This window comes from Apium graveolens, chromosome 4 (genome assembly GCF_009905375.1).
Source record: "Apium graveolens cultivar Ventura chromosome 4, ASM990537v1, whole genome shotgun sequence".
Classification (NCBI taxonomy): Eukaryota; Viridiplantae; Streptophyta; class Magnoliopsida; order Apiales; family Apiaceae; genus Apium; species Apium graveolens.
The window spans coordinates 224,130,859-224,202,947 of NC_133650.1; the positions used below are offsets into that span (position 1 = coordinate 224,130,859).

The 72,089-nt window shown below is 36.6% G+C and overlaps 2 protein-coding genes across 2 annotated transcripts; one reads left to right on the forward strand and one right to left on the reverse strand.

The window, feature by feature from the left end:
* The first annotated feature begins 2,966 nt into the window (after positions 1-2,966).
* On the forward strand, positions 2,967-23,796 carry LOC141719387 (uncharacterized). Its single transcript, XM_074521762.1, has 2 exons — positions 2,967-4,032; positions 23,663-23,796. Exons 1-2 carry the CDS (start codon positions 2,967-2,969, stop codon positions 23,794-23,796), a joined length of 1,200 nt encoding a protein of 399 aa, XP_074377863.1.
* Positions 23,797-63,552: 39,756 nt separating this feature from the next.
* On the reverse strand, positions 63,553-64,977 carry LOC141719388 (uncharacterized). Its single transcript, XM_074521764.1, has 3 exons — positions 64,546-64,977; positions 64,355-64,414; positions 63,553-64,221 (listed from the first exon to the last, which is right to left on the reverse strand). Exons 1-3 carry the CDS (start codon positions 64,975-64,977, stop codon positions 63,553-63,555), a joined length of 1,161 nt encoding a protein of 386 aa, XP_074377865.1.
* Positions 64,978-72,089: the final 7,112 nt, after the last annotated feature.

The window sequence follows — 72,089 nt, forward strand, 5'->3', positions numbered from 1 at the left end:
TTAGAATAATAAAAGAATTTTTTTTGAGTTAGTAATTAGATTAGAAAAAGGACTTAGACAAAATCTATATATAATTGACACACTACTTAGTCTAATACACATTATTATTAAACCGTAATATAACGAGGTTGTGGAGTAGAGAAACAGAGTTGAAAAAGAGAGGCGATTAGCGGTTCACTAGTTCTGTGTCCACGAGATAAGGTGATTTTTTACCTCCTGCTATTATAATTAGTTGGATGGATACATAGCGCACATAAATTTGATACATGATAGACTATATGCATGATTGATATTGGACTATAGTCTAGTTTGGATTTTATATTGACGTGGGTTCAATGTGTATATATATATATATTAATATATTAATAATGAAATCGATGGTCTTGTGTCAATATCATGGAATCATATGTTAAAGTTATTATATTGTGAACATGACAACCTTCTTTTATTTGAAAATAATGGTGTTTAGTGTTTCTATGTTCAACTAAATGTTATATAATAATATATATTTCTTTAGAAATGATGAATAACTATTTATTTGTTTAGTTTTTTTTTATTTTTTTATGTAAGTGATTCAGGGTTCAATTTTATGATATTAATTTAGTCGTTTAAAATTATGACATGTTTTATAATTATGTTGTAATATATTTAATTGCATAAGATTCCTAAACTTTTTTCGGTATTAAACTATAAATTTATGTCCGTGAGTATGCACCAAATAAAGATGTTATTTATTTAAATATTTATTTCTTACTTTCAGTTTGTTTTGACTTGTTATTATATATTATAGTTACTTTTGTTAAAGTACGGGACTTTCAAATGCGAAGTCATGTGTCCAGGAGTTTATTACTTTGGTTATTATTTTATTAACATAATCACCTACCTTCTTGTGTACTAGTATATGTATGTACATCTCCGTGGATTTGATCAACCTAGTTCTCGGTTAATTAGCATATATTAAAACCGGAGCTTGAGTGATATGTAGCAACGTCACTGAGGCTAGTAGCGTGATTAAAAATTATGTAAACAATTTATACGCATTAATGATTAATAAATGATAATATAAAATTTATATTAATAATAAATTATAATTTTGTATTTAGATCGCGGGTCGGGAATTTAGCGACTCAATTGCAGATTTCGTTAGTATTAGAGTTTGCGACATTCGAGATACGGATTATGTCCCCTTTTTATTCAGTGCTACTCCTCTTGTCCATTATATTTATTTGATTCATTCCGTTCTACTTTCTGTTCAATCCGTTAATATTTTCTTTGACCGTTTTAACTTCCGAAAATTGTTTTAAAAATAGATTTTGAAAATTCTAGATATTTGTTTATGCGGTTTTTAAAAATTATTTTTGACACCCTCTGGTTTGGATATCTGAATTATTTGTCTCAAGTGATTTTAAAATTTTGTGAGAATATTTTTATTTGATCCCTAGAGCGATATAGGGTATACCGAGTTAACCAACTGTAGGGGTTCTACAGCCATGTCATTGCAGCACCAGTGACATGACACTTCTGTGATAGTGTGATTGGTCACGGCATATGGCGTATCCTTTTGTTAGCTCTTGGGAGGAGCTTTTGCGCATTTGATATTTGTTCAGGATACGTGGGTGCACCCATAGTTTGATTTGTGATTTGATTTATGGTGACATTATATATGTCGTACACGTTATCCATTCTGTTGCACGCATTAGGTGTAACTCCTTGGTTTTGATGATCACAACACAGCAAGCCATCATGTTGTTATTTAAGAATGTTTGCAGGATATATCAGCTTAATGCCGTTGCTGTTTAAGCATCAAGACAGCAAGCTGTAATATGACAGTAATCTATCTCAGCAAGCTATGATCACGTTATTCAGAATAACAGCAGGCCAAGATGGATAGTCTAGATTCAACAAGGAAACAGATTTTTAAGGAGAAATTTTAGGAATTTCTTTTAGTAAATTGTAAGGACTACTCTATTATATTATACGTGTTTTATATATAATAGAGCTCAGATATAAAATTTTTTCTAGTTTTAAAACAGTTCCCAATTTGTAGGAGATTGTCTTATCTTCAAACTCTATCTCCTACAAATCTGATTAAAAACGTTTTATACTCTTTCAAAATAGAAGAGACTTTTTCTGATCGTTTTTCTTTCTTTCTCTCTTCTATCAAATGGATACCTAAATGTTGAAAACCATCCTAACTAATTTAAACGTTAGAGTTGGATTCTAACCATTTTAAATTGTTGAGATTGTTTTGAACGTTAGTGTATGTTTATATATGAGGTTTCTTGCGGTTTTATGATTAACTATTGCAGCAAGAACACTCACAACTCACTATACTGTATTCTAAAATACTCTCGAGCTCTTAATTATATATACATGTTATATCTTAGAGAGTCTATAGTTTGAGTTATAATCACTTTATCATTTGATTTGTATTGTTCAATTTGTATTGATTAGTTGCTGGATAGTTGGCTAAGGGAAACAAGGGTTTGGTGAACTAGTGCTAGAGAAGTTTGTACTACGGGGTAGTATAGTACTTAGAGGGCAGGTTCAGAAACAGGGTTTCAGCAAGCCATTATAAGCAACTGGGATAAAGAGAGATATATTATTGTATCTTGTACTTGTAAACTTATTGTGATTCAATTATATATTCTCTTACCAAGTTTGTAAGGCACCAGGACGTAGACCATAGGGGATTAGGGGTCGAACCTGGCTAAAATTCTTGTGTATTTTTATTACTTTTCTGCATATTAATTTCTGCACTGTATTTAGTCATCTCAGCTTGCTATCATTGTCAGATTATTGAACTATTAATAAAATCTCAATAAGCTATTATCGGGTAAAATTTAAAATTAATCTTAGTTAGCCATAATCACCTATTCACTCCCCCCCCCTCTAGGTGTATTTTCAGTTGGTATCAGAGCTTTGGTATACTAATATTTCTGTAACAGGAATAGTATTCGATCGAAATGGCTGACAAATATCCCGAAGGAACCTCAGATTACCGAGCAACTCTCTTGCTTGGTATAAAAAATTACAACTGGTGGAAAGGTCGCATGGAAATCTATCTATCCAGGGAGCCACTAGCATTGAGAGTTGTTCAGAAGGGTCCATTTGAGTTCAAGGACAAAGAAGGTAAAGTGAAAGACATTGATGATCTCATGGAGGCTAAACTACTCAAATACAGTTTTAATGGAAAGGCTAGGAATTTTCTCATGAATGGGTTATGTCCTAGTGAATGTGATAAAGTCTCTTCATGCAAATTAGCTAAAGAGATATGGGATACTCTGGAGTTATATCACGAAGGATCCAAGAGCTTAAAGAAGGTAAAATTGACTAAACTAATGAATGAGTTTGGAAATTTCAAGCTTCGAGATGGAGAAACTATTCGAGAAAGTCAAGCTAGATTTCAGACAAATCTGAATTCCTTAAAGCAGCTTGGCAAACATATCTCTCAAGAGGAAATTAACATGAAGATACTTAGTGATGTGCCATTTATCTATGAACCAAAGGTAACAGTTTTGAAATCCACTCCAACTACAGATACCATGGATCAATTGGCTATTTTTGCAGAATTGGAACAATTTGAAAGCAAAATCAAGGAAAGCCAATCAAATTCTATGCAAGCTCCAATTGCTCAAATGAAAAAGTTAGCTCTTCACACTGATAACAGCTTAATGGAATCTGAAGATGAGTCAGATGAAGAACTAGTTTTAATATCTAGGAAGATCAGAAAGATGATCGAGAAGAAAAATAGGCTGAAAAGGAATATAGGCAGATTTTCCAACAACAAGAAGGTCAACAAGGATTCTAAAGATCAAACATGCTTTAAATGTGGAAAGCCAGGCCATTATAAGCGGGACTGCTACAAATTGAAGTCAAAAGAGCAAACTATCTTCAAGGAGAAGAAGAAATCTAAAGCTCTAATGACTTGGAGTGATGATGACTCAATTTCCAGTGATGATTCAAGTGGAGACATGGTTAATCTTTCCCTAGTTGGACTTGATGATGATTCTGTTCGAGGAAATTCAGAAAGTGGCTACCTAGAAAGTGATTTGGAAGAAGATCAGAGTGAGGTAAACTCTTGAAAATATAATTTATCTTCTGAAAATATTATTTTGGAACCACTAACCATGCAGGAATGTGAGGATGTATCTATGGGAGAATATTATTCTCTTAAAGCTGAAAATAGCAAGCTAAAAGAGAAGAATAATTATCTCAAGACCATGGTTCAAGATTTGATGAGCAAAGTGGATACTTGGATTGACAAGAAGGTACCTACACAAGCTGAAAAAAAGGCTGAAATCAAGGATCTTCAAGCTAAAGTCAGTCATGTGGAAAACTTCAACAAAATTCTCCTCAAAAGAAACAAGACTCAATTAATGGAGATCACATAGCTAAAGAAGGAGATTGAAGCAAGGGATGAATGTGTGGAGTTGTTCAAACTCAGAGAATCAATAAATACAAAACCTAAAAATCAAGCAGAAGAACCATCTCAGCAAGATGAAATCATAAGGCAGCAAGCTGAAAAGATTGATTTGCTCACAAAGGAAGTTGAGGATCTGAAAAGGGGTATGGAATCTTTTGTTCAAGGAGAAGGGAGTCTCAAATCAATGATGAACAACACAAATATTCCATTGGTCAGAGAAGGAATTGGAATGAATGCCAACAAGAAGGACAAAGCTCTAAGATATGAAGGAAAACATGGCATACCCTATGATTATGCTATGCCTTGGAAGATGTAATAACCCCAAAAAATTTGGATTTTTTGAAACCCTGATGAATAGTAACTTTTGCTGATGATGCTGATTAAGGAAAATTATCAGCCCACGATATATAGGAGTACTGTTATGGAAATTCTAAGATCGTATTAGTATTCAATAAAGTAAATGAGTGTATGTAAAGGTCGGTAAAATTCGAATTCGAACACTTTGATTTTTCCCGAAAATCCACCAGATACCAAAAGAAATGAGTATAAGATAACATGATTAAAGGATTTAAATTCAAGGATTATAAGAGAGGATCATAAAAGGAATATAAAATATTAAGAAAGGTTTAGGGGAACCCAAGTAATAAGATCCTGGATATGATCCCTCAAATGATAAACGAGAACGAAAGTTAAGCGAACCGTATAACAGATCAGCGATCATTAGCCAAGTAATTAGAAGTTAATCAAAGGGGTTAGTGGAGGATGATGTCATCACACCAACAAGAGGAGGACAAGTGTAACTAGATGACATAAGTAGATGACATAAGCATGACCAAATGGGAAGGGTTGGTTGGTTGATTGTGAGCCACACAATTTTTACAATGGTAAAAGGTTAATTAACAAACAAAAAGGAAGCAACCAAGAAAACACATTCATTTCTCTTCCCCCCATCTCCTTGCTCACGGTTTTTTGAAGAAAAACAAGAAGAAAAATTTCCAAACCCAAGCTCCACTCAATCATAATTCAAGAGGTTTGTTTTTTTGGATCCTATATTTCATAACTAAGAAGAGCAAGTAGTTTGAGTGCTTGAATCAAAGGTTTTCTATCTCAAACAAATCATTTTAGTTTAGGGTGAACAGTAACTTTCAAGAACAAATTTTTGATTCTTGATTTTATTTGTAAGGTCAAGGTAGCTTAAGCATAGATTAAGGCTTCCATGGGCATTCCAAGGATCTTTCATTGATTAAAAGCTTCAAGGAAGGTATAAAACTTCAAACCCTAGTTTTACTTTGAATATTTAGGAGTGGTTTTGATTAATATAGTTCATGAGAAGCATGATGCTTGTGTGTTTAAAGTTTGGTTGGGTTTGTAGTGATTTGGATGATTGAATCTTGTTTATAGTTAATGAAACTTAAGTATAGTTAGTAGTTCATGTTTGTGGTTGAATAAATTGGAAAATCTTGAGGATATGGACTGATGTATTAAGGTTTGGATGAAGTTTGGTTGTATTGGTGGTTATGGGTTTATTTGTGGTTGATTTGTAGATGATTGGAGTAGTTAAACTTTGGTAATCGCGTAAACATAGCCGTCGTAATGCCTGATTTACCTTAGACTGCTTTTGTTCTTAACATCAGGACCCGTGAACTCACTGTTAGATTCTGAACATTGCCATTTTTAGATAGTTCATGTTACGAGCTTCGTTTTGATATGTGGTTCGCTTGAATCCGATGTGCGGTTTAGGAGAAACGACCGTTTTAAGTAACGGCGTTTCGCGAACGAACCATTACCCCTCGCCTTACTTTGAAACCTTGGTTAAGGCCCTTAAATGACTAATTGGGGTATGAAACAATTATGTAAAGTGGATTAGGAAGTTGGCAGGGCACTCGCGAAAGAATCGCCTTAAAATTCTTAATGGTTAATTTATTAAAAATGGTGGAGCCGAGGGTGCTTGAGCGACTTAAGTGAATCGTTAAGCGCAAAAGCGAACGTTAGCGTCTAATTGGTTAAAGTATAGTTTCTTAAGCGACCGTGGTTTAATTCCGACTTATATTGTTGTTCATAGGTTATCGGACCCACTCTAAGCTTAAGTCTAACCGGGAACACTCAGGCAAGTTTTCTACCCGTTATACTGTTGTTGTGATGTATATATGTATATGCATTATCTTGTGATAGATGCATGATGGTTATTAGCAAATCTTGCGATATATTGGAGCATGTTGATGTGGTTTATATGCATGTCTGTTTCGTAATCTTGATATCTAATTGTTGATTCAATTGCTTATAAACTGCATAATACATATGCTAGAGATAAGCAGTAGTTGCGTATACCCTTAGTATAGCGGACCCAAAGGTGAACAAATTTCTAAACCGGGAGTCGATGTTCCCGAGTATAATATATATATATATAGATATAGTTTTCAAAACTATTAATCGAATAAGGTTTATTCGATAACTTTATTTTATTTAATGAATATTATTTTGAATATTCATTCGAGGACTTATGACTCCGCTTATTTTATCTAATGAATATTATTTTGAATATTCAATCGAGGACTTATGACTCCGCTTATTTTATCTAATGAATATTATTTTGAATATTCATTTGAGGACTTATGACTCAACTCATTTTATAAAATAATATTCTTTATTTTATTAAAGAATGATGTTTTGATAATCAAACTTATTTTCGATTATTCAAATAAAGATCGTACTTTCGTATAAGTATTGTAATAACCCCAATTTTTGGAATTTTTGAAACACGGATGAATAGTAACTTTTGCTGATGATGCTGATTAAGGAAAATTATCAGACCACGCTATATAGGAGTACTGTTATGGAAATTCTAAGATCGTATTAGTATTCCATAAAGTAAATAAGTGTATGTAAAGATCGTCAGAATCCAAATTCGAACACTTTGATTTTTCCCGAAAATCCACCAGATACCGAAAGAATTGAATATAAGGTAACATGATTAAAAGGATTTAATTCAAGGATTATAAGAGAGGATCATAAAAGGAATATAAAATATTGAGAAAGGTTTAGGGGAACCCAAGTAATAAGATCCCGGGTATGATCCCTCAAACAATAAACGAGAACGAAAGTTAAGCGAACCGTATAACAGATCAGCGGTCATTAGCCAAGTAATTAGGGGTTAATCAAAGAGGTTAATGGACGATGATGTCATCACACCAACAAGAGGAAGACAAGTGTAACAAGATGACATAAGCAGATGATATAAGCATGACCAAAAAGGGAAGGAAGTGTTGGTTGATTATAAACCACACAAAATTTCCCATGGTTAAAAGGTTTATTAATCAAAAGAAAAACAAAACAACCAATCCAAGGCAAAACAAATCACAAATTAGAAGTTGACTTTTGCTTTCCAAGAACAAAAGCTCTCGGCCAAAACCAGAGCAGCAACTTCAAACTACCATATCTCCTTCAATACTCACTAAAATAGTATATTCTATAGCTCTTTGGAAAGGTATTGAGATGGCCTACAACTCTTGTTCACAAGTATCATCCAAATAAGCAAGGTAAGACCCTCGTTTTGACAGTTCTTTCAACCTGACTTTTAGAAACTTCAAAACCTAACTTTGTGTTCTTGATTTCTTTGGAAAGATCAAGCTTGTAGGAGGTTAAATTAAGGCTCCCTAAGGCTTCCTAGCAACTTAACACCTACCAAGGAAGATATCAACTACAAAACCTAGCTTTGATTTTATGATTCCATTAAGTTTTATTGAAGCATTGTTAGTATTAAGGCTTGATCTTTGATTATAAGTAGTTTTGGTGGATTTGTATTGGTTTTGAATATTGGGTCTTTGATTGGTTGGATATATTGGTAAAATTTGGAGTTGGGGACTGAGTTTGTAGTATGATGGTTGAATATTGTTTTATTGGTGGTTGTGAGTGAATTGATGATAATTTAGAGTGTTAATTAAATTGGAAATTGCGTAAACATAAACGTCATAATGCCCGATTTTGCTTAACTGTTCTGTTCTTCACATCAGGACCCGTGAACTCACTGTTAGGTTTTGACCATTTCCATGATTAGATAGTTCATGTTACGAGCTTCATTTTGATATGTGGTTCGCTTGAATCCGAAGTACGGTTTAGGAGAAACGACCGTTTTAAGTAACGGCGTTTCACGACCGAACCATTACACCTTGCCTTAATTTGAAACCTTGGTTAAGGTCCTTAAATGACTAATTGGAGTATGAAACAATTATGTAAAGTGGATTAGGCAGTTTTAGGTTACTCGCGAAAGAATCGCCTTAAAATTCTTAATGGTTAATTTATTAAAAATGGTGGAGCCAAGGGTACTCGAACGACTTATGTGATTCGTTAAGCGTAGAAGTGACCATAAGCGAACGTTAAGGTTCAATTGGTCAAAGTCTAGTTTCTTAAGCGACCGGGGTTTAATTCCGACTTATATTGTTGTTCACAGGTTATCGGACCCACTCTAAGCTTAAGTCTATCCGGGAACACTCAGGCAAGTTTTCTACCCGTTATACTGTTGTTGTGATGTATATATGTATATGCATTATCTTATGATAAGTGCATGAATGTTATTAGCAAATCTTGCAATATATTGGAGCATGCTGATATGGTATATATGCATGTCTGTTTCGTAATCTTTATATCTAATGGTTGATTCAATTGCTTATAAGTTGCATAATATCTATGTTAGAGATAAGCAGTAGTTGTGTATACCCTTAGTATAGGGGACCCAAAGGTGAACATATTTCTAAACCGGGAGTCGATGTTCCCGAGTATAATATATATATATATTTATATTTATATATATATAGATATAGTTTTCAAAACTATTAATCGAATAAGGTTTATTCGATAACTTTATTTTATTTAATGAATATTATTTTGAATATTCATTCGAGGACATATGACTCCGTTTAGTTTATTTAATGAATATTATTTTGAATATTCATTCGAGGACTTAAGACTCCATTTATTTTATTTAATGAATATTATTTTGAATATTTATTTGAGGACTTATGACTCCGCTTATTTATTAAATAATATTCTTTATTTTATTAAAGAATAATGTGTTTCGATAATCAAACTTATTTTCGATTATTCAAATAAAGATCATACTTTCGTATAAGTGTATCTTTGGTTATTAATATTCATTTCAAGTATGAGTTTTAAAACTTTTACTTCAATTATTTTTATAAGGATTATCCTTATGGGAATATTATTTAAATAATAATATTCAGATATTTTCTAATATATCGGGACTGATTTATTTCATTAAATCAGCATTACTCCAAACATTCTTAAAAATGTTTTCGAGTCTTCAAAATGATTTTAAAAGTTAGAGCGAATCCCAAAAACTCGTTTCTAGATTTAAGATCTTCCTTTCGAAGGAGACTTGAATATTCATTCAAAAATCTTAGGGATCCGGCTCTGTGGTGTATTTTATATTAGCAACGAGGTTGCTGTTTTGAGAAAACAATTTGATTACTTGCCCAATGTTCGAGAAATAAGTCCATCTAATTGAGTCGGCATAAGCGACAGGCCGGGATACGGTCTATGAAGGTGTAAGAGGCTGGGTGACCGTCCATCCACGCGTGAGTGGCCGGGTAACGGTCTAGCGCGAGGTCTTAATGCAGCCAGGGTGATGACCGGCGAGGAATTCATCCATCTACAGTAGAAAAGGTTACTTATTGGTATCTTTGCCTGATCAGCAAGATATCAGGTTTATGCCAAAATTCTTTTCTTTCCAAATTCATTGGATACTGCAACTCTGTTCATACTTTACATGACAGAGGTTTTCAAGAAATGTATGAGAGATATATATGGATATATATATCGTGACTTAATGAAGTATCTCATAACTTCATTTCTTTTGAATGATGTTATAAAGATTGAATCTATTCAAATCTTGTATTGTAGTCTCATCTATGTGATGAACTTTTGAAACTAATTATAACTTGAACGGTGGTAGTTCAAGTAGTATTCGGAAAAGATATAAGTATGTTGGAGTATCTTTTAACTTCATCTTTTACACTTATATCTAGTAAATGATTATCTTATGCATGTCAAAGATTTTTAGAAAAACGTTGAGACAAGGTTAGATATATGGGATCACCTTGCAACGATATTTTTATACAGTTATAAACTGGAACTCTGTGTTTATTATGCATGGAAGAGGACTTCCAAGATTTTGAAAAGTATATGTACATATATACTGAATATTTTGTGACTTGGTCGCGTTAAGAGATCAAACTTGGTTCATTTCTTCTTGACCAAGACTTTCATGAGTACTATGAGAATGCTCATATATTGTTAATTATTATACATATTATTTCGGTGGGCTTGTTGCTCACCCTTGCTTTCTTCTTTCATCACACATCAACAGATAGACAAGATGAACAGGATCAAGCTCCCAATTCGTGAGCGGACAGGAAACGTTCCGCAGTTTCCTGTAGGCGTTGATGCCGTTGTAGCTGAGGTAGGATCTACCAATAGGCTAGGCTTTCAACTTTTGATGTACCAGACTTATGTATATTTATGAATTGTAATAATGGTAAGGAATATGTAAATTATTCAGAAACCCTTTTTACGGTGAAATGGTTTATAATTGTGGAATAAAATGACTTGTGTTATTTTAGGTATTCATCTCTGAGACTATAACTTGTGGTGTGTGTGCATATTGTAGGATCACAGTATGCAGTAGTTGGTTGATTATTAAGATTAAGTATTATTAAGGGAAATGTTACTTATTGGAGATCAGATTATGGATCCGATAGAGTGTCCTAACGCGGGACCGGATGATGTTCATATTGAGGATGTAGCGGTTGAGGATGTTGTCCTAGAAGGGATTGTTGCTGAGAAGAATCCCGTGGAGGATCCTGACAATAATGAATAAAGGACCACTGAGGAATTGATGGCCATGGTTAGGGAAACTACCAGAGGTAGGATTGGCCGGTCACTACCGGAGGTTCGTTCAAGTTTGTAAAGATAGTAGCCCCTTTAACGCGGCTTACTCGTAAGACTGAGAAGTTTGAATGGACAGAGAAATGCGAGAACAACTTTCAAGAACTGAAGCAAAGATTGGTGACGGCCCCTATGTTGGTATTGTCGGATGGAAAAAGGAGATTTTGTGAATTATATTGACACTTCGCATAAGGAATTAGGGTGCTCTTATACAGCACAACAAGGTAATCGCGTACGTGTCAAGACAATTAAGGGAATATAAAATTCGATATCCCCACCCATAAGCTTGGACTCGTGGCAATAGTTTTGCCCTAAAGATTGGAGGCACTACTTGTATGGAGAGAAGTGCGAGATTTACACAAGCCATACGTGCTCTAGTGCATTTTCACGCAGAAAGAGCTCAACATGCGCCAGAGGAGGTGGTTAGAGCTAATCAAGAATTATGATTGGGAGATTCTTTATCATTCGGGGAAAGCCAATGTGGTGGCTGATGCCCTTAGTAAAAAGGAGAGACTCAAGATGATAATGTCTTTGGGAGAGTTTATAAGAGATTTTGAGAAAATGGAAATAGAAGTGAAGGTAACCGGAGGCGGTATCGAAAAGCTGTTTGAGATTGCAATACAACCCGAATTATTGGAAAAGAACATATTATGCCAGAAAAAGTGATGAATGAAGGCAGAGAGCCAACAAATAGATAAGAGATTAATACCAAGAAAGATGATAAGGGAATAATGAGGTATTCCTACAGAATTTGGGTTCCAAATGTTCAAGAGCTTAAAGATGAGATCTTAGATGAAAGCTAGTTTGAGGAATAAGATTTATAGCAAACCCTGAACGTGATAGTCAGGGAGGTCGCCATCAAGATAGAAGGAACCCATAACATAATGAAGTGGAAAATGAGGATTTAAAACATGTAGGATGACCCCAATTATGGGGAGGAGGAGGGAACATTCAGACTAAGGAAACAGAAGTCGAGTAAGGAAAGGAGACCCAAGACGGTACTCCTATACAACAATTTATGGACCTTTCTAGACAGAACTTAGACTATTATCCCCAACCACCACCCTGAGGAGACAGTGCGGTGGGAAATTCTTTCGGGACCTTTAAGTCGCTAAGCTCTCAGAGTTCCAAGGAACAGGTTGACCCAGTCGAGGCAAGAGCCTGGCTAAAGGAAATATAGGAATCATTTGAGATTCTAAATGATGGACGAATCACAAAAGACTGTTTTCGTCACTTACCTTCCTAAGAGAGAGGCCACCCGCTGGTGAAAGACCAAGAAAGGCACGGAGCCAGAGGTTATGATAAACTGATTAAAGTTCAGTCAATTGTTTTCGAGAAAGTAATTTCCAAGATTATGGAGATACTGTAAAAGCTTTAGAGCCAGAACAAAGGCGGACGAGTATGATAAATTATGAAGCTAAGTTGTAAAAGTTGTGAAGATTCGTTCTGATGACAATAATCCCAGAACAACGTGATGTTTGAAGTCAATGAGTAGTGGGTTCATGAAATGATTGTAATAGAAAAGAAAATAAAAAGAAACTGAAGTGGAAAGGAAAATAAAGACAATAGAGTTTGAGGAATGATAAGGGAGTTGGGTATGAGGAAACCCTAAAGACTCGTAACAATAGAAATAGAAAAGTATATAATTATCAGGATGAGGGTGATTCACCATGAGTTAAAATTGATGGTTGAAGGCATAAGAGATACATATATATTATCCCCTGTAAGTTGGGAGGATTCGAGGAAACCTTGAGATAGTTCGAAGGATAAATAATGAGACGCGGATAGACTGAGGAGACAAGGAAGTAAGAAATTAGGAAAATTGGATGAAGGAAGTGACCTTCAAGAAAGTGAAGTGTAAGACCGGGGGCATGATACCCAGAAAGGGAGACGCCAGGTATGAAAGATATCCCAACATTGAGATGACTGTTGAGATAAACAACAAAAGTAAATAAGGATTTATTAAGAAGAAGTTCACGTTGAACACGACCAATATCTTCTAGAACATCCCTGTTATCATTACCAAATCAGGCAAGAAAAGTGGATAACCGTTGTTATCTTTTGGAGGCCATATGGATTGAACTTATTTTGAATAAGGATGCTATTGTGAAATTGGTATAGACTATCGAGGTGGGAATGATTGAATAAGATAATCTATCAAGGATATATGACTTGATTTATCCATGGAAGGATGCAAGTACCTTTTTAAAGGTGGAATTAAGGATATAAGTTCGATAACTTGAGATGAACCCTAGGGGAATGCATAAAGGTTGGCATTTCACCCTTAATAGGGACATTATGAGTTTGGGTAGTATGGAATGAAGGACTAAAGTAACAACAACCTTTAAAGATCAGTAGAGAAATTTTTTAGAAGTAAATAGACAATGGTTATAGTATTAGTAAATGGTATTTTGATATGCCCTGTATCTAGGGAATACAGGAGGAACGATTCATGGATAACCTTAGAGGTTTTATAAGGAGAAAGGTATTATTCGAAGTTCTCAAGAATAGAAATTTGATAAAGGAAAAATGGCGTAATTATAATAATGCCAGGTGGGCACGTGTTAAACCATAAGAAGTATAGATCGACCCAATGAAGGTCGAGATTGGTGAAAACGAGAAGGATCCAAGATAAGAGACGTCCTAAGTATGATCGAGAGTCAGTCGTGACAATGTTCACATCTAAAGACTAAGGCAATGACTTATGGAAAAATGGTGATTTTTTTTTCTTTTCTCACCAAGACTTGAGAAAAGTATTTTCACATAAGCAGTGATTGAAATGGGGTAGAAAATTTAGTTGGAGGTGGTTAAAATGACATTGATTGTAAGGAAATTTTACTATCAGGAAAGGACAAAGAGGTGGCCGACACTTTAAATGTAAGAGGATAATTATAGGCGCTCGTGCCAGAGGAATACAGTGATGATGGTTGAAGCCGTGAAGGTTGTATTATGGTTTAGAAGATTGACATTCCTTCTGATGACTTTGCAATACCCAACCGTAATAAGAGTTTGGTAAAGGTTAAATTCGTGTAATCGCCATGAGCGGGCTATCTATCTTAGAAGGTACTATCTTGAGATAAGCCAGGACCATGTTACGAAATGACTAAATGAACCTTTGAGATGCATGTCTCCCAATAAAGACATATGGTTAATAATGGTATTAACCTGCTATCATTGCTTTGATTGAAACTCTTCTGCAATTTTATCTGCTTCATGTCATGAAAGTACGTCAGGAGCTGGAGTGTTCTTCATGAATTATGAATGGTGATTATGTTAACTCCTTAGAAGAATTCGATACGACAGGTATGGACTCCGTATGGTTAGCTATTAAGATTCCAAGGAAAACGAATAACTACCGTAGGTCCGTGGTGGACTATAGTAATGCATCAATGATTCTTTGAATAATGAGCCGATTACAACCGCGAGAGCTGTATGGTAATGAATGTTGAGATTAAGTACCACTAATCGAGTCGTGGTGGTGTATAAGTTATCATTGATAGGCTAATTAAGTCGATCATCTACCTATTGAATACTTATTCCTTCTTATCAATAGAGAGTCGTATTACTATACGAGGAAGGTTGCGGTGCAAGCATAGAATTCTAATAACGATGATGTCTAGAATGAAATCCCAGATTTGATTTCGATGTCGAGGGAGTTTCAAAGGTGATTGTGTATAAGCTCGAGCAAGAGCATGGGTCCATAGAATGATGGACAGAATAGCAAAAAAAAATATTTAGGCATGTGAAATGTGATGCTATTATACTTGATGTTGATTTATAAACATATATGTTTTGATTCTCCTATGATAAACCTCTATAGTTCAGAGGTAGATTCCAAGCCAGATATTTTATGGCAGTATATTTTTTTATATATATACAATTCTCTTCAATTTGTTCTTTTCTCTCCTTTTCATTTCATGTAAGCTGAGAAGAACAACCCTTCCAGAAGGGGAGGTATTGCTGAATGACTACCTATCTATGTGATAGAAGCCTAGTAGGATACCACATGTTGTTTAATTGCTTGTCAAGTACTAAAGGCTGGCCACCTTCTGTACTATCTATGCGATATAACAAGTGTTCATGATCATAGTGATCTCTCAATAAATTCTTTTATTTCTATACGATGGATCAAGCTTTCAAAGATAGAAGCAGCTAGGAAGGAGTAGTATCAGTGCGGTGGTATTCCGAATCTAACGCGTTCGTGATACTAAGGTTGACGCAATTATTAAAAGGTTATAGAATGCTAACGAGCAAAAGTGTAACCAGTATAGTATTATGTACGGAAGATAGTAATGACTACGAACTGGAAAAGAATGGGTAATGAGAAGCAAAAGCTATAATGCTAGAAGCTATGATGAGAGTCTGTGCAATAGACTTGAGAGAAATTGGAACGATCACTTAACAGGGATTGAGTTTTCTTACGATAATAGATCATATGTCAGTATTAAGATATCGCCTTATGAGATCCTTGAGGGAAGACAATGTCGATCTCCCTTATGTTAGGATGAAGTTGTAGAGCGCAAGATGCTCGGACCCGCAGTAGTCCAAAGGACCAAGGATATAATATATCTAATCAGAGGACGGCTGGTAATAGCCCAAAATGGACATAAGAAGTATATTGATTTGACACGAAATGAAAAAGAGTAGGAAGTAGGGGACCTAGTGCTGTTATAGGTATTCCCTTGGAAATGAGGGATGTGGTACGGAAAGAAAGGAAAGCTAGGCCCACGAATTGTTGGACCCTTGGACATATTAAGTCATATTGGGAAGTTAACATATGAGCGCATAGGCATGCAACCAAACGTAACCTATATGGAGCAACCGGGAAAGGTTATAGATTGAAAAGGAACAAGTGCTTAGGAGAAGGGTTATCAAACTAGTCAGAGTTTGATGGTAGAACCACAATGTGGGAAAATTGACTTGAGAGTTAGAAAGTGCAATGCTAAGAAAGTATCCCTATTCATTTTTATCTGATTTCGGGACGGAATCCTTTTAAAGGAGGGGAGACTGTAATAACCCCAATTTTTGGAATTTTTGAAACACGGATGAATAGTAACTTTTGCTAATGATGCTGATTAAGGAAAATTATCAGACCACGCTATATAAGAGTACTGTTATGGAAATTCTAAGATCGTATTAGTATTCCATATAGTAAATAAGTGTATGTAAAGATCGTCAGAATCCAAATTCGAACACTTTGATTTTTCCCGAAAATCCACCAGATACCGAAAGAATTGAATATAAGGTAACATGATTAAAAGGATTTAATTCAAGGATTATAAGATAGGATCATAGAAGGAATATAAAATATTGAGAAAGGTTTAGGGGAACCCAAGTAATAAGATCCCGGGTATGATCCCTCAAACAATAAAGGAGAACGAAAGTTAAGCGAACCGTATAACAGATCAGCGGTCATTAGCCAAGTAATTAGGGGTTAATCAAAGAGATTAATGGACGATGATGTCATCACACCAACAGGAGGAAGACAAGTGTAATAAGATGACATAAGCAGATGACATAAGCATGACCAAAAAGGGAAGGAAGTGTTGGTTGATTATAAACCACCCAAAATTTACCATGGTTAAAAGGTTAATTAATCAAAACAAAAACAAAACAAGCAATCCAAGGCAAAACAAATCACAAAACACAAATTAGAAGTCGACTTTTGATTTCCAAGAACAAAAGCTCTCAACCAAAACCAGAGCAGCAACTTCAAACTACCATATCTCCTTCAATACTCACTCAAATAGTATGTTCTATAGCTCTTTGGAAAGGTATTGAGATGGCCTACAACTCTTGTTCACAAGTCTCGTCCAAATAAGCAAGTTAAAACCCTCGTTTTGACAGTTCTTTCAATATGACTTTTAGAAACTTCAAAACCTAACTTTGTGTTCTTGATATCTTTGGAAAGATCAAGCTTGTAGGAGATTAGATTAAGGCTCCCTAAGGCTTCCTAGCAACTTAACACCTACCAAGGAAGGTATCAACTTCAAACCCTAGCTTTAATTTTATGATTCCATTAAGTTTTATTGAAGCATTGTTAGTATTAAGGCTTGATCTTTGATTATAAGTAGTTTTGGTGGATTTGTATTGGTTTTGAATATTGGGTCTGTGATTGGTTGGATATATTGTTAAAATTTGGAGTTGGGGACTGAGTTTTTAGTATGATGGTTGAATATTGTTTTATTGGTGGTTGTGAGTGAATTGATGATAATTTAGAGTGTTAATTAAATTGGAAATCGTGTAAACATAAACGTCATAATGCCCGATTTTCCTTAACTGTTCTATTCTTAACATCAGGACCCGCGAAAATCACTGTTAGGTTTTGACCATTGCCTTGATTAGATAGTTCATGTTACGAGCTTCATTTTGATATGTGGTTCGCTTGAATCCGATGTACGGTTTAGGAGAAACGACCGTTTTAAGTAACGGCGTTTCACGAACGAACCATTACCCCTCGCCTTACTTTGAAACCTTGGTTAAGGTCCTTAAATGACTACTTGGAGTATGAAACAATTATGTAAAGTGGATTAGGCAGTTGGTAGGGTACTCGCGAAAGAATCGCCTTAAAATTCTTAATGGTTAATTTATTAAAAATGGTGGAGCCAAGGGTACTGGAACGATTTATGTGATTCGTTAAGCGTAAAAGTGACCATAAGCGAACGTTAAGGTTCAATTGGTTAAAGTCTAGTTTCTTAAGCGACTAGGGTTTAATTCCGACTTATGTTATTGTTCATAGGTTATCGGACCCACTCTAAGCTTAAGTCTATCCGGGAAAACTCAGGCAAGTTTTCTACCCGTTATACTGTTGTTGTGATGTATATATGTATATGCATTATCTTGTGATAAGTGCATGAATGTTATTAGCAAATCTTGCGATATATTGGAGCATGATGATATGGTATATATGCATGTCTATTTCGTAATCTTGATATCTAATTGTTGATTCAATTGCTTATACGTTGCATAATACCTATGCTAGAGATAAGCAGTAGTTGCGTATACCCATAGTATAGGGACCCAAAGGTGAACATATTTCTAAACCGGGAGTCGATGTTCCCGAGTATAATATATATATATATATATATATATAGTTTTCAAAACTGTTAATCGAATAAGGTTTATTCGATAACTTTATTTTATTTAATGAATATTATTTTGAATATTCATTCGAGGACTTATGACTTCGTTTAGTTTATTTAATGAATATTATTTTGAATATTCATTCGAGGACTTAAGACTCCATTTATTTTATTTAATGAATATTATTTTGAATATTCATTTGAGGATTTAAGACTCCGCTTATTTATTAAATAATATTCTTTATTTTATTAAAGAATAATGTTTCGATAATCAAACTTATTTTCGATTATTCAAATAAAGATCATACTTTCGTATAAGTATATCTTTGGTTATTAATATTCATTTCAAGTATGAGTTTTAAAACTTTTACTTCAATTATTTTTATAAGGATTATCCTTATGGGAATATTATTTAAATAATAATATTCATATATTTTCTAATATATCGGGACTGATTTATTTCATTAAATCAACATTACTCCAAACATTCTTAAAAATGTTTTCGAGTCTTTAAAATGATTTTAAAAGTTAGAGCGGATCCCAAAAACTCGTTTCCAGATTTAAGATCTTCCTTTCGAAGGAGACTTGAATATTCGCTCAAAAATCTTAGGGATCCGGCTCTGTGGTGTATTTTATATTCGCAAAGAGGTTGCTGTTTTGAGAAAACAATTTGATTACTTGCCCAATGTTCGGAAAGTAAGTCCATCTAATTGAGTCGGCATAAGAGACAGGCCGGGGAACGGTCTATGAAGGTGTAAGAGGCTGGGTGACAGTCCATCCACGCGTGAGTGGCCGGGTAACGGTCTAGCGCAAGGTCCTAATCCGGCCAGGGTGATGACCGGCGAGGAATTCATCCATCTACAGTAGAAAAGGTTACTTATTGGTATCTTTGCCTGATCAGCAAGATGTCAGGTTTATGCCAAAATTCTTTTCTTTCCAAATTCATTGGATATTGCAACTATGTTCATACTTTACATGACAGAGGTTTCCAGGAAATGTATGAGAGATATATATGGATATATATATCGTGACTTAATGAAGTATCTTGTAACTTCATTTCTTTTGAATGATATTATAAAGATTAAATCTATTAAAATCTTGTCTTGTAGTCTCATCTATGTGATGAACTTTTGAAACTAATTATAACTTAAACGGTGGTAGTTCAAGTAGTATTCGGAAAAGATATAAGTATATTGGAGTATCTTTTAGCTTCATCTTTTACACTTATATCTAGTAAATGATTATTTTATGCATGTCAAAGATTTTCAGAAAAATGTTGAGACAAGGTTAGATATATGAGATCACCTTGCAACGATATTTTTATACAGTTATAAACTGGAACTCTGTGTTTATTATGCATGGAAGAGGACTTCCAAGATTTTGAAAAGTATATGTACATATATACTGAATATTTTGCGACTTGGTCGCGTTAAGAGATCAAACTTGGTTCATTTCTTCTTGACCAAGACTTTCATGAGTACTATAAGAATGCTCATATATTGTTAATTATTATACATATTATTTCAGTGGGCTTGTTGCTCACCCTTGCTTTCTTCTTTCATCACACAACAACAGATAGACAAGATGAACAGGATCAAGCTCCCAATTCACGAGCGGACTGGAAACGTTCCACAGTTTCCTGTAGGCGTTGATGCCGTTGTAGCTGAGGTAGGATCTACCAATAGGCTAGGCTTTCAACTTTTGATGTACCAGACTTATGTATATTTATGAATTGTAATAATGGTAAGGAATATGTAAATTATTCAGAAATTCTTTTTAAGGTGAAATGGTTTATAATTGTGGAATAAAATAACTTGTGTTATTTTTGGTATTCATCTCTGAGATTATAACTTGTGGTGTGTGTGTATATTGTGGGGTCACAGTATGCAGTAGTTGGTTGATTATTAAGATTAAGTATTATTAAGGGAAATGGAACTCGTGACAACCTGGAACCCCGACCCCGGATTTGGGGGTGTTACAAGTATATCTTTGGTTATTTATTATTCATTTCAAGTAAGAGTTTTAAAACTTGTACTTCAAATTATTTTTATAAATATTATCCTTTATGGGAATATTATTTAAACAATAATATTTAGATATTTTCTAATATATCGGGACTGATTTATTTCATTAAATCAGCATTACTCCAAACATTCTTAAAAATGTTTTAGAGTCTTCAAAATAATTTTAAAAGTTAGAGCGGATCCCGAAACTCATTTTTATATTTAAGATCTTCCTTTCAAAGGGGATTTAAATACTCGCTCAAAACCTGAGGGATCCGGCTCTGTGGTGTATTTTATATTCGCAACGAGGTTGCTGTTTTGATAAATGAATTGATTACTTACCCAACGTTCGGGAAGTAAGTCCATCTATTTGAGTCGGCATAGGCAACATGGGCTCAGTGGGCGTCCATGAAAGTGTAAGTGGCTCAGTGGGAGTCCATCAATGCGTAAGTGGCTGAGTGGCAGTCCGGCATAGGTCCTAATGCGGCCAGGGTGATGACCAGTGGGGAATTCGTCCATCTACTAGTAGAAAAGGTTACTTATTGGTATTTTTGCCTGATCAGCAAGATATCAGGTTTATGCCAAGGTTTTCTTCTTTCTAAATTCATTGGATATTGCAACTCTGTTTATAATTTTCATAACAGAGGTTTTCAAGGAGTGTATGAAATGTATATATATATAGGTGTATATATATATCGGGACTTAATGAAGTATCTCGTAACTTCATTTCTTTCAAATGATATTTTAAAGATTGAATCTATTCAAGTCTTATCTTGTAGTCTCATTAGTGTGATGAACCTTTGACACTAATTATAACTTGAACGGTGGTAGTTCGAGTAGTATTCAGAAAAGATATAAGTATATTAGAGTATCTTGTAACTTCATCTTTTAAACTTATATCTAGTAAATGATTATCTTATGCATGTCAAAGATTTTCAGAAAAACGTTGAGACAAGGTTAGATATATGAGATCACCTTACAACGATATTTTTATACAGTTATAAACTGGAACTCTGTGTATATTATACATGGATGAGGATTTCAAAGATTTTGAAAAGTATATATGTATATATACTGAATATTTCGCGGCTTGGTCGTGATAAGATATCAAACTTGGTTCATTTTTACTTGACCAAGACTTTCATGAGTACTATGAGGATGCTCACATATTGTAAATCATTATACATATTATTTTGGTGGGCTTGTTGCTCACCCTTGCTTTCTTCTTTCATCACACAACAACAGATAGACAAGATGAACGGGACCAAGCTCCCATTTCGTGAGCGGATAGGAAACGTTCCGCAGTTTCCTGTAGGCGTTGATGTCGTTGTAGCTGAGGTAGGAACTACCAATAGGCTAGGCTTTCAAATTTTGATGTACCAGACTTATGGATACTTATGAATTGTAATAATGGCAAAGAATATGTAAATTTATTCAGAAACCCTTTTAAGGTGTAATGGTTTATAATTGTGGAATAAAATGACTTGTGTTATTTTTGGATATTCATCTCTGAGACTATAACTTGTGGTGTGTGTATATAGTGGGGTTACAGTACGCAGTAGTTGGTTGATTATTAAGATTAAGTATTATTAAGGGAAATGGAACTCGTGATAACCCGGATCCCCGACCCCGGATTTGGGGGTGTTACAGAAGATATGCAACAAATATGGAAATAAAGGGCATCTGGAAAAACATTATAGAGTTCATAATGGACAGAAATCATACCATGGAGGAAACAAACAGAAAACAGCTTATTATGGTCAGAATGGCAGAACAAAGACAACTTACTATCATCAGGCTGGCAGAGTTAAATCACCCAGATTTATCCAAAAATGGATAAAGAAATCTGATTTACATATTTTATATGTTTTATCTGCTAACCATGTTGGACCCAACAAACTTTGGGTACCAAAAGGTTGAGTTGTTTTATTTGTTTTGTAGATGTGTCTTGCCGCTCGAGTCAAATCAACTCAATAGATCTTGGATAGTGGATGTACTAGATATATGAGTGGAGACAAAGCATAATTCTTGAGTCTTCAGATGAAAAAGGGTGGAAGAGTGACTATTGGTGATAGAAAAACTCTGTAAATCCTTGGAAAATGTAAAATAGATAATAAACACATTTAAATTGATAAAGTTCAATATGTTAAAGGCCTAAAATATAATCTGCTTAGTATAAGTCAGTTATATGATGATGGTCATAAGGTTGATTTTGGTATTGAAAAGTGTAGTATTTCTATTGGTACTAACAAAGTCCCCCTAGTTGCTAGAAGGGAAGGAAATATATATATTTTAGACTTTGAGTTGCAAAAAACAGCTTGTTGTCTTGCTACAATAGACACGGATCCTTATGTTTGGCATAGAAGATTGGGTCATGCTCACATGGACTTGCTTAATAAGTTTCAAAGAAGAAGCTAGTCAGAGGTTTACCCAAAATCAAGTATGTCAAGACAGAGGTGTGTTTAGCATGCCAATTAGGCAAGCAAATTAGAAGTACTTATAAAGCAAAAAAGATGGTATCTACTTCTAAACCTTTAGAACTTTTACATTTAGACTTATTTGGTCCAGAAGCTTATAAAAGTATTGGAGGTAAGCAATATGGTTTTGTAATTGTTGATGATTATTCTCGTTTTACATGGGTATTATTTCTTCGTACTAAAGATGCTGCTTTTATTGAGTTTGAGAAACTAATTAAGTTACTTGAGAATAAGCTCAATACAAAGCTTGTAGGTATAAGGAGTGATCGAGGTGGTGAATTCCAAAAAGACTTTATTACTTATTATGAAGAAAGAGGAATATCACACGAATTCTCGGCTCCAAGGACTCCACAATAAAATGGTGTGGTAGAAAGAAAGAATAGATCATTGCAGGAAACAGCAAGGACGTTGTTGCAAGAAAGCAAGCTACCTGGAAGTTTTTGGGCAGAAGAGGTCAACACAACATGCTATGTTCTGAATAGAGTGTTGATAAGACCTATTTTGGACAAGACTCCATATGAATTGCTAAAGAAAAAGAGGCCCAACATTAGTTACTTCAAGATTTTTGGCTCAAAGTGTTTTGTGCTCAAGACAATTGGTAATGATGGTAAATTCGATGCTAAATCTTATGAAGCATTCTTCTTGGTTATTTTATGAATAGTAAAACCTATAGAGTTTATAATTTGTCTAAGAATATTGTTGAGGAATCTATAGATGCCACTATTCAAGAACCTAACAATGATCTTCCAAGAGACGAGGAAGATGATGCAGGTGTAGTTGGACAACAGCAAGCTGAAACAGAGAAGGCTACTTCAAAACAACAAGCTAAAATAGAGACTAATTCTTGAAAACAACAAGCTGAAATTGAAACTGCCACCGGAAATCAGCAAGCAGAAACTTCTACTCCAATTGATGATGCAATTGTAAAGATGGAAAAGATGACTCTTGATGGTCCTAGAGGAAATAGAGCAAAGGATAAAATGCCAATCTATGATGGTGAAGATTTAGCTCCTCCATCTAAGATAAATATGACCTCTCATGAAAATATCTCAAAGCATTCATTGCCAAACGCTACACGGGTAGTGAAGAATCACCCTCCAGAGCAGGTTATTGGTGATATTACTGATGGACTTAAGACAAGGAAAGGCAATGCAAATTTTTGTGCTTATGCTGTATTTCTAGCTCAAGAAAAACCCAAGAATGTCAAAGAAGCATTCGAAGATGAAAATTGGATCACGGCTATGCAAGAAGAACTCAATTAATTCGAACGATGTGATGTTTGAGAACTTGTTAAGACACCAAAGAATGCTTCAGTCATCGATACAAAATGGATTTTCCAGAATAAAGTGGATGAATTTGGTATCGTTACTCGAAACAAAGCAAGGCTCGTGGCACAATGGTACAATCAACAAGAAGGCATTGACTTTGATCAAACTTATGCTCCAGTAGCTAGATTGAAATCAATTAGGATGTTTCTTGCTTATACATGCTACAAGAAGATCAAGCTACATCAAATGGACGTCAAAAGTGCTTTTCTTAATGGATTTCTAGAAGAGGAAGTTTATGTCAAGAAACCCCCTGGTTTTTTAACATGAACAACATCCGTACTATGTCTACAAGCTCAAGAAGGCATTATATGGCTTAAAACAAGCACCAAGGGCTTGGTACAAGAGGTTTAGTAAGTTTTTGATCAAAAATGGCTTCATTCGAGGTAAAATCGATCCTACTTTATTTACCATGCAAAATGGAAATGATATTTTGATTGTCCAGATGTATGTAGATGATATAATTTTTGGATCCACTAATGATTCTATGTGTGAGTGGTTTTCTAAGTGTATGCGCAGTGAATTTGACATGAGCATGATGGGTGAGCTCAACTATTTCTTGGGACTCCAAATCAAGCAATCAAAGGATGGAATCTATGTTCATCAGTCAAAGTATGTGAAGAACTTGCCGACTAGATTTGGATTTGAGCATGTCAAGCCAAAATCTACACCAATGAATCAAAATAGCAAGCTAACTTCAGATGAAAACGGTAAGGCAGTTGATATCAAAAGGTATAGAGGCATGATTGGTTGTCTTGTATATCTTACTGCTTCTCGGCCGGATATTATGTATAGTATTTGTGTATGTGCTCGTTTTCAAGCTAAACCTAAGGAATCACACTTAAATGCAGTTAAAAGGATATTTCGATATTTAAGTGGGACTATTAATCTTGGGTTATTTTATCCAATTACAAGCACATTTGATCTTGTGGGGTATAGTGATGCATATTATGCAATTTGTCAAACTGATAGAAAGAGCACAAGTGGTATTTGTACATACTTAGGACAAAGTCTCGTATCTTGGCAAAGTAAGAAACAAACTCCAGTCGCATTATCCACAACAAAAGGTGAGTATTTGGCAGCTGGTAGTTATTGCTCTCAAATTTTGTAGATGATTCAGATTCTGTGAGATTTTGGAATCAAGTGTGGCAAAGTTCCAATCTATTACGTCAATACTAGCACCATCAATATATCAAAGAATCCGGTGAATCACTCAAGAACAAAGCATATTGATGTTCGTCACCATTTCTTGAGAGATAAATCTGCCAAAGGTAAGATTGAATTAGTTTTTGTGCCTACTGAATATCAATTGGCAGATATTTTTACAAAACCCATTGGCGAAGTAAGATTTTCTACCATTCGAAGGGAACTTGGCATGTGCAGTGTATAATGGCAAGCTATCTTTGGAAATTTGGTAATGTTAGCTTACTATCAATTTTCATGTTAACCTACTATGATTGTTTATTAAATGTCATAATTTGTGTTTAATTTGATTTATTAATTTTGACATGCCATTATCTGTTTATTGTTGCTTACTTGTTTGTGTGTCTTTTTTTTTCTTCAAAAGAGGATGCTCTCAACACTTCTGATTAGCCCTCAACCTAGATCTTTTTTATGCTTTAAGGGGGAGAAATTTAGGAGATTTATGTTATGTTGTTTAAGACTTGTTTCATCTGTTGACTTATGTTTAATATATGGTTTTCTACTTGGTTTATGATGCTACTTGGTTTATGCTGGATGTTATTTAAGACTTGATTTGCTTTTGGTTTTTAAGACTTTGTGATATAATGCTGCTATGTTAGTTATGTTGGATATGCATGTGTGTTATTTAAAGTATATTTATTTGCAGTAATATGTTACAAAATATTGCTTAATTTTGAGATATGCATAGATTTAGGGGGAGTTTTATAATTCTCCTAAATGTGTGTAATCATCAAAAAGGGGGAGATTGTAACTCCTTAGTTTTGATGATCACAACACCGCAAGCCATCATGTTGTTATTTAAGACTATTTGCAGGATATATCAGCTTAATGCCTTTGCTGTTTAAGCATCATGACAGCAAGTTATCATACGACAGTAATCTATCTCAGCAAGCTATGATCACGTTATTCAGAATAACAACAAGCCAAGATGGACAGTCCAGATTCAACAAGGAAACAGATTTTTAAGGAAAAATTTTAGGACTTTCTTTTAGTAAATTGTAAGGACTTCTCTATTATATTATACGTGTTTTATATATAATAGAGCTCAGATATAAAAAAATTTCTAATTTTAAAACAGTTCCTAATTTATAGGAGTTTGTTTTATCTTCAAACTCTATCTCCTACAAATCTGATTAAAAACGTTTCTCTTTCAAATAGAAGAGACTTTTTATGATTCTTTTTCTTTCTTTCTCTCTTCTATCAAACGCATACCTAAATGTTGAAAACCATCCTAACTAATTTAAACTAGAATTGGATTCTAACCGTTGTAAATTGTTGAGATTGTTTTGAACGTTAGTGTATGTTTATATATGAGGTTTCTTGCGGTTTTTATGATTAACTATTGCAGCAAGAACACTCACAACTCACTGTACTTTATTCTAAAATAATCTCGAGCTCTTAATTATATATACATGTTATATCTTAGAGAGTCTATAGTTTGAGTTGTAATCACTTTATCATTCAATTTGTTTTGTTCAATTTGTATTGATTAGTTGCTGGATAGTTGGCTAAGGGAAACAAGGGTTTGGTGAACTAGTGCTAGAGAAGTTTGTACTACGGGGTAGTATAGTACTTAAAGGGCAGGTTCAGAAACAGGGTTTCAGCAAGCCATTATCAGCAGCTGGGATAAAGGGAGATATATTATTGTATCTTGTAGTTGTAAACTTATTGTGATTTAATAATATATTCTCTTACCAAGTTGGTAAGGGACCAGGACGTAGACCATAGGGGATTAGGGGTCGAACCTGGCTAAAATTCTTGTGTGTTCTTATTACTTTTCTGCATATTAATTTCCGCACTATATTTAGTCATCTCAGCTTGCTATCATTGTCAGATTATTGAACTGTTAATAAAATCTCAGTAAGCTATTATCGGGTAAAATTTAAAACTAATCTTATTTAGCCATAATCACCTATTCACCCCCCTTCTAGGTGTATTTTCATTAGGTACCCTCTGATGTGTGTATTTGTATATGTTCTGATCTCGGTATGAAATATCCTAACCCCTCGTTGCTTCATCCTACTTATTTTTAAAATTGTTGTTTTATTGTAAACTGTAAATTATTTATTTCTGATTTTTGTTTTATAAATTATATTCCAAATCTGTACCGGGCATTTGGCTCATGCCGTATTCTTTTTTTGGCAGGTGCTTAGGGGGATCAGGGACTGTGTGATGGAGAGTTACCCCATTTATCAATTAGGATTTCAAACTTTATCACAATCTAGACTTAATTATTTAATTAAATATTTCTACATTTTTATTATTGGTTTAGACAATTTGGAGATTTAATATTATTTTTGGAGATTTTTAGACTGTTTAATTATTGTTTAGAAATATATTAGTGCTCTGTTTGCAAGTTTATGGAATTTTAGTAATATCTTTTTCCATTTAAAAAAGGGGGTGTTATAAAATCTCAAGCAGATAAACCAATTATTATTAACATCCCAACAATCGAGTACTACAAAAGCCAATCAATTAAAAAACCCAAATTAAAAGATCAACAATGATGAAAAGAATGAATTAAGAGTAAAAAATAAATTGCTCGAACCATAAAAAAATGAATTTTGGAGCTCTAAATACGATCTCCACCGTTGAAATTTAGATACTGATGCAAATAAGACGTGGTTAAAATTTCAAGATGATCCAATGGTTGAAACTCTGGGAATCGTAAAAACAAGTTGGTTGATTTGGGCTGAAAATTTCTTGCGAATTTTCAAGAAAATTTTGTTGTTGTGACGTAACTCTGTCTCTTCAATGATTCAACTAAACTTTCACAATCATCCCTGAATTTGATACTCAAATCGCTCGAAACCTAACTCTTTATTATAACATGATAGATTTAGAGATATAATGCGAACGTAAAATTTTCTTACAATCAACATTAAATTTGTAATACATGTCCGAATTTATATGGAAAATCAATATAAGTTAAATACTCAAAATATCATGATATATATAGGGGCTACTCTAATAGAAACCATTTTAGAATAGAAACTAGAAACCAAATAATTTTTTTTAGTTTGTTTTTCGAAACATAACACATATAGTATGCAAATCGATCGTTGAGAGATGGAGAAAAATACAGTGAAGTCAGATTTTAAAAAAACTTACCGTTTGACGGGAAAAATCAAATTAAAAATGGAGGGGAAAATCTAAGATTGGGTGTGGAAGGGTGTAAATTAGTTGGGTGTTGTGATTTTTGGGGACCATTAGATTAGATTGATCTAATGGCTAAAAATTAGTTTCTAATATATATATATATATAGGGTCAGATTCAGTAGGTAACAGTGTATTGAGGTAACTAAGTAACTATTTATAATAGGTGCACGTATATAACACACGTTCATCACCTCTTAACAACGTTTACTTTTAGTGTTTTACGATTTTTATTTTGAGTGTTCTTTAATATGTCCAATAATTTTCACCTGCCCTATAATTAAATTTATGTTCTTTAAGTTTTTGTGTACCTTATATTTCCTTACTTCATAATTATGTTCTGTATTTTTTGTTTGTCATGTGTTTTATATTTTTAACTAATTATGTGTTCTACAATTATTAAGGTAGCTATCGGAATTGAACATCTATTTTGTATAATAGGATGAATTATATTTTGCACATAATCAATTTTTCTAAGCTAAAATTTCTAAATAATTTTTACGTGTACTGTAATTATATTGTGTACTATATATATTTTTAGTGTTCTGTATTTTGTGTTCTATATTAAATTTTTGTTTTTTCATTAATTTTATTTTCATGTCCTGTATTTTTTTCTACAGTTCTGTTTTATTTGTTTTCTGTTCTTTAGAGTTTTTCTAATTTTCAATTCTATTTTCTGGAAAAAATGAAATAGAAAATAAGTGACCAAGAAATTCAGGACAAAACTAAAAATTTACAGAACACAACACTTAGTCTCAAAAGGCTAGATTAGTATGTAGCATTAAGTCACATATAACATATTTTGATAATTTAATGTGTTTCACAAAATTAAATCATTTACGAAGGAGTTTAAAATGTCATATTTTAATAAATTAAAATTTGTATAATATAGATATGGTATATATTATCTTTTCTGAGTTAAAATTTTAAAAATGTTAAACTTGAAAGGTGCATATGGCATTGTTAAAATATATAACTGTTGGGTTCTGAGGCATAAAACGCAGCGGATAAAACGTAAATAAAACAAAAAAATTCGAAACCCAAGAACAGGATCCATGTATAATTGTGGGCAGATTATGGAGATAACGAATCATACCTTTCAAGAGCTTAACTTTCACGAACTCAACGGAGATCCTAGTTATCACGCTTTGTGTCTACCACTCGGAGAAACACCTCTACGGTATCCACACGAGCACCTCCAAGAACGTCTCACGAACTTGACTACGGAATGGATGTACTAGCCTCCTTCTTGACGATCCGAATTGCCTCTGTCTCTCTTTGCTGCTAGGGTTTTCTCCAAAACGTAACTTACCTCTTAACCTATCACTATCTATTTATAATGACTGATTAAAAGACCCATAACAGCAAAGCCCAACCCCAGTAGGTATAGGATTAAATAATAAAAACGAATTTATATTATTTAATTAATAACTAAGTCATACTTAATTATTATAGGCAAAAACATTCCCTTTAATTCGAATTTATATTATCTCAATTAAGTCTTACTTAATTATAATAAAATTCAAATAATCATCAATTAATTTAAATCCACAATTTAAATTAGCTATTCCATTAAGTGCTCTATTTGTGTGACCCTATAGGCTATTATTTAATTGGAAATAATTTTATTCTCTAATAAAATTATAAACAATGAGCGGTATCTAGTAATACATCATTGTTACCCAATTAAACAATAATTAAATCGTGATTAGATAAAACCTTTCATGATTAATGTTTTTCGTGTAATATAATCCCTTTAACCATACATATTATAGATTAAAATCGAGGCATGTATTTAGTCATCCTCTTCAACATTTAATCCGGGTTTACTTGATCCATGAGTAGACTATCAAGACAAATCATTATTTGAGCATGGCCATGCTTTTTATAATCTCACTCAATCAAGAGGTCAATAATATCTCTCCTAATTATAGGAGGGTTAAATCCTTTATCTATCATTCATATTTCTCATACGACTCGTGATATACCCGATGTCCACTTTTATCATTACCCGATCAAGAGTAACTTTTAATATAGTCAAAGTATATTAATCCTCGTATAGAAATATAATGATTTCAAGTCAAAGGATCGTTACACCATTATCACTGTGAGTCTTTCTTATGACTTTATTAAACATGAAGAATCTCACTGCGGGTCTGTCCAGTACCATGTTCTCTCACATGTACCTATGTATTGACTTTAGTATCCCCATACTTATGTGGTTATCTTGTCAAACAACATACTAGTCTATCTATGTATTATTGTCCTATATAATAATACTCGACTAGGGACCTTTAAGAATATGATATATTATATAATCTCAAGTTCAAGTCATGTACTTAAACTATACAATGTGTATCATGATTATAAGGACATTTATTATGCAAACAAAATATCGCAGTAATTAAGGTCATAATAAATACATTTATTGAATGATCAACTGACATAAAGATTCAAAAGAATAATGTATTCCCTCTAGGGCACCTACACTAACAATAACAACTACACGTAAAATTTAAATTTAAGATGTAAAAAAATATATATAACAAGAAAAAATAAATAAATAAATATAATAATATTTAGCAAAAATAAATAAATAAATAAATATAATAAAACAAAATGTGTCGTTGTTTTGTACTGTTTTATCCGTGAGTGCAATCGTGCATGTTTTTTTATTTTGAAAGGTGTTAAACTATGCAAGTTAGGTTTTTAAACTCTGTTTAAGTAAAGTTAGGCAGTTATTTTCTATGTTTGATAAATAATCTGGACTGTTAATATGTGATCAATCTGATGGTTATTATTTAGTTACTAAGTTACCCAGTGAAATGAGTTACCATTTGATCATTACTCTCTCTCTCTCTCTCTCTCTATATATATATATATATATATTTTGATCCACAACCCCGGGTGGTTGTGGTAACCACCGGGTGCCCCGCATTGTTTCATTGTAGCAGACCTCCCGCAATGGGACATTGCGGGAGGTACCTTCCAGAATAAAATAATGCGGCAGGATGCCTGTTTTTATTTAATTTCTAAAATAACAAAAAATCATATTTTAATGAATTAATTTTTTTCGATAATAACGGAGTTAGAAAATTTATAATTAATTTTAACAACCATTTGTTATATATTTTCTAATTTTATTACTACTTCCCATTTATAATCAATTGTATAATGAGTTAAAAATTTAAAAATAATTTAGATATATAATCGGAAAAATAATTAAAATATTAGTTTTAATGAAAAAAATAGAAATCGAAGATAGTCTCTGAAATGTATGAATGGATTATTGCAAGATGATTGTTTATTGATCAAAAGGTGTGCCGCGATGAAACAATGCGGCAGGAGGCTTATTTTTATTTAATTTCTAAAATAATAAAAAATCATATTTTAATGAATTAATTTTTTTCGATAATAACGGAGTTAGAAAATATATAATTAATTTTAACAACCATTTGTTATATATTTTCTAATTTTATTACTACTTCCCATTTATTATCAATTGTATAATGAATTAAAAATTTCAAATTAATTTAGATATATAATCGGAAATGTTAGATATATTTGTGATGTCATGACTAATATGATTTGTGTTTAGTTTTCAAATATTACTTAACAGGACAAATCGGTACTTAACTGGAAATCAGTACTTATACTGAAGTCAGGACTTAAGATATCAGAACTGAAGTTGTCAGAACTTAAGTAATCAGGAGATATTTATCAGGAGATAATATCAGGACTTAAGGAGACTTTCTGGTAAGGAAGGCGGCTGATTGAAGGAAAGAAGATCGAGACAAACATAAGAAGAGATATGCATGGAGAAGAATTATATGAAGAATAGAATACTTGGAAAAGAAGATAACTGATTGATATATATTAGGGAGCAGAATTATATTCGATATCAATTAGAAGATTATCCTGTAATTGTGTAGTATATAAACACAGACATAGGGTTTACACTATATGTGTTATCTTAATCGAGATTATTATTCATTGTAACCCTAGCAGCTCTCGTGATAATTTGTTCATCACTGAGAGAGAACAGTTCTTTGTAACAGAGTTTATTGTGTTGAATAAAATCTGTGTTCTGTTATTTGAGTTCTTATATTCGATTTGATTATAGTAAACACTGTATTCAACCCCCTTCTACAGTGTGTGTGACCTAGCAAGTGGTATCAAAGCAATCTGTTAACATATATACAGTAAAGATCCAAAAACAATCATGTCTGAAGAAGCACAAACTCCAACCAAGCCCACCAAAACTGAAGAAACTCCAAAGACTCAAATCCATAATCGATAGGAGACTATTTGGGTTCCCATACTGCAACCTTCTGAGTATCCCATATGGAAGGTGAGGATGTCTATGTTTCTGGAAGCTACAGATCCAGAATACCTTGACAGAATTAATGAAGAACAACATAAGCCAACCAAGCTCTCTGTTGTAGTTGCAGATCAGCCAGCACAGACTGTACCAAAGGAGAAAAGTGAATATACAGCTGAAGATATCTCATCTATTGCAAAGGATGCAAAGGTAAGACATTTGCTGCACAGTGCCATTGATAATGTCATGTCAAACAGGGTAATTAACTGCAAGACTACAAAGGAGATATGGGATGCCTTGGAGACAAGATGCCAGGGAACTGATTCAATTAAGAAGAACAGGAGGACTATACTCACTCAAGAGTATGAGCACTTTGACTCAAAACCTGATGAGTCATTAACTGGTTTATATGATAGATTTGTCAAACTCTTGAATGATTTGTCACTGGTGGATAAGGAATATGATCTTGAATATACTAATCTCAAATTCCTTTTAGCTCTTCCTGAAAGTTGGGATTTGAAGGCCACAACTATAAGAGACAACTATGCTCTTGATGAAACTATTTTTGATGAAATTTATGGTATGCTCAAGACTCATGAACTTGAGATGGATCAAAGAAGCAAGAGGCATGGGAAAAACTCTGGGATATGGCAATATCAATCTTGGGAATATCATCATTGAAAAAGTAGCTCTAGTCTCAGGACTTAAACATAATCTGCTGAGTGTTAGTCAAATCCGTGACAGAGGTTAGCATGTGGATTACTTTGAAGAACACTGTGAAGTTGTAAGAAAATCTACAGGCAAAGTTGTTCTGAAAGGATATAGGCATGGTAACATTTATGAAGCCAAGCTTTCAACAAGTTCTGATGGTTCTGCAATCTGTCTGTTAAGTAGAGCATCAATTGAAGAAAGCTGGGATTGGCACAAGAAACTCTCTCATTTAAATTTCAACAACATAAATGAACTAGTCAAGAAAGATCTTGTGAGAGGACTGCCAAAATCAGTATTTGCTCCTGATGGCCTTTGTGATTCATGTCAAAAGACAAAACAAAGAAAATCTTCATTCAAGAGCAAGACTGAATCTTCAATTCTTGAGCCTTATCACCTACTACATGTTGATCTATTTGGTCCAGTGAATGTCATGTCTATTGCAAAGAAGAGATATGCTATGGTCATAGTAGATGAGTTCACCAGATACACATGGGTGTATTTCTTGCACACAAAAAGTGAAACTACATCTATCTTGATTGATCATGTCAAACAACTGGATAAATTGATTAAAGACCCTGTAAAATCATAAGAAGTGATAATGGCACTGAGTTTAAGAATTTGATTATGGAAGAGTTCTGCAAAGACCATGGAATAAAGCAGGAATTCTCTGCTCCTGGAACTCCACAGCAAAATGGAGTTGTTGAAAGAAATAATAGAACTCTTATTGAAGCTGCACGAACTATGCTTAATGAAGCAAAGTTACCAACCTACTTTTGGGCTGAAGCTGTGCAGACTGCTTGTTTACTCAGAATGCAACACATATCAACAAGCATGGAAAGACACCATATGAGATGGTGAAGAAAAAGAAGCCAAATCTGAAGTATTTTTATGTATTTGGATGCAAGTATTTTGTTCTTAAGACTCATCCTGAACAGCTATCCAAATTTGATCTAAAAGCTGATGAAGGAATTTTTGTTGGATATCCACTTTCCACAAAAGCCTTCAGAGTCTACAATTTAAGAACAAGGGTTGTCATGGAATCTATCAATGTCTCTTTTGATGATAAGAAGATAACAAGACTTGAAGATTTCAATGATCATGATCAACTGAGATTTGAAAATGAAGTTTTAAATTCTTACAGTCTAAATCCTGACAGTCTAAATCCTGATACTGCAAATTCTGATGGATTAAACTCTAATGTCATTGAAACTGTGGTAACTACGCCAAAGGAAAATGCACCTGTGCAGGGGGAGCATATTGAAGATAACCACATCTCAAGAAGCATCAGAATCTAGAACAGGCTCATCAAGCTCTAATTTATCAAGTTCTGATGGGTCAAGTTCTGATAATTCTGGAAACTCAAATTCTGATAATTCTAGAAACTCAAATTCTGAAGGATCCAACTCAGAAAGCATAATTTGAGGGGGAGTATCAGAAAATGTTGATGGAGACAGCATGGATCATGGGGGAGCATCCAGTTCTAGAGATAAGCTTCCATCTGCAAGGAAGTGGACAAAAGCACATACACCTGACTTAATTATTGGAATCCTGATGCAGGTGTCAGAACTAGAACAGCTACATCAAATGAATATCTCTATCACTCTTTTCTTTCTCAGGCTGAACCAAAGAAAGTGGAAGAGGCTCTTCAAGATGCTGATTGGGTACAAGCAATGCAGGAAAAGTTAAATGAATTTGAAAGAAACAAAGTTTGGACCCTAGTGCCAAGACCAAAGAACAGATCAGTTGTTGGTACAAAGTGGGTGTTCAGAAACAAAACTGATAGTGATGGCATAATTACAAGGAATAAAGCTAGGCTGGTTACAAAAGGACATTCTCAATAGGAGGGAATTGATTATAATGAAATATTTGCACCAGTTGCTAGATTGGAAGCCATAGGGATATTTTCGGCTTATGCTGCTCACAAAAAGTTTACAGTCTTTCAAATGGATGTAAAAAGTGCTTTTATTAATGGAGAATTGGAAGAAGAAGTATATGTTGAACAACCTCCAGGTTTTGTAGATTCAAAATTTCCTCATCATGTCTACAGACTTGATAAAGCACTTTATGGCCTTAAGCAAGCTCCAAGAGCATGGTATGAGACATTAGCTCAGTTTCTTCTGGAAAGTGGATTTAACAGAGGGACTATTGACAAAACATTATTTTATCTCAACCATGGAAAGGACTTACTTTTGGTGCAGATATATGTTGATGATATCATTTTTGGTTCTACAAATGACAGACTTTGTAAGAAGTTTGCCAAGCTGATGCAGTCAAGATATCAAATAAGTATAATGAGAGAACTTAGCTATTTTCTGGGCCTTCAAGTCAAGCAGAATGAAGAAGGAACTTTTATTTATCAATCTAAGTACACCATAAATTTGTTGAAGAAGTTTGGAATGCAAGATTGTTCAAGTGCATCCACTCCTATGGCCACTGCAACAAAATTGGATAAGGATACTGGTACATCAGTAGATATTACTGATTACAGAGGTATGATTGGCTCACTACTCTATCTAACTGTAAGTAGACCTGATATCATGTATGCTACTTGTCTTTGTGCAAGATTTCAAGCAGATCCAAGAGAACCTCACTTAATAGCTGTGAAAAGAATTTTCAAGTACCTTAAGGGTACAGTTGATCTAGAATTGTGGTATCCTAGAGAATCAGACTTTAAGCTAATAGGTTACCCAGATGCAGATTTTGCAGGATGCAAAATTGACAGGAAAAGCACAAGTGGAAGCTGTCAATTTCTTGGAGGCAGATTGGTTTCTTGGTTTAGCAAGAAACAAAAGTCAATTTCCACATCAACTGCAGAAGCAGAATACATTGCTGCAGGAAGCTGTTGTGCACAGATTCTTTGGATGAAGAATCAGTTACTGGATTATGGGTTAACATATTCTAAAATCCCTATATACTGTGATAATCAAAGTGCTATTGCTATGACAGGTAATCCAGTTCAACACTTAATGACAAAGCACATCAGCATAAGGTACCACTTCATAAGGGAACATGTGATGGAAGGTACAGTGAAATTGCACTTTGTTCCAACAGATCAACAACTAGCAGATATCTTCACAAAACCACTATGCGAAGCTACTTTTACAAGATTGGTAAATGAACTTGGAATGGTTTCAGGTTCTTTCTCTAAATCTGCTTAGTTTATGTTCTGATACATCAGACTTTATGATCAATATTTACAGATATTACTATTTTTGTGTATTATGTGCTTAAACTGAAATTTTCTAAGTGTTGATTGTTGTCTGATGTGAATTTCTTAACTCTGATAGTGATATGAATGTTTATGTGACTATTCTATCCAATGAGGATAACTGTGCTAGATGATGACCTAGTAGTCTTTAATATACTAAAGATCCCATGTTTAAAGTAATTGTTTATGTGGAAATCTTTTGACACAAGAAAATTCTGATATTGAGCTTGGTTAACGTTTACTTTGTGTATCTTATTACTAAGTCAAAAACTAGAATAGTGCTTCTTATCTGTTAAGTTCTGATGTTAGTAAATCTGATGGATGTACTAAGTGCTGATAAACCTCACTTATCAAAAGAAAAAGAAAAGAAAATAAATAAATAAATATCAGGTACTCCTTTGAGATCTAGAGAAAAATATATGTGGAAGGGAAGACCCAAGTGCATTGCTGGTATTAAGTAATATGCATTAGAAAGGCAAAATAAAATTTTCTTGGTGACTTTTCACATTCTCTGATTACTGGAGAAATACTCTGATAACAACATAAATTCTGATAAGCAGTCGTGACTCACTTACACTGAGAAGCCACTGTAAAATGGAATTTCAAAAGATGCATAAAATGAGCACAAAACAATTGAGGTGGACTCATGCATGAAATCATTCTCTAGTAGACTTCAGAATAATGACAGATTTTGAGCAAAGTTCTTAGTTATGCCTTATTTCTAAGATGTACTGAAGTGAATCAGACTTTACTCTTTGTCTGATATTTAGCTTATTGCACACACATACACTCCATATAAATGATGAAAATTACTGTGGTGATAAATGTTGTTTTAGATGAACAGTTTAAGTGTTAATTGCATAAATTCTGAGGACAAGTTCTGATGTAAGTTCTGATGATTAAGTTCTGATGAAACCAAATCAGTTATTTTGTGAAGAATTATAGGAATAAACATTCATTTTTCGAGTTAAGAAGCCATATTCTGATGACTTTTAAATTCTGATAAGAATCAAGTTCTGATGCTGACGTGACAGTATTTATTTACTTGATTTATTTTTAAGTCATACTTGAACAGTTATATTTTTCAGAATATTGGTTTATATGAAATAAAGCAGTAATAATCATTTGTTTAGTGGGAACAGTTTTAAAAAAAACTGAACTTGCAATGTAATCATTACTTATTTACCGTGCCCATTAACTTTTGCCTTAACTGCTGCATGGCTGACAGGTGTAAAGGTCTGTTCCACTGTTATTCCCGGTGGACTAACAATGAGATTTACAGAAGGGGGGTTGAATGTAAATCTCAAAACATTTTCAAGTTTTGAGCAGTTTCTAAGGCTAAGTGTTTGAGTGATCAAATGTGTGTGAATTGCTTGAAGCTGATGCAGACAGATATATATTCAAACACAAATGTAATGAGCACAAAGAGCTTAAAAACTTTTCTGGTGGATTTGTTGTTCCACCAGAGATGTGTTATTTCAGAAAATCTATGATTCAAAGAATTAAATCACAGCTGCTTCCTAGTACAAACTAGATGATTTTCTCTTTTGATATTTCTAAACAGCTCAGGAAAATTCATATCTAATTACTAGCTGCTACTTGGTTTATATATCACCAAGTTTACAAGTGAAGACAAACTGTAAAATACAATTGAAAAGATTCTTCACATGTTTCTTCTTCATTTCTCTATCCAATACAATCTAGGATAATCTGTAAATCTTTGAATACTTCCTTGTTTGCATCAGAATGGAAATGCTGTATTTTCTTGATCCCTCCTAGAGGCTTCCACATTCCAGTATGTCTCTGTCAACCCATGTGCCTCTGTCAGCTTGTGAATTGTCACTATCAACTGCTAGTGAACTAAGCATCCGTTGAAGCTTTCATCCGTTGATGCCTTATCCGTTGAGGCTTTATCCGTTGAAGCTTTATCCGTTGATGCATTATCAGTTGAAGTCTTTATCCATTGAAGCACTTATCCGTTGATGCATTATCAGTTGAAGTCTTTATCCATTGAAGCACTTATCCGTTGAAGCTTTTATGTCACAGATGTGAACATAATCATCTTTAGAGGTTTGAGGTTTAGGCTTAGGCTTCTGTGTGAATTTGGTTGAGGCTTTAGAGGGTGTTGATTTGATTCTTCTTTTCTGCTTCTTTGATGGTGGAGAAGAGGTTAGGAAGGTGGGCAATTTGATGGTGTCCCAATCAATTGGTTCCTCCTTGGGAATGATTGTTTCACCATGAATATTCATGAAGGGGTCAGGTACAATGGGTTCAGGAATAGAGGGTAGTGGTTTGGATATTGATTGGGTTTCTTCAGTCTTATCTACCTTCTTTCTCTTTGCATTATCCTTCTTTCTTTTCCCTTTCTGCCATTCTTCCTTACTTCTTTCCTCCATCTCAGTACCAACCATGTCCCACATAGCTTCATCTTCACCTTTGTCTTCAATTTCTTTCTGTTCTTCAGCCTGACTTGACTTTAGCTATTTTTCAAGCTTTGCTTGTGCTCTTTTGTCAGCCTTTAGCTGTTTGACTTCTTCCTTTAACCTTTTGGTTTCTTCCATCTTGGCTATTGAGAATTTGGGATGTCCTTGCATCACACATATGCTCTTTCCCTCTCTGAAGATAATAGCCATGTTTCTCCTTACAGCCTCATCCATGGTCTCTTTGAGATATGCAATACTTGTACCTAAAAGCTTGTCCTCGTCAGCTTTTGGAATAGGAAAATCCACCTCTTTTAGAGGATTCTTTGTAGAGTCCTTATTGGATCTGTTTTTAGGCTTGAGAACCATAGGTTGCAGATCTTTGGAAGAAGTTTCTCCATCCTTATGCCTCCCTACTGGCTTGAGTTCCATAATAATTGATTCCACTTTTGTGCTATGCTTCACAGATTATGATTGAGAAGTTGTAGAACCAAATATTAGTTGCATCTTTTCATCAATCTTCTTCCTTTGCTCTTTGACTTGCAATTCAGCTGCTGCTATCTGGATTAGATCAATTCCATCTAGCTTTCCTTTGACTTGAATAGTTGGAGAAGTTGTGATGACAGGAACTAGCACTTGAGAAATCTGAACTGTTGTAGATGGCTCTCCTTCCCCTTCCCCTTTATTCTCCCCCTTTTTGTTATCATCAAGGGTAGGGGTCAAGCCTTGTGCTTTTGCCAGCTGCATGAGTAGATTTGTTTGAGTTTGTTGATTCTGAAGAATGGTGACCATAGAGTCTTCAATGATTTGAACCTTATCTGCCAATCTGGCCAGCCTCTTGTCAGCATCAGATGCTTTCCTCAGTCTCCCCAACAAATCTTGCATAGTACCATAGGGTAGAACTGAATCCAATTTCTCAGCATTGTAGGATTTCAAATCAGCAATGTCCTGCTTGAGCTCATCCACACTGAGATTTTGCTGGTAATGCTGCAACTGCAAGAGATGCAGAGATTCCAGATGAGCTTGAAGAATTGCCTTGGTACCAGCATCTTGAGTCTCCTGAAGGGCCTTCTGAATTGTCATGACTTGTTTGACCAAAGTGACATCAAACTCTCCTGGTGTTGATGGTTTTGCCCATGCCCATGCAGGAAGATCAGGAACAGAACTTGGGCCTGCTACTCCCCCTAAGTCCATGCTCTCATTCAAAGAATTAGAGTCATCATCATTAGAATTTACTCCAAATTCTTCAGATGGCTCACCAGCTTGAGAAGGCAGCCTGTTGACAGTAGCTTTGTCTCTGAGAAGAGATTCTAAAGTGTGTACAATGTGTAGTGTATGTTCTGCCTCCACATTTCCCTGTGCAGCCAATAATTGATAGGCTGAAACAGGGTGAGTAAAAGTGTCAGCATCCAAGGAAATGTTATCAATGACAGCTTTGTAATGTTGCTGAAATTGTCTTTCCTTTTCTGCATCATCCACTTTCATTAACTCACTAGCAATGGTTGGATCCACCCTTATAGCTTCTATACCTGCCTTTCTCTCAATTTCTCTCTGTTCTTGCATCAGGGGCTCCCCCTGGCTCACACACACCCTCACACCCTCACCCTCACCTTCTAAGGTGGCACTCCTCTCACTCACTTTTGCCATGCTGGAAGAAATAGCATGCATATGGTGACTCTCAACCTCTCCTTTTGCCCGGGAGCAACCCAGCCTCTCACTCAAAAGATCACTCCCTTCCCTCAAACCTAAAAGTGATTGTACAGTTGCCATGTCCTCTACAGTTGGAATTATTTCTGTTAAGTGTGTAGAGACCATCAACGGATAGGGAATATCCGTTGAAGTGGAAACTGATGGTATCAACGGATAACTGCTGTTAAGCTTATCCGTTGAAGAACAACCACTTGTCAACGGATGAGAGATATCCGTTGAAGAAGGAAAAGATGTAGATATAGAAAGTGACATAATTGTTGAATCTGTGTGGGTTGATTTTAAGTGTGGTGACACAGATTCTGCAACTACATCTGAAAGAATTGGCTGATAATCCAACACATCATTTAAAAGATGATGATCACCAGGTTTTGAGTGGGGCTCCTCCCTGAGTTTTAATGAGGGAGAATCAGGAATTGATGTGAATATCATATCCACATCCAGAGAGGGTGTTGGAGAGTTTGATGAATGGTGTGTTTCTATATTGAGAGAATGGGGCTGTGATTCCACATTTGCTGGAATCACATCAAGCTGAATTTGAGAAGGCACAGATACAGGTGGATGTATCTGTGCTGTGTGTGTCCCTTGTGTGGAAACTAGGGTCTTGGCCTTCTTCTTCCTTGAAAAGGCTTTAAATGGTGAATGTGTGGCTTCAGTCTCCCTCCCTCTTTTGCTCTATGTCCCTGGTTGGGGACTATTTTCAATAGTTACAACCTTTTGGGAGGATGCAACTAGGGATGTGTTGGACTCCTTTTGAACCACCACAGTGTTTTGAGAGACTGTGGCTTGGCTGGTTTGGGTACCACTCACCTCTCCCACCTTATCCTGGGGGGCTTTTTGATGTTCACCCCTCCGCTCACCACTCACACCCTGTTCACTCCCTTCAGGGTTTATGGTAGTTATTACAACTGTTGTCTTTTGAGAAACAACAGAGGTAGGTTTCTTTGACTTGACTTTGGAAACTTTAGATTTGGTGGCTTTGGTAGGAGCCTGTTTGGACAAAGACACAGGTTCCATAGCCACACTAGAAGGCAAAGAAACATTGGGGTTGGAAATAGTAGGAGTTATAGAAGTATTTACCTCACTTACCTGTGGTGCATTCATGATTGGCAAGTATACCAATGGCACCTGGCTGTTGAGGTTCATTCTCAAAAGGTCTGCAAGGACCCTTTTCTCTTGTGCCCAGCATTTGAGTTTATTATTCTCATTGGATATAACCAAACCTTCAGCAACATGGTTAGCCAATAACATAAAGAATCTAGCATAGTAGATGTTATGTGGTCTATTAGCTTTGTTACCTAATCTGGAACCTAATTCTAGCATAACACAGTTGCTAAAATTAAAGTACCTATCAGAAACTAACATATAGAGCATATTAACAAGAGATGAAGTGATAGCATCAAAATTGCTAATCTTTCCAGAGAAAACCTTAATAAAGGCATCTCCAAGAAAACTCTATTCTTTTCTAAGGCCTTTCCTTCTAATACTACCTAAACTAGCAGAATCAAAAGCATAGCCTATGGAATCTAGCATAGCAGAGACATCTTTATCAGTGTGTGGTGTCATGGCATTATTCTCAGGCAACTTAAAGCAAGATTGTATATCATCACAATTAATGCAATAGTCCTTACCTTTGAGAGAGAAGGCAATAGTCATATCTGTGGAGTTGAACTCTGCAGTTGTCCAAATCTCCTCAATCACCTCACAGTAGATAGTTGGGGCTTCCAGCATTGCATAGCTTAGTTTGCAGTTTTTGATGAAGTCCATCATCTTGTGATAATCAGAATGGGCTTCATTCTTTTCAACCAAGGCTATGAAATTATTCTTTTCATAAACAAATCCTGTTTGAGACATAATTTTGACTACTGGTGCCATTGTTGTGAGTAGAGGTTGCAGAGAAAAACTTGAGAATTTAGAGAGAAAGAGAATAAGAATTACAAGAAAGCGTAAAGTGAGAATAAGAGTTCAATTGGGCTTTTATACTTTCTTGAATTAAAACGTAAATAAAATGATTAAATGATACTTTTAAGTAAGTTACAGCCGTTCAAGAATAAATAAAACTGTAGAAATTCTGAAAACTACCTTAAATACAATTACATACAACACTGTATATCTGTATCAACGGTTGAGTAAAAGAATCAACGGCTGTGACTCACTTATAGTAACTGACGTGACACTTCAACGGATAAGGGAAATAGTTATCCGTTGATGAACAACACCATTTTATCCGTTGAAGGATAAAGTTACCAGAAATGTATTTGTCTTTCAACGGATAATGAACATCCGTTGATAGAACAATTTTGGCTTTCAACGGATAGAGAATATCCGTTGATAGGATAAGTCTTAATTTAAGCCAGCTTTGTTCTTGCAGCAAATTCATTTCAGGCTTCAAGACAGATTAAATAGATGACATAGATTATGAATAATTAAGCATACCTAACTCACTTACTAATCTTGTGAATGTTGATTCATCAAGTGGCTTGGTAAATATGTCTGCAATCTGCTTTTCACTTGGAACAAAATGAAGTTCCACTGTACCTTTCATCACATGTTCCCTAATAAAGTGGTACTTGATATCAATGTGCTTGGTTCTTGAGTGCTGCACTGGATTTTCAGTAATGGCAATGGCACTTGTATTGTCATAGAATATTGGAATTTTGTCAACAGTCAGACCATAGTCAAATAGTTGATTCCTCATCCATAGTATCTGTGCACAGCAACTACCAGCAGCAATGTACTCAGCTTCAGCTGTTGATGTGGAAACAGAATTCTGCTTCTTGCTGAACCATGATACAAGCTTGTTCCCTAGAAATTGACAGGTGCCTGTTGTGCTTTTCCTGTCTATTTTGCAACCTGCATAATCTGCATCTGAGTAGCCAATTAGATCAAAACCAGACTCTCTAGGGTACCAAATTCCTAGATTTGGAGTCCCCTTGAGATATCTAAAAATTCTTTTAATAGCTACTAAGTGAGATTCTTTAGGGTCAGCTTGAAATCTAGCACAGAGATATGTAGAAAATATTATATCAGGTCTACTGGCAGTTAAATATAAAAGTGAGCCAACCATGCCTCTATAACTTGTAATATCCACAGACTTTTCAGCCTTCTTTAATTCAAGCTTAGTGGCAGTGGCCATGGGAGTTTTTGCAGGTGAACAATCCATTAAGTCAAACTTCTTTAAAAGATCATAAATATATTTAGTTTGACTAATGAAAATTCCACCACTAACTTGTTTAACTTGTAAACCAAGAAAGTAAGTTAGCTCTCCCATCATGCTCATTTCATATTTACTTTGCATTAATTTAGCAAACTTTTACAAAGCTTATCATCTGTAGATCCAAATATAATATCATCTACATAAATTTGTACAAGTATCTTAGAGCCATTAACATTTCTAAAGAAGAGAGTTTTGTCAACAGTACCTCTTGTGAAGTGATTATCTAGACGGGACTTTGACAAAGTCTCATACCAGGCTCTAGGTGCTTGCTTTAGTCCATAGAGTGCTTTCAACAGATAATACACATAGTCTGGAAAATTTGGATCTTCAAAACCTGGAGGTTGGCTTACATAAACTTCTTCCTCCAATTCCCCATTTAGAAATGCACTCTTGACATCCATTTGATAGACTTTGAAATTGGCATTAGCTGCATAGGCTAGAAAGATTCTGATGGCTTCAAGTCTGGAAACTGGAGCAAATGTTTCATCAAAATCTATTCCCTCTTATTGAGAATAGCCTTTAGCAACCAATCTGGCTTTATTCCTTATGACAATGCCATTTTCATCCATCTTGTTTCTGAATACCCATTTTGTGTCAATAGAACTCTTGTTCTTTGGCTTGGGTACCAGCTTCCATACTTTGTTCCTCTCGAATTGGTTTAGCTCCTCTTGCATTGCTAAAATCCAATCTGGATCCAGTAGAGCTTCTTCCACTCGCTTAGGTTCCTCCTGTGATAGAAAGCTACTATACAAACATTCATCTTGAGTAGCCCTTCTAGTTTGTACTTTTGATGTAGCATCACCAATGATCAGTTCAAAAGGGTGATTCTTGGTCCATTTTCTTTGAGGTGGTAGATTAGCCCTAGATGAGGTTGCCTCAGTATTGTCATGATGTGAGATAGAATGTTGATTTGTTGAAACTCCCCCTGAGTTGCTGATCCTTTGAAAGGAATTGGGAGCTCTATCAACTGATGAAGTGAATTGATTATCCGTTGACAGACTGTGATCAACGGATGCTTCATTATGAACTTCAACGGATGATACACTTTGTCTTTCAACGGATGCTGCATTGCTTCTTTCAACGGAAGCTGAATTATGACTTTCAACGGATGCAGCATTCTATGCATTATCCAAAGGCAGATTCTGAATTCTTCTTGAGATGCCTTCTTCATCATTCTCATCTTCACTATCATAACAGTATATCTCAATGTTGTCAAATTTGAGTCCTTCATGATGTCCCTCATCTGTTAGTCCATCAATCTTTTTATCATCAAACACAACATGTACAGATTCCATGACAATGTTGGTTCTTAGATTGTAGACCCTATATGATTTTCCAGCAGAATAACCAACAAATATTCCTTCATCAGCCTTTGCATCAAACTTCCCTTTGTGATCAGATTGATTCCTTAAGATGTAGCATTTGCAACCAAAGACATGTAGAAAGTTTAAAGTTGGTTTTCTTCTCTTGAATAATTGATAGGGAGTCATGCATTTTGCCTGATTGATTAGAGAAATATTCTGAGTGTAACATGCACAGTTAACAGCCCCAGCCCAAAAATAAGTTGAGAGTTTTGACTCTTCAAACATTGTCCTTGCAGCTTCAATTAGTGATCTGTTCTTCCTTTCCACCACACCATTTTGTTGTGGAGTTCTTGGAGCTGAGAACTCATGCATGATCCCACTTTCTTCACAGAACAACTTTATGGTTGAATTCTTGAACTCAGTTCCATTGTCACTCCTAATATTCCTCACTTTGAAATCAGGATGATTGTTGACTTGCTTGATATGATTGATGATGATTTCACTAGCTTCATCCTTTGATCCAAGAAAATAAACCCATGAAAACTTTGAGAAATCATCTGCAATCACTAGGCAGTATCTTTTCCTTGAAATTGACAATACATTGACTGGTCCAAAAAGATCCATGTGTAGAAGTTGTAGTGGTTCATCAATTGCAGATTCAAGCTTCTTACTGAATGATACTTTCTTTTGCTTTCCTTTCTGACAAGCATCACACAGTCCATCCCTTGTGAATTCCACTAGAGGCATTCCTCTAACTAAGTCCTTTTTGACTAGATCATTCATTGTCTTGAAATTCAAATGGGACAGCTTCTTGTGCCATAGCCAACTTTCAACTGGACTTGCTTTGCTGAGAAGACAAGTAATGGATTATGCATCTGTAGAGTTGAAATCAGCTAAGTACACATTCCCTTTTCTAACTCCAGTTAGAACCACTTTATTGTCCTTTTTACTTGTGACAATACAGGCTTCAGAATTGAAGGAAACAGTATTCCCTCTGTCACATAGTTGACTGATGCTCAATAAATTGTATTTGAGACCATCAACCAATGCAACTTCATCAATAATGACATTTTCTTTTGAAATCAAGCCATATCCCATAGTGAATCCTTTGCTGTCATCTCCAAAGGTTATGCTAGGGCCAGCTCTTTCCTTAAACTCTGTGAGCAGGGTGAAATCTCCTGTCATGTGTCTTGAACAACCACTGTCCAAGTACCATAGATTCCTTCTTTGTCCCTGCACACAACAAAATCAATCAAGTTGATTTTGGTACCCAAGTTTCCTTGGGTCCAGCCTTGTTAGTCTTTTTCCTAGACTTCATTCCTCCTGCATCTTTTGACTTAGGTAACTTTGGGTCAACCTTGGTCTCAGATGTGGTTGGTTGAAGTGTAGGGTTAGTCACATAATCATTTAACACATTTGATTGAATTTGATAAGGCATAGGTTGTGCAAACATGTTATTCTACATAGGCATATTGTATGGCATTTGGGGCATACTAAATGCAGTAAAATAAGGATTGTTAATATATGGCATGTTTGCAAAATGTGCATGGGGATTCTGGTGAGACATAACAGGCATAGCATGCAGAGGTGACATAGACATATTAGGCATGGAGGGATTTGAAGGCATGGGAGCATTTTTAACAGATTTGCAATTATCAGATAGGTGATTAACACTTTTACAATGCACACAGCTTTTTCTAGGAGCATACCTATCAGGTGTGTAATTGTTATGTTTATTAATCCCTACCTTCCCATTTCTTTTAGATTTTCTTTTAGTTTCCTTCTTATCCTCAACCAACTTAAGCCTATCTTTTAGCTGATCTAAAGTCATGTGTCCTATATTCACCTTACTGACATCTCTGGATGTGCTAGCTCCTTCTTTGACGAAGTTCTTGAGAGTTGAATCATTCTTTTTATTGAGATTTTTATTTTTAAAAGAACTTGCCTGTTTTAATTGATGAGCCTTCAACGGATGCTCCTTTTCTTCCTTCAACTGATAACTTTCATCATCCGTTGATTCCATATCCGTTGACAATCCATCAATTAATTCTAACTCCTTTTTGTTTTTCTTCTAGGCATCCTCACAGAATGATTCAATTCCTTGAACCTTTGCAATCTGAATACTAACATCCCTAGATGTTTTCCAAGCCTTGATTACCTCTTGCTCACTTTCTAACTGTATAGAAAGAATTTCTACTTTCTTAACAACTTCTGCTAGTTCACTCTCAACAGTCAAGCATTTAAGTTTTATCTTTTCAAGCTCAATTACCTGATCCTCTAACACAGCATTCCTATCACTTAAAAACACATTATTCTCCTTAATCCTAGTGTTTTCTTTTGCTAGTGATTTAAGGGAAACACACAAATGATATAATTCATTGGTCATATCATTTATGGCTTCATTGCATTCATGTTTAGAAAGCTGAGAGAGATCAGTAGTAATTACCTGGTTGCTTGTTGAATGAGTTTCATTTTCATCAGAATTAGCCATCAGGGCTAGGTTGACATATTCCACATCATCATCTTCATTTACCCCATCTGCTGCCCAATCATCTTGAGTGAGAAAAGCTCTTTCCTTTTGTTTGAGCAAATCAAAATACTTCTTTTTGTAATCAACTTGCTCAAATTTCTTTTTCTCAGAATTTGGCTTCCTACACTCACTTGCAAAGTGTCCACTAATGCCACAGTTGTAACATTTGAACTTTGATTTGTCCACCATGTTTTTGTTTGGCTTAGTGAACTTTGTGTTTTTTCTGAACTTCATTTTTGCAAACCTCCTGGACAGAAAGGCCAAATGTTCTTCAATATCATCAGATTCATCCTGACTGAAATTGTCCTTATCCTCAGCAACTTGCTCTTTACCCTTGCTTGATTCTGATTTGGTTGTGCCAATTTTGAGACTTGGCATTGTCTTCTCCTCATTTCTGGCTTCCATCTTCTCACTGTCAGCTACAAGAGCAACTGTTCCTCCTTTTCTCTTTCCCTTTTCCAATAGCTCATCCTGCTCCATTTCAAGTTCATAAGTCTTCAGAATTCCATATAATGTTTCAAGTGTGAAGTTCTTATAATCTTGAGAATTTCTCAAAGAGACAGTCATGGGCTTCCATTCCTTTGGCAGAGACCTAAGAAATTTTAAGTTGGAATCCTTGACTTGGTACACTCTACCATACAGCTTCAATCCATTCAACAGTTTCTGAAACCTGTTGAAGGTATCATTTAATGATTCACCTTCTTCAAAGTGAAAATATTCATACTATTGAATAAGAAGCTGCATCTTGTTCTCTTTGACCTGCTCAGTACCTTCACAGATGATTTGTACAGTATCCCATACTTTCTTTGCAGTTTGGCTATTGATGACATTGTCAAACATATCTTGATCTAAGCCATTAAACAAAATGTTCATGGCTCTCTTATCCTTGCGGATTTCTTCCATGTCTTCAATAGTCCATTCTGCTTTTGGCTTGGGAATGGACTGTCCAACAGCAACTGTTGCAGTAGCAGCTGTGGCTACTTTGTGAGGGATGTGAGGACCATTTTCAATACAGTTGATGTAGCTTTCATCTTAAGAAAAAAGATGTAAATGCATCTTCACTTTCCAGTGATGATAATTATCTTTTTCCAGGATTGGGATCTTTACACCAATATCCTTCCTACTCATGATGGTAGCAGGAGGATTCTTCTGTGCACTCATGATGTTAGCAGAATAGATCTTTAAACTCTTTGTATGTTAAGAGCTAGCTCTGATACCAATTGTTATTCCCGGTGGACTAACAATGAGATTTACAGAAGGGGGGTTGAATGTAAATCTCAAAACTTTTTCAAGTTTTGAGCAGTTTCTAAGGCTAAGTGTTTGAGTGATCAAATGTGTGTGAATTGCTTGAAGCTGATGCAGACAGATATATATTCAAACACAAATATAATGAGCACAAAGAGCTTAAAAACTTTTCTGGTGGATTTGTTGTTCCACCAGAGATGTGTTATTTCAGAAAATCTGTGATTCAAAGAATTAAATCACAGCTGCTTCCTAGTACAAACTAGATGATTTTCTCTTTTGATATTTCTAAACAGCTCAGGAAAATTCATATCTAATTACTAGCTGCTACTTGGTTTATATATCACCAAGTTTACAAGTGAAGACAAACTGTAAAATACAATTGAAAAGATTCTTCACATGTTTCTTCTTCATTTCTCTATCCAATACAATCTAGGATAATCTGTAAATCTTTGAATACTTCCTTGTTTGCATCAGAATAGAAATGCTACATTTTCTTGATCCCTCCTAGAGGCTTCCACATTCCAGTATGTCTCTGTCAACCCATGTGCCTCTGTCAGCTTGTGAATTGTCACTATCAACTGCTAGTGAACTAAGCATCCGTTGAAGCTTTCATCCATTGATGCCTTATCCGTTGAGGCTTTATCCGTTGAAGCTTTATCCGTTGATGCATTATCAGTTGAAGTCTTTATCCATTGAAGCACTTATCCGTTGATGGATATTATCCGTTGAAGCATTAGAGACATCCGTTGAAGCTTTGTTTCTTATCCGTTGAAGGTCTTCAATATCCGTTGACACTTCTTCACTTATACAAAATTACAAGGCATGAAATATTTACAATTAGCCCTCCTATTTGTACATCCATTAGTAGTCAACATGACTGATTATTTCCTAACAACATCTAAAATTACAGCTTGAAACCAGAGAGTGAAATGTGCTACAATACTAAACTTATTGCTAAGTAAAGCTACTCCTTCAACGGATAGCCAAGATGGTCTTATCCGTTGAGGCTACAAACACTAGATTTCTACTTAAGTGTTTTGCTTAACTTATCATCAAACTAATACACATATTCCTAACATCCACTTCTCATTAACTGCTGTCACGTGGGGTGTCTAAGTAAAAGAGATAAAAGATTTTCAAATCTTTTATTTTCATTTTTATTCTACTTACTCTCTCTCTTTTCTTATTCTCTCACATTTTCTGACGGTTTTCTATACAGACATTTCATCAAACACTTTTCAGGCAAACAAATTTCTCACTTATTTCTGATGGCGCCCAAGGATTTAATTGTTGATGGAGCCAAGTTTGTACCAAATAACTATGCTGCAATCTTGAATAAGGCTAAAGCTCCATCAGATCTGCACTTTGTGCAAGATTTATTAGCTAATAGTGAAATTGGGTATGCTTTGACCCAACCTCAAACTATTTCAAGCCAACAAGTGCTGACATTTTGGCGAACTGGCCTTTTTGATAATGGTGGTGCTACTGGTACTCCAAGCATTGTTTTCACATCAGGAGATGTCGAGCATGTTGTTATGGCCAGTCTGGGCTATGAGAAAAGTTTGGGAAAGCTTGGTCAACTGAAAAGATCAAATATCAGAAAGGAATGGAGTTTTTTCTTTGATTGTATAATAAAGGCATTCGCCAATAAATGCTCCAACTTTGATGCTATTCCCATCATGAGTCAGCAAATCGGGTATGCCCTTATTCATCAAACTCATTTTGATTTTGTAAATGTTGTGCTATGTTTCATAGGGAATAGGATGATAGAGGATAGGAATGTAGTATACTTTGCTAGATTCTGTCAGCTTATATACACTTTCTGTTGTGCTGATGAACCCTAACCTGCCAGTGATTTAATTCCACCCTTTAAGCTTACAAAAAGGGCTTTTAATGATTTGTTAAATGCTGATAATAAGAAACAAGAGATGAGACCTTTACAGATACCTCAGTCTGTAAAACAAATCTTAGTAAATGCTGATCCCCAAACATATACATCGGTCTATCCTGATGTCCAACCCACCAACTCATCACAACCAACCCAATCTCCATCCGCACCTACCACAACTACACAAACACCTCAAACTTCTCAACCTCAACCAAATCAACCATCTATCAGGACATATTACAAACCAACACAGTCATCTCATTCTCTACCTTCAGCACATCCAGTGAAGCCTTCATCTTCCAAACCCAAGAGGACAAAGACTATACCTCAGTCTTAGTAGAAGAGAAGGATAAATATTCTGAGAGATGAGTCAGATAATGAGAAACAGGTTCCTAGATCAGAACATGTTGTTGTAGAAGCTGAGAAGATCACTTCTCAGAAAGATACTGAAACTGGGAGTTCTAGGCCCCTTAAAAGGCTTAGAAAGATAAATTTTGATGATAAAGCTCCCACAGTGTCTCCTCCATTGAAGAAGGTGAAGAAATAAAGAGCTCACAGGGACACAGTTGAGTTAGATTCAGAAGATGAGGAAGCAGCAGCTAAGGAAGGGGGTCAGGAATCTCTGATCCCAACAGAACCAATTGTGATTGAATCTCTTCCTTCTGTACAAACAGAATTTGCTGAAGCCACTGAATCTACACCACCACTGTCACTAACTCAAGTTCAAGAAACTTCTCAGGACAGAGTTCCTGTGTCTCCTATAGTTGATCCAGTACATGCTGAAGATCCAGGTACAAATGCTGAAATTGATATTCATTACCTGATTGTGCCTGAGGTTCTGTACTTGGAAGCTCCACCAACTCAACTCACTCCACCAACAATAACAATTTTGGATGCTGATTTCAATGCCAATATTCCAACTACACCAATTCTGAATCTAGATGATGAAGATCAGATTTTAGGTGGGCATCAAAATTTGGATGTTGATCAGAACTTAGTTGCAGATCAGAATTTAGAGGATGATGTTGAAGCCTCTATAACCTCACATACTGTTATTTTATCAGAGGATGCTGATACTACAGGCTCTGTAAGTTCTGATGCTGACAATGCTGAATCTACTAGTGAAGCTGCTACTAATCTAGATGCTGATGCAGCTGGTCCTTCAGGACATGCACCTCAACAAACAGTTAACAAAGCTGATTTGATAAAGAAGTTTAGAGAGGATGCACTAGTACCTTGGATTGAAACTCCTAGAGGAAAGGAGTGGACTAAGGAATGGAACTCAGTTAGTTTTGTTCCTACTGAAAAAATTCTTGCTGAGCACCTGGCTAAGGCTGATGAAATGCTGATAAATGATGATTTCAAGGCACAACTGAGAGTTACTGCAATGAGTACTAGGCACCTTCAAGATCAACACTCAATAACTCATGACAATGTGAACAAAATTCAAGAATCACTGATCCAGCAAGATATGAATATAAAATTGGAAAAGAACAGATTTTTCAAGCCAGCCTTTGACCGAATTGGGTATATTGAAAAGACTCAGGAGAAGTAACAAGATCAGATTTCTGAAATTCTAAAGAATCAAGCTTCTCAGCAAACTCAACTCAATGAGATCCAATCTTCAGTGGAATTGCTTGTCTCTCTTCTTTTACCTGCTGATGCCAAAAAGGGGGATAAAGTGATTAATTCCAAATGCAAATCTAGTCAAGTACTGAAGGGTAAGGATGATGGAAATAATGACCAGGGAAACTCTGGAATGGGTAGAGGTCATGGTCAAGGAAAAGGTTTTTCATCAAGCAAAGTTGGAACTACAAGTCAAAGAACAAGTTCTGATACTAGGAGAAGAATAAGTTTTGATACTGGTAAAAGGATAAGTTCTAGTGAACATCTGGAACTTGATGAAGAGATTTCCAAAAGGCTATTCCTAAAAGATAATCCATGCATGGATATTGAAAGTCTGAAGGAAGAAGAAGACAGAAATAAAGCAGAAAATGTCAAGTCAAAGTCTAAAGCTCAAGTCATGGAAAAGAAGCCACTTAAGCCTAAGGGCATTGTGATAAAAGAAAAGACAAATTCTGAGGCAACCAAAGCCAAATCACAAGTGGAGGTAGATCCTAGATCCAAGGGCAAAGTAAAAATTGATGAACCTGTAAAGGTATATATGCCAATCATGGATATGGAGACAAAATATGATGAAGATGCTAGTTTGATTTTGAAGAAAAAGGATATTCAAACAACCTCTAACAGAGCTCATGTTGTTCAAGATCAGGACTTAATAAATTTTGATATTTCAGTGAAGCAAGCAACCTCTGACATAGCTCAAGTTGGCTTGATATCAGAAGATAGAGAAAAGGAAACATCTGACATTGCTCATGTTAAACCTTCAAAGATTCTACTACCAGGATTCACAAAAGCTCAACAGACTCAACCTTTGAAGACTACATCAAGTAGTTTTGAAGCAAGGGTTGTTCAAGGAAAGGACGCAAGAGACAAATCAGGATTGGGTAGTTCTAAGGAGAAGAGAATAAACAACACTACCAATGATCCAACTTCCTTGAGTGAACCAGAAGTAGGAGCAACTCCTGAAAGATTGAATCAACTTGAATCTGTATAAATGGTTTACCACTCTATTTTGAAAGAAGATATCATGTTATACTTTATGACAGATGGGAGGGTATTCCAGATCAGGGAGAATGTTATTCCATTGAAGTATTTTGAATAATTGGAACATGTTCTATTTCTACTTCAAGTGAAAAACAGATCAACAGATGGTGCTGCAGGTTATTTAAAATCAAATATTCAAAGACAGAAGAAGCTTTACTCTGTAAAGTCTGACATCCCATACTGTCCTAAGTACAGATCTCACAGTGGAGAAATTGTTGAAATGAAGCCTAATACTGCTAAAATCATCACTACATTTTCTGGTATTAAGGGACTTGAATTCAATCTAGAGTCTGATAAAGCCTATATCATCAGACTAGATCAGGATATAAGAAAATCTAAAATAAATGATCTCAGGGCTGCTATTTTTTAAACTGGTGAAGATACAGTTGAACTGAAGAATGCTAAAAGGAGGATGGTCAATGAACTTGAATATGCTGAGAGATGTCTGTTGAAGAATTATCTCAGAACAACTCCTGACATTAAAGAGATCAGAAATTGAAGCCAAGTCAAAGATCTACAACTGCTTAAATTCTGAAGGATATACAGGCTGAAGCTGAAATCAGACTTTAAGGATGGTAAAGCTATAAGGACTGTAAGTTGTAGTTATCTAGTCAAATTCTCATACATTTGTACTTAATATTTTTGACATCATCAAATATCTGTTGAACTTATATATTATGCTAATTTACAAGTTGGGGGAGATTGTTAGATATGTTTATGATGTCATGACTAATATGATTTGTGTTTAGTTTTCAGATCTTACTTAACAGGACAAATCAGTACTTAACTGGAAATCAGTACTTATACTGAAGTCAGGACTTAAGATATCAGAACTTAAGTTGTCAGAACTTAAGTTATCAGGAGATATTTATCAAGAGATAATATCAGGACTTTAGGAGACTTTCAAAAAAGGAAGGCGGCTGATTGAAGGAAAGAAGATCGAGACAAACATAAGAAGAGATATGCATGGAGAAGAATTCTATGAAGAATAGAATACTTGGAAGAGAAGATAACTGATTGATATATATTAGGAAGCAGAATTATATTCGATATCAATTAGAAGATTATCTTGTAACTGTGTAGTATATAAACACAGACATAGGGTTTACACTATATGTGTTATCTTAATCGAGATTATTATTCATTGTAACCCTAGCAGCTCTCGTGATAATTTGTTCATCACTGAGAGAGAACAGTTCTTTGTAACAGAGTTTATTGTGTTGAATAAAATCTGTGTTCTGTTACTTGAGTTCTTATATTCGATTTGATTGTAGTAAACACTATATTCAACCCCCTTCTACAGTGTGTGTGACCTAACAGGAAAAATAATTAAAATATTAGTTTTAATGAAAAAAATAAAAAACCGAAGATAGTAACTGAAATGTATGAATGGAGTATTGCAAGTATGATTGTTTATTGATCGAAAGGTGTCGTATTCTCTAAAACTTTTTTGAGTAAATTCTAATCAAACTATTTTAATTTAAATTTTAAATATATCAAAATTATGTATAATAACGCATTTATACTGCTTAATGAAGTTATGATGAATTAAATATTTTTAAATTTTAAAAAAACAAATGAGGATAAAATAATAATAAAAATCCCTCCCGCAATGCGTCATTGCGGGAGGTGTTCGGCCAGCCCCAACATATATAAATTATTGTGGCGGGTGGTTAAAGAGCCACTTATCGCAATGTTTTATTGCACTAGCCGCAGTGGAACAATGATGTAGGTGGCAGAGGGTATTTTTTTTATTTGTTACGAAAAAATGTTTAACATTATCGGGGATGAGTTGTTATATATTTTTTTATAGGTAACGAAAAATCGATAAAATTTCATTTTTTTGGTTTTCCACATTTTCAATTTTTAGCATTATATTCGTTTTCTATAAATTAAAAATTGATAAATTAAATTGGACAAGTACAAGAAAAATAAAAAAAACATAAAACTCACAATATAAAAAAAACATAAAACTCACAATATTCCGTTATAATATAACTTCGAAAATACTATTTCGAACAAATAATTAAAAAAATACTTTTTCACTCAAAAATTTTAAATTGAATATTTAATTTAAAATTTTAGTTTAAAATATTAATTCAAAAATATCAAAATATAAGTTCGAAAAAATATTTAAAAATTCATTTTTAACAAAAAAAATTAAATTAGAAAAAATAAAGCGGGCAAAATCCGTTACATTTAAAACAGTGTCCTCCCGCAATGACTTGCGGAACTCTTTCTTAATGGCTCCAGAAGCTGGTTGGTGGTCATCTTTAATGGGTCACTCCACCAATGAAACATTGCTGGAGATGTGTTAAGCAGTTTGTAATTTTATTTGTTAAAATAAAGAATTTATTAATATAAATTGTAAATACAAAATAAAAACATAATAACTAATAAATAAATTATAAATTTAAATAAGAATTAAAATTATTTATATATTTTTTATCTATTATTTTACAATAATTTCAAAATAAAACTAATATTAAACTTTGAAAAAAATATTAATCATGGAATTGCCGCATTGACACATTGCGGTGGTTGCTAGAAGCACCTGCGGGCTGTGAAAGGGCTAGCAACCACCTGCTGGCTGTGAAAGGGCACCTATATATATTACTCCACTTTCATAAATAATTTTAAATTCTAACAAGATGTAACTTCAAAATTTTATAAATCTTACTAACAAACTATTTATACTTCACTTTACTTATTACACAACTAGTATAAGTATATCATAAGTTATAACCCAAATTAGAAATATAATTACAAGCATTTTAGTTATAGAATCTATGGTAACATCAAGTGATCTGTTGACGGAGGAATCTGGTAACAACAAAGATTGAGGTTTCTCGCCGGAACTAAGATCTGTGACGGTGGTTCTTTACCGGAAACTTAAGCGGTGTATGGTTGATTGTGGTTGTTTTAGGCTGAGATTGATCAGAGTAAGTGGTGGCTCTCTTATCAGCTCTCAATTTCTTACCCTCTCAATGTGCCTACGTACCCTTTATATAAGGATCAAGCCTGACGTAGTTCTCACAGAATAAGAAGTCTGATGGGTTTAGACTTCTTATTCCTAAGTCCAGTAGAAGCCCATCCAATATCCGTCTTCCGCTAGCTTTAGGAATGTCCAACTATGAGGCCCAACAGCGAAGGCCCAAGGCTCGTCCTTAATCGCAGGACTTCACGGATAGTGCATCTCCCTGCGCAAGGATAACACTCCGCTACAGCTATCTCCCTTGATTTACGAACGCAGGTATAGCCACGGTTCACCTCAAGTGCCAGACACGTCCCTGTCCCCCGAATGAGGATAACCCACCAGATAGCAGGACAGGTGATCCTAAGCTCTTGGGTGCAAAGTGCAGGATGACTCCAAAGTTCTCCAACGAGGACACCCGTTGAATACAAGAACAGAGCTCCCAAACCACACACCAAAGTTAACCCCGCATCCCCAACAAGGACACCCGTTGAATACAGGAGGAGGCCTTCAATCATCAGGCATACCCCTGGAGGCCTTCTAGCTTTTCACGGACATCCCCCTCCTTGACCGTCTCAAGGAGGGAATTCTTCAAAGAGTACCTGCAATAAATACATTAGTAAAAATAACTTTCATTGCTCTTCCCCATGCAAGCTCTGTCCTGAACTCAACATCAAAAGTATATAGACCAAACACAGGACGCGTCCTAACCCATTGGGCGCGTCCTCACCTTCATAAATCCAACCCTGCTTCCTCACCAATCGTTCCTTACAGCATTCAAAACCACAGGACGCGTCCTAGAGGAGACAAGCGCGTCCTCCCACTTCCATTGCTACAAGATCACATTTACCAGGTAATTTTCCTATCGTTGATGCGTCTACCAAAAGTGGGCGCGTCCAGGTCCAAGCTTCGTCATCGCCAGTCAATGAAGTATCATATCAAGTATCAGCGCGTCCTAAACGCCAGGACGCGTCCTCAACTCAGTACCGGGTTTGACCGTATGTAAGCCGTATTTGACCCGAGTCAATCCAATGCCGAATTTCGGGTATAACAACTACCCCCAAATTCCACTTGCAGTTAAAAAAAAAATTAGAATTTTTATCCTAAAATCCAAGCAATGAAATTTGGTTCACAGGACGCGTCAAAAGCACATGACGCGTCTTACCTTTACTCTGTACTCGTAACATACAGTTGTCCTCCACGTCAGCTATACCTTCCCCTATAAATACCCAGAGGCGGAACCGTTATTTTCATCCTTCACCTTCTCAGAAAACTACCATCACCGTCGCCTCTAAACTTTGAGCTTAAAACCCCGACGATTCAGCCGGCCATTTCCCGATTTCTTTAGCTCAATCCAACCGCCAACTCACAAGGTACACAAATCTTCTTTTACTTCCTTATTTAATTGAGTAAATCAATTCTAATGAGCAAAAAACCGTTCATATGCTTCGAGTTTCCATGCACTGTTCTCCATGCTCTTTTGTATATATATGTGTATATATAGGCAAATATAACATATTTAGCTTCCCTGATCTCCCAACTACATATTTCTGGGATTTTATCATATTTCCCCCAAATTGCTAACAGTCGATTAACATTCCACCGCATTATAACCACGTAGGACGCGTCAACCTGTCAAGACGCGTCTTATTTTCCTTTGTTTTAAAGCACATGTTTAAGTCGTTTTAACTAAGAGTCGCATAGGAGCAACACCCTACTAGGACACATCTTCGTAGTGCATTTTACACGTTAGATTTTTCTAGGACGCGTCCTTGAATGTCCCTAGTATCATCCTTCATCATAATTCAGTCATTTTCCTTCTCTTTTTTTTGTGGACGCGTCCTCAAATGTTTATTCCTTCTTTTGCATATGGAGGACGCGTCATCTTCCTCACCCTTTCATCCGTTCAAAGTTCTCAACAAACGCCTTAGAATTTACTCCCCGCACCCGATCTCTTTCAAACCCAACTTCCCTGAATCGCATAGGACAAGCTCCTTTCTCAAAAAAGAAAGACGCGTCTTCGAATCTCTCAACTCAAAGACTTCTATAATGTCTAACTCTAGCTCCGATTCCATGGACCATGCCCCCATAAGTTCTAGAATGAAAAAAAAGGAGTTAAAAGGCAAAAAACTCCAGTTCTCTATACAACGGCCGCCATTGAAGATTGGACGGACGACGAAATTATACCTACTACAAGCCAAAAACCTCAAGGAAAGGCTGTTTCTGATATGGCCGCGTCAAACACACAGGACGCGTCAGCTTCTCAGGACGCGGCTCCTTCTGGGTATGCGTCCCCGCACAGCGTAAGTGAGTTCGAAAGGAGGGTTCCTGACCCTGAGACATACCCCGTATCTCCTCAGAAGTCTGATTCTCCCCTAGAACATTGGGAACATTCAGATGTAGAAATAGATTGTGACTGGGCGAGGCTCAGTACCCTTACTGAGGCAGAGAAGAATGCCAGAAGGAAAAAAGAGGGTAAATTGGCATGCGTAGCCCTGGACTCAACCGCAACCGACTTGGAGATCCAGTGGCACATGAAATATTATGACATGGTGGGAATCTGGGCGCGCCCTCTTCGAACCATGAGGCCACATATTTTTAACATTGGGAATCAAAGGATTCCCCGAATGGTGCTTACTCCAAAGTTGATTTCTCTAGGTGTGGGCGCGCCCTTGCACCCATATATCAAAAAGATCTTGAAGTGGTATGAGGTCGCCCCAATCCAACTATCTCCAAACTCATATAAGCTAGCTTGGGCTTTGTTCATGATGTACCACAACCTCAGATTGGGCACGCCCTCCATGAAGGAATTCAGCTTTTTTTACAGCATAAGAAAATCTATTCCCGGTTATCACTTCTTTGTTGTCAACAAATGGCTGAATAACAAGGGATTCAATGAAGGCAAGATTAGCCACGAAAGGGATTGGAAAGAACCCTTCTTCTATATCTACGATGTCAAGAGATCCCGAGTCCGTTTCAACCTAGAACCAAGTAAGCGATTACCAAAGCCTATCTTCAAACACTGGACGCGTCCTCTTGATTGGGCGCGTCCTCTTTTGTTTACTTTCTTTAACAAACTCTTCATTCCTCTTTTAACAACTTATAACTATCTTTTATCTTTAGACAAAAGAGTTCAGAAGGAATTAACAGGAAAAAGGAAAAAGAGAGCAGATAAAGTCCTTCAATATGCAGAAAAGCACTTTAACCTCAAGGACATGATTATAGAAGACAACCTTAAGCTGGTGGGCGCTTTGTCTTCCCGGATTGGCTCTATCTGCAAGTTTCGTGAATTTCACAACGGCAAACCTGTTCTCACAACCTCAGAAAAAACCAGGGGCCTTAGTGTCGCGGAGGTGATCGAAATCGACATTAGTAAGCAATTCGACTTAGAACAAGGTAAGTTTAAGTAAGGGAGGACACGTCATAAGTTTTGGACGCGTCCACAGCTACAAAAATTAGCTCCCCATTCGAAAAATGTCAACTTTCATAAAAATCAAAAATATTTCACGCACATACATCTGCTAAGGGCGCGTCCTGCCTGTTTTATATTCCCACGGCTTATGTTTTTCCATAATCTGTCATAGCCAATATGTCCCTAGGCAGGGCGCGCTATATGTGTAGAGCGCGTCATTCTTTGCATGACACATATATGCATTACTCCTGTCTTTCATTTTCCTTGTTATATTTTTACACACTTACTTATTTTAATTGCCATCTTTTCATGCATGTAGCATCATAATATGGACGCGTCTTATTTTAAGGACGCGTCCTCTTGTGCTTAACTAATACTTTTTTGTTTATATCTCAGATATGGCCTCTCTCCCCAAAGGATTCGCAATTGGGGCCTCCAAAAAGCTAAAGGCCAGGAAACAGGCCCCTACAAAGGTTGTCCCGAAGGCAAAAACCCCACCTCCTGTTGCAACTCCTTCTCCTCCACCAAAGATAATCGACACTACCGTGTTTGATATTCCCGAGAAGATAGAGGATGCGCTCTCAAAGCGTCAAAAAATTGTTCCTGATGACCAGTCTTTTGTCCTCAAATACCTGGGCGTATCCTCAGTTGGTGACTTTTCCGAGGACGAAGTGAGAGGTTGGACCTTCAGGACTGAGCAACAAACAGAGGAGGCTATGGTCAGGGCTGCAGCCGAGCTTCACCTGCATGCCAGGGAGAGTGCCAATATGGCTACAAGGCTTAGGGCGCGTCTTGCTTCTACCGACACTGCAAGAAGCCAGGCTGAAGACAAGGTCAAATCCCTGGAGAGATACATTACCCTGCTTGTCCAAGAAAAAGATGCTGAGATCAAACGTCTGGAGGGGGAGAGGACGCGTCTAGAGACGGAAAAAGCTGTGTTGGAAGGCAGTGTCTCCTCAATAGAGAAGCAAATGGACAGTGTCATTGCACTGAATTCCACTATGCAGCTGGAGCTTGACACCCTAAATGATGATAGGCTGCATGGATGGACAGAGGAGAAGAAGCTAGTTTACCAACACGGCTTCCAGGCTGGATTTAAAGAATGGTGCTCTGGGTTCATTGCCAACGACCCAGAATATACATTTTCAAAGTTTGATGCAGATACCCAGATATGGGTAAATGATTTCAGGGTCAGGGCCGCAGACTCCATCAAGAACAAAAGGATTTTTCTGGGCTTAGAGGAAGAGGACGCGTCCCCTGATCCTGCTCCACTTCAGACTCAGCCTCCCCCTGCGGAAGACCAAGATAAGCCACAGGACGCGCCTCCTGCTTAGGACGCATCCTTTATCTTTTGTGTACTTGAACTATTTTAAGGGTGCGGGCCCCTTGAAGCCTTGCAAGTTGTAGTATCTATTTTTAAACTTCATTCGCCTGCACTTTTTATAAAAACCTCTTTGCCTTATCCATGCATATTTTTACTTAAGCATTCTATTTTGCCATTCACATGGACGCGACTTATTTTGACTATCACAAGTCAAGCAAATAACCGTCTTGGGCGCGTCCTCCTTGACTGGACGCGTCTTTTAGTTCTTTAATGGATATTTTTGTTTGCAAAAGCATATGAGCATGGCACCATGTTATACCTGCGTATTTAATCAAGGCACAAGGTACAATTGGGCGCGTCTTATGGTCTTGATGCGCCTCACCTTTGATCCAAAACTCATCCTCCTTCAGGTTAGCATTCGCATAAAACCATCAATCAGGACGCGTCCTATAGTTAGGACGCATCATACAACCAAGTAATCAAAGCAAATAACTTTTTGAAAAAATTTCAAAGATTTTATTTATAATGTGCTCTGGTGTCAAAAGTGCACCAGTCCCATGGCTACTATGCTCTATGGGGAGATAAATTCTAACAAATGACCCTTCAACTAGTTCCAAGGTAAGTAGTACATGCACTACCCCCCTAGGCTAGGAGGAATTTATTTAATTCTATCCTATAATCCGGGCATAACCCAAAATAATAAAAGAGATACGTAAGGGGCCAAAACCGCGCCTTACTGCTAATACTTTCGGAGATGTTCCGCATTCCAAGCTCGCGGAACCAGCTTTTCTTCCATATCTTCAAGGTGATAAGTCCCCTTCCACAGGATGGACTTTATTTTATACGGTCCTTCCCAATTAGCTCCAAACACTCCATGTTGGGGGTTCTTTGTATTGGGCATCACTTTCCTAAGTACCAAATCTCCCACCTTCAGCAATTGTCCTTTTACCTTCTTGTTATAATACCTTGCGGCGCGTTGCTGATACGCCGCTAGCCTTAGCTGAGAATTTTCCCTCGTCTCCTCTAAGAGATCTAAATGAAGCCTTTGATTAACCTCAGCATCTTCTTTCCTGTAACAATCTCTGCGAAGTGATCCCGATCCAAATTCCACAGGGACCATAGCTTGGTAGCCGTAAGTCAGCATAAACGGCGTTTCTCCCATAGTAGATCGTGGCGTAGTGTTGTATGACCACATCACCTTCGGGAGTTCTTCAGGTCAATTCCCTTTGCGTTCCTCCAGTTTGGTTTTGAGGGTATGCTTTATTATTTTGTTAACAGCTTTTGTCTGTCCATTGCTTTGAGGATGATAGACCGCTGCAAACTCCTTCTTGATTTTCAACTTCTCACATAGTTGTCGCAACTCCTTGCTATCAAACTGCTTTCCATTGTCGGAGACAAGCTTGTAAGGGATTCCAAACCTACATACGATGGAGTTAAAAACAAAATCTTTGATTTTCTTTGCGGTGATAGTAGCCAGTGGCATAGCTTCCACCCATTTAGTAAAGTAATCGACCGCAACCACTGCATATTTGACGTCTCCTTTAGCTTTCGGCAATTCTCCGATAAGATCAATTCCCCATATGGCGAACGGCCACGGGCTTGGCATAGGCGTCAAGAGTGTCACCGGCATAGATGAGTAGTTTGCAAAGCGCTGGCAGCGATCACATGTCTTGACAAAATTTGTAGCATCTTCTTTCATTGTGGGCCAATAATATCCCTGGCGCAAAACTTTCATTGCCAACGAGCTACCCCCGAGTGATTGCCAAAGATTCCTTCATGTACTTCTCTTAGGATGTAATTTCCTTCTTCTTCTTCAACACACCTAAGCAGAGGTTGGTTGAACCCTCTCTTGTATAGGACTTCATCGTATATCACATATCTTGCAGCCTGATAGCGGAGTCGGCGAGCCTTAAACTTATCCTCGGGGAGTATTCCCTTGCGAATGTAAGCTAGAATGGGCGTCATCCATGTTTCCTTGGGAGCTTCATCCACTTACATAGTTTCTATCTCTGGGATACTAGGAACCTCCTGGATTTCAAGGGGGATGGATCCTAACAACACAGCCTCTTGTTGCGACCCCATTTTTGCCAGAGCATCCGCATTACTGTTCTTCTCCCGCGGAACACATTCCAATCTAACTTCTTTGAACATTCCAATCAGGCGCTGTGTACATCTCAAGTATATTTCTGTTCGCGGGCTTCGTGCTTGAAATCCCCCGTTCACCTGATTCACTACCAACTCTGAGTCACTTCTTGCAATTAAATTTCGCACCCCCATTTCCAAAGCGATTTTCAGGCCATTAATCAGCGCTTCATACTCCATATCATTATTGGTTGCATAAAACTTGAAATGAATTGCGCTCATCAGATGGTGGCCTTCTGGAGACACAAGTACTATACCCGCACCTACTCCTCCATTGTTAACCGCCCCATCCACATGCAAGATCCACCAAGGATGTGGAAACTCCTCCAAAGACTCCTCGGCATGAGGTGGATGTAACATTACCAAAGCTTTATCATCAATTTCAGAATCAAATTCCAACAAGAAATCGGCTAAGGCTTGCCCTTTTATCGCTGTTCGGGGCGCATATTCCAAATCAAACTGTCCCAACTTCACAGCCCATTTCAGTATTCTGCCTGATGACTCTGATTTATGCAAGACCTATCGCAGCGGGTACACTGTACGAACTTCAATTTTATGGGCCTGAAAATACGGCCGCAATTTTTTTGATGCAAGAATCAGGGCGTAGATCAGTTTCTCCATGCTTGTGTAGCGAGTTTCAGCGTCGTGTAACCGCTTGCTCACGTAGTACACTGGTGATTGCTGCCCATCTTCCTCTCTTACCAGAACTGCACTGATCGAATATTTAGACACTGCGAGGTACATTATTAGAGTTTCCCCATCCAACGGCTTTGACAACATGGGAGGGTTTCCCAGTTGCTCCTTGATTCTTTTGAAAGCCTCTTCCCATTCTGACGTCCATACAAAGTCTTTTCCTGCTAATTTAAGTGCCTTGAAAAATTCCTTGCATCTATCGGATGACTTGGAAACAAATCGATTTAACGCGGCGATTCTCCCAGTCAAACTCTGCACCTGTTTCACATTGGTGGGTAACTTCATATCCATTAATGCCTTGATCTTTGCGGGGTTGGCCTCAATTCCCCTGTGGTTGACAATGAACCCGAGAAACTTTCCCGACTCCATGCCGAACACACACTTTTGCGGATTTAATTTCATACGAAACCTCCTTAGAATGTTAAACATCTCCACCAACTGCTTGATGTGGTCACTCGCCACCTCAGACTTTACCAGCATATCATCCACATACACTTCCATAGTTCTCCCGATTTGATCCTTGAACATCATGTTTACCAACCGCTGGTAGGTTACGCCAGCATTAATCAAACCAAACGACATTCCTATGTAACAGTATAACCCCCTATCCGTAATAAAGGATGTATGTTCTTGATCGGGGCCATACATCGGAATTTGATTGTAACCGGAGTATGCATCCATAAAACTCAACAACGCATGCCCCACCGTCGCGTCAACCAACTGATCCATTCTTGGCAGCGGGAAGTTGTCCTTTGGACAGGCCTTATTGAGATCTGTGAAATCCATACATGTCCTCCACTTCCCATTCGGTTTCTTCACCAGTACTGGATTTGCAAGCCATTCGGGGTAGAACGATTCTTTGATCAACCCCACCTCCAACAACCGGTCTACTTCTTCTTTTAATGCTATCGCCCTTTCTCCACTTACTGGGCGGCATTTCTGATGTATGCCCTTGCAATTCGGGAGGATATTCAAACGGTGACACATTACTTCTGGGTCGGTTCCTATCATATCTGAATGACTCCATGCGAAGACATCAAGATTTGCAATTAAAAAACGGGTAAGAATTCCTCTCATCTCATCATCCAACTGGGCGCGTCCTCGTTTAGAGGAGCATCAACCTCAATTTCATTCAAGGGCGCGTCCTTCTTTCGAGGAGCATCCACCTTGAAGTTATTCCCGAGACCTTGCAAAATCTCACCTCTTCCTTCCAACTTTTCCCCGTTAACCTCTTTCTGTATGATCGCCTCTGTATGGTTCACCACCACTTCTTCCACGCTACGGATCTTTGAAACACGTCCCCGCGTCAAAAAAGAGTTCCCAGAGATGTAGGTTTCTTCCTTTTCGGGGCCTTCAACAAAATAGTGGGCATGGATCTCTCCACTTGGTTTTGTATGAATATCTTCTACATCCTCAAATGGGAGACCTTTCCCTTCATACCTTCTACGGAATTCCTTGACAGCCTTGTGATAGCAGTCGCGTGACTCATACTGTGACCTTCTCAGACTACCAACTTCGTTTGGTATTGGGAACTTTATCATCAAGTGGTGTATCGAGGTTATTGTTAGGGCGGTAACACACGCTAATAATACACGCAAGTATACATATTCGCGAGTAATATAGAATACTTTCTAGTTCGTTCCCACAGAGACTCAGACTAATTATTGTTTAATTAAACTCACGCACCAATGTATGATTACTTCTCAATGTTAAAACACTAACACTTAGAATTGTTGACTGAATATTAACTACAACTAATTACTTAGTTTATCACTTAAATAACACTTCAATTAACAATATTAAAACACTCATGAGATCACAACTTCATTACTACTTCCTTCAATAGTTATTGTTATTACCTTTAGCCTGTGACAGTAATAATATTAATCGAATAACACGAAACTGATAAAAGCCAACTTTCATTATACTCATACCATTCTACCAAGCATCCACAATTAAGATAGAAGTTGAATAGGCATCAATTATGTTGAGTTCCTATATGTCTACAGAAATTGACAACACAACGATTTAAGCACAAGTTATTCCTTTTGATTACACAGGGCGAATAAAACTGTTAGAGTTACCCACTGATCATGCACATCATACATGAACCTATGCTAGCATGGCAAGTTCTAAATCTCAAGATCCACCGTCGCTTCACAAGAGATTAACACCCTATCTTATATGTTCGCGACGCACATAAGACGAATACGCACAACCAATACTAGATATCATACAGTCATCACATACTAAAGTATTAAACAATTAACTAAAGAATTCTATAGTAAATCCGTTGCGACCCCATGATCACGATTAGCCCATAATAGCATTTATCGTCATCATGGGTTCATTTGAAATCATGATAAAAAAACACAAGAAAATAACAACTAAACTAATTATATTAAATCAGAGTACGTCACAAGAGTAATTAAGTTCAAACAAAGAAAACTAGCATCCAACGTTACAACGAAATAAGAATCACAAGAAAATATGCTTCCTCTTCGTTGTTGTGTGCTAAAACGGTCTTCTTCCTTATCTCCTTCGCTCCTTGTTTAATAACACGATCCAACCTCGTGAAAACGTCTCTAAATCTACTTATATAATAGTCCCATAAAACTCAGATTACATAGAAGTGGAAGCCAAACAGAAGTAGAAGTCCTAAAATAATTTATCTTTTTTCCCGACCCTGCGCGGCCGCTCAGCATAGCTGAGCGGGCGCTCAGCTTTCTGCGCGGCCGCTCAGCATAGCTGAGCGGGCGCTAAGGACCCTACTGGAAAAATCCTGAGTTTGATCCGTTTCTTCGCCGTAATCTGCCCCTATCTTTCCTCTTGCAATGGTGAACACATGCCAAGGCTTATTCTTGATGATTACTCCTCCGAAATGCAACTAATACCCTGAAATGCATAAACACTAGAAAAACGCATCAAATACACAAAATACTTGATTTCAAGGCACCAATTTAAGCCATTTTAAGATGTTCTAAGTGGTATAAAATGCCACTTATCACACCCCCAAGCTTAAATTGATGCTTGTCCTCAAGCATCACAGATTCAAAAACAAATAAAAACATGCATGAATGCAATCTATATGAAATACAGCGATCCCCCTTACTACGAACAAACCAACCAATTCACAACATCTCAACAAATGCAGTTAGGCGACTAAAGATTAATAAACTCATGCAAACGAACATAGAGCCAGAAACGTGGTGTGTGCAGATGCTTAACAGATATGCTTCGGAACTAGACCAGTTATTATGACTCAACTATCATTAAGGCAATCACATGATTATACAAAGAATAAAAAAAATTCTAGGCACAAAGTGACATAAAACACTACAAGAATTCTGGAGCTTATTACGGAATCATGCTTTTTATACACAATAACAATGCTTATTTGACCGTGCATTGAGTGACGTCCACAAAAGACTTATACAATGGTATCCATGTAGCGAGCGTTAGGTTAGCGGATCCCAGACCCTAAAAGCCTTAGGTCACTAGGCACAAAGTCCCCTAAGAACTTAATAACTCGAATACCAAAGAGCCCACTCGTGATCAATTATGCATAAACACAACAATTTTTTTTTCTTTTTTCTTTTTTTTCTCTTTTTTTTTCCTTTTTTTTCAAAATTTTTGAGCAAGTGTGTTTCGCTCCATCTTGCTCAACCCTAGACTACTCGCATAACATGCGAGCCGGCTACTAGCCATTTGACGCCTAGCCACAACTAGCAACAAATTCCATTTTTACTCCATTTTTTTTCTTTTTCATGCCTTTACCACTAAGAACCTATTATCAAATTCTAAGCATAATAAATAGATTAACCTCGAAAATAACCAGATCATAACAACAATCTAGCCCTTAAGCATTCTCTAAGACTTAGTGAAAATACAAGTGCTTCTAGCATGCATATCAACCTACACGACTCAATATCACTTTAATGCTATCACTACACTCGCATCAATATCACAAATCAGTCGATAAATCATCGCAAAAGGGATCATGGTATATGCATGAGCTATATGATATGACAAACAAATAAAGCTATATAAAAAAAACTATATGGCAAAAATTATGCAACTATATGAACTAACTATCATGAATATGCAGCTATATGACACACACAAAATATTCCTTAACTACCACCCCCAAACTTAAAACTTCACTGTCCCCAGTGAAGGTAGTAGAAAGGAACACAGGGTATACCTACTCGGAGTCATCATCATCATCACCCTCAGTGGGTGGAGTATCAGGCGGCGGGTATGCAGAGTCCTCACCAAAAACTGGCCACTGGATATCAGCTCCAAGGCCCCAAAAAGCAGTCCCTAACGCAAGGGTGAGCTCCTGAGCAAACCTGTTATGTGTCTCATACATGGCATCCATCCGCCGTGAAAGCCTGCTATACTGGGCATCAGCCATCTCAGCATCCTCCTGAGCTCTCGAAGAACCAGCCTCATCATGCTTAGGCCTCGCCATAGTAGCACCTCGTGCTGGACGCCCTCCTGGAAGATGATAACCCAGCCCATGCTCCTCGGGCTCACCACCGGTCCACTCCTGCATCCCATTCAGAGTCCCAGAATAAATCGGAGCGGCCGGCAACTACAACTACTCATGAGACGGCCAGTTCACTCCCACTGCTCGGCAAAGCTTCGTGACCGTGGATGCATAAGGGATATTCATGTGCTTAGCTCCCCTCAAAAACTTCAGAATTCCTTGGTAGATAAACTCACCAAGGTCCACATAGTACTCCTCATTAAGAATTCCCCACAACAACTGTGCTGTCTCAACTATGACCTCATGTGCATGTGAAGAAGGCAGAATATTAGCGCAAATAAATGCATTCCATGCACGGGCATACCTGTTCATAGCGATCGCCGGGAAGTGACGATACTCATTAGTGCCGGTCTTGAAGGTCCAAACTGTGCCCGGCCTACAGAGAGTAGCACAAATCAAGTCCAAGTAAAAATCCTCAGCAGTCTTCTCATTCCAGTTCTCCTCCTCGGGCTTCCTCTCTCGCTGCACAATCACACGGTGAATCGCCGCTGGGTGATAATCAACCGTCAACCCTCGGACCACAGAAAATCCATTCTTCCCGGCCTTCGTGTTCGCATAGAACTCGCGAACCACGCTCATCGGCACTGCTTCGGGCGACTCACAAAAAGCTATCCACCCCTTCTCTGCAATCATAGATAGCAACTCACCATCCCTCCCCGACGGTAAAAACCCTCTCTCCTTCAGAATCGGCTTCCCCAAAAGCCTAGTGTACTCCTCCTCCGCAGCTCTGTCATTCAACTGAGGCCTTGCAGCAGTACCCCACGATGAATCAGCAGTAGGGACTGTGCTGCTGCTATCAATAGTTCGTGTTCTCTTGGGTGCCATTGAATCTTGAATAATAGTGTTTAAGAACTGAGTTTTTATGTTTGGGAGAGAGTTTGAGTGTAGAAAGTTTGTGGGGGATGTGTAGGATAGTTGTATGTATATATAGGGTGTGGATTAGGTTAAAATTATATAAAGAGTGGGGTTGAAGGATGAAATCATGGGGTATTAGGAAAAGAAGTCGTGGGTTTATGGGCTGTGTTTGGGTTTTTTAATTTTCTGATTTGTTTGGTTTTTTTCTGAACTTAAAAAAAAATTCTGGCAGTTGACCCCTGAGCGGTCGCTCAGCAGAGCTGAGCGGGCGCTTAGGGGGTCACTGGAAAAAAAAAATTCAGTCCCGTTTTTCTAATTTTTTTGTATTTTTGGATAGGTTATTAACTTCTAAGGGTTCATGTAACAACAATTCATGGGTTGCCTCCCACGCAGTGCTTCTTTTTCGTCATTAGCTTGACGTTACGTACCTTTCTCAAGTAGTCAATAAAATGGCACTAACCACTTCTCGGTTTGCCATGTCCCTATAGTAGTGCTTCAAACGCTGACCATTAACCTTGAACGCTTGGTCCGGATCATTCTTAAAAATTTCCACTGCTCCATGTGGAAACACAGTTTTGACAATAAAAGATCCAGACCACCTTAATTTCAACTTCCCAGGAAAAAGTCGGAGACGGGAGTTGAATAAGAGAACTTGTTGCCCTGGCACGAATAACTTAGGATGTAGCTTCCTATCGTGCCACCTCTTAACCTTTTCCTTGTACATTTTGTTATTCTCGTACGCTTGAAGTCGGAATTCATCAAGTTCATTAAGCTGAAGCATTCTCTTCTTTCCAGCTGCATCTAAATCCAGGTTCAACTTTTTCAACGCCCAGTAGGCCTTATGCTCAAGCTCCGCAGGTAAATGACATCCCTTACCGTACACCAACTGAAAAGGGGACATACCAAGTGGAGTTTTGTATGCTGTTCTGTATGCCCAAATAGCTTTATCGAGCTTTAAAGACCAATCCTTCCTTGACGGACAAACAACCTTCTCTATAATGCGCTTGATCTCTCTGTTAGATACTTCCGCTTGACCATTTGTTTGCGGATGATAGGCAGTAGCAACTCGATGATTCACATTATAATGCTGCATCATAGAAGTGAACTTACGGTTGCAGAAATGCGACCCTTCATCACTTATGATTACCCGAGGTGTTCCAAACCTTGTGAAAATCTGCTTATGAAGAAAATTCAGCACTGCCTTTGCATCATTTGTCGGTAGAGCTTTGACTTCTACCCATTTTGAGACATAATCGACTGCCAGCAAGATGTACTGATTATTGCAGAATGAGACAAAAGGCCCCATGAAATCGATTCCCCAAACATCATAGACCTCGACTTCAAGCATCACATTTAACGACATCTCATCTTTTCTCGTCAAATTTCCCACTCTTTGGCAACGATCACACCTTAAAACAAACTGATGAGCATCCTTAAACAAAGTAGGCCAGAAAAAACCTGCTTGCAGAATACGAGCTGCCGTCTTCTCACCACCATAGTGTCCACCATAAACTGTGGAGTGGCAGTCTCGTAGTATCCCCTCCGTCTCACAGAACAGGATACATCTCCTGATGATCTGGTCAGCTCCCTGTCTAAACAAATATGGTTCATCCCACATATACCACTTCACCTCATGCAGAAACTTCTTCTTTTGAGCTGAGGTCAAATTAGGAGGCATTATATTGCTGACAAGATAGTTTATAATATCTGCAAACCATGGCTCTTCCTCCTGAACTGCGAACAACTGCTCATCCGGAAAAGATTCATTGATCAATGTCTTATCTTGTGAAGTAGACTCGGGATTCTCCAACCTAGAGAGATGGTCATCTACTTGATTCTCAGTACCTTTTCGATCCTTGATCTCTAACTCAAATTCCTGAAGTAAGAGCAACCAACGAATGAGTCTCGGCTTCGAATCCTTCTTGGAAACTAAATAGCGAATGGCCGCATGATCAGTGAATACTGTCACTTTTGTCCCAAGCAGATAAGATCGAAATTTCTCAAAACCAAAGACTATAGCCAAGAGCTCCTTCTCCGTAGTGGTGTAGTTCATTTGGGCCCATTTAAGGTCTTACTCGCATAGTAGACCACATGAAAGAGATTATTCTTGCGCTGCCCCAGAACTGCACCTACCGCATAATCACTCGCATCACACATCATCTCAAAAGGCTCTGTCCAATCTGGTGCTGTAATAACTGGTGCGGTGATCAAAATCTTCTTGAGAGTCTCGAATGCCGCCAAACATTCATCATCAAATTTGAAAGGCACATCTTTCTCAAGCAAATTG

What these genes read in the sequence shown, in the direction of transcription:
- LOC141719388 (XM_074521764.1), bottom strand. Translation starts at nt 64,977, where the DNA reads ATGTCGTTTGGTTTGATTAATGCTGGCGTAACCTACCAGCGGTTGGTA. An exon ending in AATTAGCAGGAAAAGACTTT is followed by an intron (nt 64,415 to 64,545) that starts GTATGGACGTCA and finishes ATATTCGATCAG; the next exon opens with TGCAGTTCTGGTAAGAGAGG. An exon ending in GTGTACTACGTGAGCAAGCG is followed by an intron (nt 64,222 to 64,354) that starts GTTACACGACGC and finishes CCGCTGCGATAG; the next exon opens with GTCTTGCATAAATCAGAGTC.
- LOC141719387 (XM_074521762.1), top strand. Translation starts at nt 2,967, where the DNA reads ATGGCTGACAAATATCCCGAAGGAACCTCAGATTACCGAGCAACTCTC. An exon ending in TGTTCGAGGAAATTCAGAAA is followed by an intron (nt 4,033 to 23,662) that starts GTGGCTACCTAG and finishes AGGAATCTATAG; the next exon opens with ATGCCACTATTCAAGAACCT.